Genomic DNA, 72,089 nt, shown 5'->3' on the forward strand with positions numbered 1-72,089 from the left:
ATTGATTTTGTGTTACTTAATCACAACCATAATCTTTTATCACGCATTTATCCTGCATTTAAGCTATTTGAGCTTTCTTTCTATTGAACAGAAGCATCACAACTATACTGTAGTATCTGAGAATGATGACATGTAAGAATTTTAAACCATATCAATTCCACACAGTTTAAGTTCTCTATTTACACTGATGAGTACAATGGAGGGAGCTTTTCCCAAACAGCTGAGATTTCAACATGCTCGCTAGCTGCAGCGATTCTCTCACGGACGGTGGCGCTATCTAGTGTATTATTTACTAACTATGGTCACGGGAATAAGTCAGACGTACTGCAAGGCGTGCAGTTCATACAGAAACTTATAGGCGACCCTTAGCCACCTATCGGAAAGAAAGCTGTAGTTAAGTGTGCTCTCCTAATGTTTTCTCGTTCACAGATCTAAACAGGGTTGCCAGATCACCAGCAGCTGTATGGGTATCGATCTTTGGCTCGATATAAACACTCAATATGAAGGATGGAATCGCTAATCGCTAAATATTACTGTATACCGGTATCTTTCATTGTGGTGGTTCTGCAGCTCTGCAGATCGTATTATGGAGCCGCGCCTGCCACAGAGGCATTAGAAGTGCAACCACGCAATCTCCTGTAGACACCAAATCTTCCCTCTGAACTGTCTGTCTACAATTTTGTAGTAAACACATAAGACCAGTGCTAATTATTGAAAACACACTGTGGTAAGTATGTGCATCAAAGTAGTGTATGTTTCACTTGTCAATCTTCCTTCTGCTTATGACATGTGCCTAAGTGCATATATGTTTTAAACATGTAAGGAATGAAAGGTTCATGTTACCAGGACCAGTAATTGGACTAGCATCTTCATTCCTGGTATATGTATCTTTCATGGGATGCTGTACGTTACAGACTGACCACCAGTTTTGAATTAATTTTAGGAAATGGATTGTGCCATCAGAAACATCTAAACCTTGAGCTTTAAGCAAATACAAATCAGCAACATTCTTATGGTCAAACACTTAACTACTAATGACACATTCTGTCTCTATTGTTGTTGGATACAGAGCCTTCCCAGATAAATTTGAAGCCATTTTTAGTAACAATTTCTTCTCTGAACGAAACAACTCTTCATGATCTGAAAATTTGGCCTGAGTAGTTATAATTTACAGACTGGCTCTGTACCAACACCAACACTGACCACATCACTAAAAACATCAAATGTCTTATCAACGTTTGGTATAATAAGAGAATGTCACTGCCCATATCATTAGTTTTGGAGAGTATCTTATTTGATTAATTACAGAGAGCTCTAACTGTTCCGGGACAAATTTTATTTTACCAATTCTCTCTGCATTAAACTCACAGGTCTAACTCAAGTGCGTTTTTTCAAAAGGTTCATAGAAAGAATCATCAGAATAACTGGTGAAATGACTTAGCAAAGTGTAAAACTTCGTCCATCTGTCATATTTCCGGTCTTCACAAGCACTAAAATGCTCTGTAGACAAACACACATTTTTGTGAAACATTTGAACTGCAAATGAACTTGAAACTTTAAGTCTGAATGTTGCAACCTTAATACATGACTCATCATTCACCTTCACAAACAATGCATAATCTTCCTTCACTATTCCATTGAATGGTTCAACGAATTTCTTCTGAACTTCACAGATGAAGGAGGTAAAATCTGTAAAATTGTCACATTCACACCACTTAATGAAATAACGTCTAAATACTAAAAACACCGCAACACATAAAAATATCTTCATGACCGATAAAAGGACACTGCAACACTATTTAACACATAAAAATATTCGGTAGAAAACAAACCAAAACCAAACCCCATGGCACTACAGCCATGAAGGGCCTTGGCCTACCAAGCGACCGCTGCTCATCCCGAAGGCCTGCATATTGCGAGGTGTCGTGTGGTCAGCACCAACAATCCTCTCGGCCGTTATTCTTGGCTTTCAAGACCGATTCGGTGGAAAATAAAAATCGCGAATTCCAGTAGCAAGATAACCTCAACCAACCACACACGTGAGTGGTATAAACCGAACTGAACGTAGGCATGGCCTCACACGCCGTCTACACGTGGCCCAATGTGACAGCCATTTTGTCACGTATCTATTTATGCATTCCGGTCTGAAAATATTGTAGTTGGTCTGGGTTCATACGTGAAGAGAAATTGACAATACTTTCCAACATACGATAAGTCAAAGACGCCAAAATTTGGTTGTTTGAGATGATAGACGACTTGAAGAGGTTGGGTGGTGCGCATACAGACGTAGAAGTACCGCACGATTGAATTTACTGAAAAGTGTTTCTTATTTCTACAACAAGGAGCAACATAATAAATATAAGAGATCCGTCCGACTCCTTGGCTGAATGGTCAGCGTTCAGGCCTTCAATTCGTAGGGTCCCGGCTTCCAATACCGGAAGGGTCACGATTGTAACTGCTTCTGGTTCGAGGACTGGGTGTCCCGACACTCTCCTCTTCATATTTATGCAACACTACCAACACGCAATAGTGATTACATCCCATCACGTAGGCTTGGCGTCGGGATGAACATCAGATCGTAAAACAGAGTCAAATCCACATGTGAGACACATCTCGCACCCACTACCCCAATGCTGTGGGAAAAGCGGTAGAATATAACAGATCCATGTCATGGATACAATTGACTTACATTAAATTATCGACAAGAAGCAGAAACTTGTAAAGAGAATACACGATTATGGAACATAAGTCGCGCGCAGTTGGTACGATCTCAAAACTGACCCTCTTCCTGTCTCCTTACCAAGATGACGATGAAGTGTTGTAACTGCACGTACAGTATTTTATAATTATTCAAGTTAGTTCACTTACGTAGATTACTAAGTACTGTTCATTTGCTAGTTAACATTTCATGAAGTTCATATTTTCTCGTTGTCAGAACGTCGAAAATTTTCTTTAGTAAATTGGACTTAGCTATGAAGCATGGTTCATTTACCACGACGCCATCAAGAAACAGTGTTTCTCTTGCATTCCGAGACGGAAGTGCGCTGTGTGTCGTCACACGGCTTCGAGGAAATTCGCTGTGGCGCATCGAATGTTTCGAAACAGTCAGCGGTGACATTTAGCCCATATTTACTGTTAAAACTGTATTTAAATATACAAGAGGCTTATCGCATTCTATGTTGTACATATATAATCACGATAGATAACTAGCAATAATTCTTCTTCTTCTACAATTTCCTCATCGCATGTCCGCTGTCATCACGGCGATCGACTCTTGTTCCCAGCAAGTCGGAAAAGTGTGGTGGAACGAAGCCCACAACATTCTCGTAGATTATGTACGCAAGATTTTCTCCTTTTTGCCCCACTCCTCTTTCCTTAAATGTCATCTATAAGATAAACTGCAGGAGGTCACTTATTCATTTGAGCCAGTCCCATAATACAGTAAAAATTACAAGAAAGATGATACATATTAGAGTGGTGCTGCCTAGTACCAGATACTAGCACTAGTATCAGAGGGATGTTTTTCTTTACGTTGTCCTTGGACCACCCAATTCACTTTAAAGACTTCCATGTCGTCCAGGACTCTTCCTAGTAACAGAGAAGCTTCTGTTTAAGTTTCTCAAGTTCCAAGCGATCTGGGAATGTGCGGTTCCTGGTTCAAACATTGTTTCATTTGGATCTGCAAGTAGACAAGTTGATGTCTATGGAGAGGGCGAACTGTACGTCTCCACATTCGCGGCTACTTCACGTCGAGTGTCAGGTGGAGCTATTAGTTTTAGTTGGTTGGTTTTAGATACCCTGCGATCATTCAATAAGCTTCTACGAGTGCAACGTAGAACTTCTTCGCATGTACAGATTTATACCATAGGGCTGTGGCACTCTTTCTGGATGAGCGGCCCAATCTGATCATGTCAAAGTATTGTGAGAGGACTTTTGCCTCGGTGTTGGAGCAGTGATAAGTGCAAAGCTTGACCTCAGATACTTAGGCGTATCACTGTGTTCCAGTACATTTCCCAATCACTTCACCTGCAGCTTTCAGTATTCCCCACGTGAAAAGCATATGTCTGGTTCTTTGATGGATTTGGTTTGAAATTATTATTCCCCAAACGTATAAACCACCACATTACCCCACAATTTCCAATGACATGACCAAAGTACTCTACTTTCTGATATTGTACGTGACCTCCAGCTCGGAGTACTGTAGCCCCACATCTCGAAGGATGGTGTGCAGGCGTCAGCAACATAAAGTAAACCGGGTGAGTTAGTAATGCGGTTATGGGCGCGCGCTGTGAGCTTGCATCCGGGAGGTAGTGGGTTCGAACTCCACTATCGGCAGCCCTGAATATGGTTTTCTGTAGATTCCCATTGTTACATGGGGCAAATGCTGGGGCTGTACCTTACGAAGGCCACTGCCGATTCCTTCCCACACACAGGCCTTCCCTATCCCATCGTCGCCATAACACCTATCTGTGTCGGTGCGACGTAAAGCAAATAGCAAGACCACCATAAAATAAGACAGGACATACACAACACGGGATTTAAATCATTATCTTGAATGCAGTCCTTGGGAACTAGTTTCAACAGGACTGCTCATGCTGTGATCAAGTACGCTGGTGAGAGACCTAAAGCACTGCACATGCTCCAGTGATGTGTCAGGTACTGTCAACTTTATGGGTTAAATGGCATGTTTTCTTACGGTCACTAAGTTAGTATTTTTCGTGTTTAAACCCAGAATTTTTTTTGACCAATCAATTTGCCAATATCTGTGGATTTTCATCACTTACTGCAAACAGAAAAGTATCATATGCATATTGCGGATTATTTATTTATTTATATATTTATTTATTTATTTATTTATTTATTTATTTATTTATTTATTTATTTATTACGATTTATTACGATTCAATGGGATGGGTTTAAAGCAATTGTTGAGGAATGTGAAAATAGGTTTCTACCTTTAAAGGTGGTAAGGAATGGTAAAGATCCCATATATTATAACAGGGAAGTAAAGAGACTAAGGAGGAGGTGCAGGTTGGAAAGAAATAGAGTAAGTAATGGCTGTGGAAGTGAGGAGAAATTGAAGGAACTTACTAGGAAATTGAATCCAGCAAAGAAGTCAGCTAAGGATAACATGATGGCAAGCATAATTGGAGGCCATACTAATTTTAGTGAAAAATGGAAGAATATGTATAGGTACTTTAAGGCAGAAACCGATTCCAAGAAAAATATTCCAGGAATCATTAATGAACAAGGGGAGTGTGTATGCGAGGATCTTCAAAAGGCAGAAGTATTCAGTCAACAGTATGTAAGGATTATTGGTTACAAGGATAATGTCCAGATAGAGGAGGTGACAAATACTAAAGAAGTATTAAAATTACCTATGACAGCAGTGACATTTACAGTAAGATACAAAAGTTGAAAACTAGAAAAGCAGCTGGAATTGATAAGGTTTCGGGGGATATACTAAAGACAATGGGTTGGGATATAGTACCATATCTGAAGTACTTACATGATATTGTTTGCATGAAGGAACTTTACTAAATGAATGGAGAGTTGCTGTATTAACCCCTGTATATAATGGAAAGGGTGATAGACATAAAGCAGAAAATTACAGGTCAGTCAGTTTTACATGCATTGTATGTAAGCTTTGGGAAAGCATTTTTTCTAATTATATTAGACATGTTTGCAAAATTAATAACTGGTTTGATTGAATTTTGGCATTTAATAGGGTAGATCATGGGAGACTATTGGCAAAAATGAGTGCAATTGGACTTGATAAAAGAGTGACTGAATGGGTGGATCCGTTTCTAGAAAATAGAACTCAGAGAATTAGAGTAGGTGAAATTGTATCTGTCCCTGTAAAAATTAAGAGGGGAATTCCTCAAGGCAGTATTATTGGACTTTTATGTTTTCTTGTATATATCAATGATATGTGTGAAGAAGTTGAATCAGAGATAAGGCTTTTCGAAGATGACGTTATTCTGTACAGAGTAATAAATAAGTTACAAGACTGTGAGTAACTGCAAAATGACCTCGATAATGTTGTGAGGTGGACAGTAGGGAGTGTATGATGATAGACGGGGATAAAAGTCAGGTTGTGAGTTTCACAAATAGGAAAAGTCCTCTCAGTTTTAATTACTGCGTTGATGGGGTGAAAGTTCCCTTTGGGGATTATTGTAAATACCGAGGTATTAATATAAGGAAAGATCTTCATTTGGGTAATCACATAAATGGAGTTGTAAATAAAGGGTACAGGTCTCTGCACATGGTTATGAGAGTATTTAGGGGCTGTAGTAAGGATGTAGAGGAGAGAGCATATTTGTCTCTGGTGAGACCCCAACTAGAGTAGATTACTTGATTCAGGAACTGGGAAAAATCCAAAGAAAAGCACCTCGATTTGATCTGGGCGATTTCCGACAAAAGAGTAGCGTTACAAAAATGTTGCAAAGTTTGGGCTGGGAAGACTTGGGAGAAAGGAGACGAGCTGCTCGTCTAAGTGGTATGTTCCGAACTGTCAGTGGAGAGATGGCGTGGGACGACGTCAGTGGACGAATAATTTTGGATGGTGTCTTTAAAGGTAGGAAAGATCACAATATTGTAACAGTAAATGTGGTACTTCGGTAGACATGAGACGCAGGGCGTGTACCATTCGTTGAAGTGCGTACAGAGGGAGAGGGTTTGTTTAGAAATAAATCTTAAAACTTTTCCTCTGAGTTTATTAACAAATTCAAAGTCATGTCACCTCTGTACAGCAGATACAGTAGAAAATGTTCCTCGTCCTAGGGCTGGCGATGTCCTTGGATTCCGGCAGCTCCTCCTTTTCCCATACCAGTGAATCACCATTCCTCCCCCGACGGAAGTTCTAGAAGATCCATCCGACGTCTTGAATATCCATACGGTGCTGATGAAGCGCGTTGAGGTAGTCCTCGTAGACGATGAATGTGAATGAATTTCGTTAAGCCTTCGGGCGAGTTAATGCAAAGACTGCTTCTGCACAGATGAGAGGAAAGTTTATCAATGGTTTTAACAAGGTTCAAACACGAAAAAAAGGTATCTTTGAGAGTTTATCACACGGTGAAATGTCACTAAATTTTGTGCCGTGTTAAATGAAAATACGGCCACTAGACTCGAATGAGCATGTAAGTTTAATACTCATAAAAATAAAAGTCCACTCGAAACTTATCGTCGAATTTTAACAGAGTCACTTGAAGTTTGTGGCACTTGGCATAATGTAAAGTAATGTCGCACGACTTAGTTCTTAGTTTGAAACATTGTTCAAATTAATTTAATTGGATTAGAAAATAAAGATGTTTCACTCGTGAATTCGAACTCATTCACGTATTGATAATAACATGAAATTAAAAGACGAAATTAATCATGTATTGACAGTCCTCGGTTCGACTGTTCGTAAAATCGAAACGCACAACTGAATGTTCGTAGAATTGAAACGTGCTGTTCAGTATAATTGAAATGCACAGTTCACATATGCACAGTTTACAGTTCATGACCTAAAGTTCATGAAATGGTAAATTAGTGACGTAGTCATGCTTGCAATCGAGTAAATCTGGATTGAAACACAGTCTCATAAACTTGAAGTATTTAGTACTCTGTAAGGAGCAAACTGTTCTAAGTCCTGTCCAGAACATTATACTTCAAATTACGAGCACTCGAAAACATTCGCAAGTCTTAGACACTCGTGTAGAATAAACAGTCACTTGATAATGTTCAGACGAAGCACAATTTATATCACGTCCCGTCGGAGTAAAAGTTTATCACTCACAGTATAAAGAAATCCGTACAAGTCCATATTCGACGCGATTGGGTCAAAGTCTACGGACTCGAAGATTGATAGCCGCTTCACGCTAGATCACGGTCCTCGCGAACCGACTGTATGAACTCCACTGCCTAGCGTGCACATACACACTGTGGCCACACATTGCTCTGCTGAGCGAAGCAGTACTGTATTTATATTTGATCCGGGCCTCCACATCTCGTTCCATAACTTCATCGCCTCATGTCAGATTTACGTGAAACTCTGCAGAAACGTAGATAAGGGATCGGGCTACACGATGATATTGTTAAATTTGTTTAATTATTATTATGGGGAAAGTTATTACCCGTAGAAACTCGAAGAACATTCCACATCAGTCTAGGCTCTGTGTTGTGGTGAGGCATGCTGTGACGTCACCCGCTCTCTACGTCACACGCACACAGCTGTTGCTCGCCATCCAGTCAGTCTTTCGTAGCCGGCCCGGAGCGTAACGCGTAAGTTTTTAAAATTTATATTGCGGGGACTTAGTTTGGTACCGCCGTTACCGGTACATCTCCCCCTCCTCCCGGGGAAAAGAAAATTCGATAGGATTTTCTTTTAATGATCTCTCCTGAAATATTTCTTTAGGTTGGCTGCATTGTAAATGCCCTCGATGCTTCCATCCAGCTTATTAATTTTGTATGCCCCGGTTTCGAGAACCTCTGCAATTCTATATGGTCTTACATAAAGTGGGCAAAACTTTGCATAAATGCGAAGTTCGGGGTGCGAAACAGCTGGTTTTCTTATCAATGGCCAGGGAGTTTAGATACGGAGTGACACATTTAGAAATGATACCATTATTCCCCATCTCTTTGATCACCGTCCTGGCTTCCTCTCGGTACTTCTCAGGAACTGGATAGGGCCGTTTTTTATAAGGAGAGGTGTCCTTAACATTGAATTGGTACTCAAAATCTCTAATAACGCCGGGTTTGTCATCAAAAACCTCAGGAAAGTTCTCAAATATTTGTCGAGTTGCCTCTGTCATGCGGGAATCGAACTCTGGGCTTTCAGCCGCACTGGTGAGAAATATGAAGTGATCACGACCTTCGTCGAACACATCCTCAATAATGGGCACTTCCTGGCCCTCGACGGGTACCTCTTGACCGGGTCTACCCTCTTCGCAATCTATTTCATCGGCAGGCAGAGCATCGCTCATGTTGCCTCCGGTTTCTATGAATGGGGTACCCAGACCTTGGCACTTCAAATTATTACAGTCTACCAGCTGCAACTCTACAGGGTCGATGTTAAAAAATCGTATGACGTTGGCAGGATAATCAATGATTCCCCCACACTTGGCTAGGAAATCTAACCCTAGGATGACGTTGAATTTCATCGGCGAAATGACTAGGAATATATGCTCGAACTGGACACCTTCAATGTCAAATGTAACGAAAGCTTGAAATTTACATTTGATATGCCTGTCCGGTACTATCCCTTTAATTTTGATCTGTGCGACTGGTATCAATAACATGTCTCCTCCCCCCTCCAACATTTCAATTAACCTCTCAAAAATTAATGAGGCCTGAGCTCCAGAATCGATTAAGGCGGTTACGTAAAGGGTATCCAAAGTAATATTAATAACTGGAAGTCTTCGTTGGACCTTTGGTGTTGTACGAGTGGGATCTTCATACAAGAGATCTGAGTCATCCAAGTACCAGTAATTAATATTAGTGACAGAAATTATTTCTCCTCTACTCCGGTTTTCAGGCAATCTTATTGTTGTGTTGTCGAAGTTTTTTTAAATTGCGCCTGTCGATTCGGGATTTGTCGCAGACGTCGTGTTCTGTCTTTTGGCGTGCTCTTGGTATTCTAAAGAGGTAGCGCCAGGTAATCCTTCATCCCGGTTTCGATTCTGGATATATTCGCGAGTTTCTCCCCATCTTCTTTCGATCTCGGCTCTCGGCGAATCTCCATCTCGAGTAAGCGACTCAATAGGTTTCTTCCACGTTTGATTACGTCTGTAAGGCGTACTTTGCCCGTATGGACGTCTCCTAAATCGCCGGAAATGAGATAACGAATCTCTACGTGGTTCCACTTCCTCACGGGGTTCGGGATTCGATCTCGGCGGGTTGTTAACTTCGGCATGGTTGGTTGCAACCTCTTTCGTCTTAGCAACCCTGGGCGGATTTTGTGTATGGGCAGTGTCAAGTTACCTTAATAAATTATCAAGTTGTTCTAGGTCTTGAACATTGGCTGCCACAATAATTTCTTGTACATGCGCCGGAAATTGTAAAGTTACTACCTGTATTATCTCCTGTTATGGCAAAGGAGGATCAAAGAATTGCATCTTCTTTAATTGAGAAATGAGAAAGTCAGAATATCGTGAAGAATTAATCGCTGTGTTGTATCTCCTGGAGTACAACTGTAGCTTAATCAAATGTTGAATTTCTGAATTCCAAAATCTCTTCAACAAGGCCTCCTTGAACCCATCATAGGTTTTAATGTTAAATTTAAATGCTGTGTACCAATTTCATGCTTTCCCTTCCAATAATCTAGAAGCTATCCTCAATTGATGATCGGATCGTACTTTATTCTCTTGAAAGTACTCTTCAATGTTGAGGAGGAATTCTTTCGCTGTGTACTCTTCCTTTCCGGAAAATTTTGCAGGTTTATCGTCTGATAATTTTAAAACTGTGGAAATGCTAGAAGTATCTCCGCTAGACCCTTGACATTGGTGTGTAGACACCTCCTTCTCCACCTGAGATATCCTATTATCAATGGTCTCTATTTTTCCTTGCAATTCGACGTTGATAGTCTTAACTTGTATACGGATGGAGTTTTCCACGCTCTGGACTTCCTTTTCGAGGTCCTGCTTCACTTCATTTACGCCGCGGCCTATGCGAATGATTTGAGTATGTGCGCTATCTAATTGGGTTTTTACATGCTTATCTGTTTCCTCTTGCTTTGTTTTAAGTAAATTAACCTCATTACTTATTTTCTGGAAGTTAGTCTTAAAAGATTCATGGATATTATCCTGAATAGAGGCTATTTTTGCTTGTGCCTGTGATAACTGACCATGAGATTCTTTAAATTATGCCTTTAAGCTTTCAACTTCCTTAATCAATTGATGTGAGGTGGGAAACGAAGCTTTTAAGTCTTCAACTATTTGTAGTTTAAGGTCTTGTTTTACTGTTTCTAAGTCACGGATGAGGCGTTCGTTTATTTCCGTAAACTTAGAATTAATCTTCGCATTAGTTTCTGAGAATCGTTTTTCAATTTCAGAACCAGCTTTAGTAAGCCTATTTTCCAAATTAGCATTAACTTCGGTAAACTTGGTATTAATTATTTTAGTTACTTGTGTGATACGACTTTCTAAGTTGGCTGCAGTTGCGGCATTGGCCTCATTAATACGAGTGTTAATCTCATTAATACGAGATTCTAAAGTAGTACCTAATTGAGCAGTTGCAGCATTGGCCTCGTTAATACGAGCTTGTAAATCAGCACCTACTTGAGCATGCGATTCGGCAATACGTTCATTCATGCTAATCTTAAGAGCTTCAATAGCAGCTAAAATATTTTCCATCTTGATGGTAATGTATTTAAACCAAGCAACAAGAAAATCATAAATCACTTGAGAAGAATTCAGATATCACCATTATTGTCCAATGGTTAAAAGTTCATGTTCTAAGTCATTCAAACATTCCCAAAAAGAAAATTCTCCAAGACATTTAAGACACAAAAAAATTATCCCATATCATTGAAAACACTTCTTATAAAAGAAAAGTTGAATCTTGTTAGAAAGTTCTTTGGAATGTTAATGGCTATTCCACACAATGCACTGGAAATGTATCGGGATTAAGTTGCTAAGTCACACGATTTTAGTGCGATTTTGTCTACAGTATCACTGCACTTCTTAATTTATTACTAGTACTTCAAAATTGAGCATAGAATGGTCAAGTGTCAATTTAATTTCTACTGCACTCATAATTAAGTTCTTATATTGCTGAAACGCTAATTTCTAGTTCTACTGCACTCCAAATCGGCCCCAACACGACTGGGGCGCCAATTTCTCCCCCTCTCATCTGTAACAGTAAATGTGGTACTTCGGTAGACATGAGACGCAGGGCGTGTACCATTCGTTGAAGTGCGTACAGAGGGAGAGGGTTTGTTTAGAAATAAATCTTAAAATTTTTCCTCTGAGTTCATTAATAAATTCAAAGTCATGTCACCTCTGTACAGCAGATACAGTAGAAAATGTACCTCGTCCTAGGGCTGGCGATGTTCTTGGATTCCGGCAGCTCCTCCTTTTCCCATACCAGTGAACCACCATTCCTCCCCCGATGGAAGTTCTAGAAGATCCATCCGACGTCTTGAACATCCATACGGTGCTGATGAAAGGCGTTGAGGTAGTCCTCGTAGACGATGAACGTGAATGAATATCGTTAAGCCTTCGGGCGACTTAATGCAAAGACTGCTTCTGCACAGATGAGAGGAGAGTTTATCAATGGTTTTAACAAGGTTCAAACACGAAAAAAAGGTATCTTTGAGAGTTTATCACACGGTGAAATGTCACTAAATTTTGTGCCGTGTTAAATGAAAATAAGGCCACTAGACTCGAATGAGCATGTAGGTTTAATACTCATAAAAATAAAAGTCCACTCGAAACTTATCGTCGAATTTTAACGGAGTCACTTGAAGTTTGTGGCACTTGGCATAATGTAAAGTAATGCCGCACGACTTAGTTCTTAGTTTGAAACACTGTTCAACAAAATTTTATTGGATACGAAAATAAAGATGTTTCACTCGTGAATTCGAACTCATTCACGTATTGATAATAACATGAAATTAAAAGACGAAATTAATCATGTATTGACAGTCCTCGGTTCGACTTTCGTAAAATCGAAACGCACAACTGAATGTTCGTAGAATTGAAATGTGCTGTTTAATAGAATTGAAATGCACAGTTCACATATGCACAGTTTACAGTTCATGACCTGAAGTTCATGAAATGGTAAATTAGTGACGTAGTCATGCTTGCAATCGAGTAAATCTGGATTGAAACACAGTCTCATAAACTTGAAGTATTTAGTACTCTGTAAGGAGCAAACTGTCCTAAGTCCTGTCCATAACATTAAACTTCAAATTACGAGCACTCGAAAACATTCGCAAGTCTTAGACACTCGTGTAGAATAAACAGTCACTTGATAATGTTCAGACGAAGCACAATTTATATCACGTCCTGTCGGAGTAAAAGTTTATCACTCACAGTATAAAGAAATCCGTACAAGTCCATATTCGACGCGATTGGGTTAAAGTCCACGGACTCGAAGATTGATAGCCGCTTCACGCTAAATCACGGTCCTCGCGAACCGACTGTATGAACTCCACTGCCTAGCGTGCACATACACACTCTGGCCACATACTCAGGCCACACACTGTTCTGCTGAGCGAAACAGTACTGTATTTATATCTGATCCGGGCCTTCACATCTCGTTCCATAACTTCATAGCCTCATGCCAGATGTACGTGAAACTCTGCAGGAATGTAGACAAGGGACCGGGTTACACGATGATATTGTTAAATTTGTTTAATTATTATTCTGGGGAAAGTTATAACCCATAGAAACTCGAAGAACATTCCACATCAGTCTAGGCTCTGTGTTGTGGTGAGGCATGCTGTGACGTCACCCGCTCTCTACGTCACACGCACACAGCTGTTGCTCGCCATCCAGTCAGTCTTTCGTAGCCGGCCCGGAGCGTAACGCGTAAGTTTTTTTAAAGATTTCTATTACGGGGACTTAGTCTTGTACCGCCGTTACCGGTACAATATAAAGAGATAGAAGATTTAATACAATATGTAAAGGTGACGAGAATCAAATTGTGATGGGAGACTGGAATATAGTGGTATGCAAAGGAGGATAAAGTAATATAGTAGGAGAATTCGGATTGGGTCAATGGAACGAAAGAGGAAGTCGGCTGGGTGAATTCTGCACTGATCTTAATTTAGTCCTTGCTAATACTTGGTTCAAACACCACAAACGACGGCTGTATACGTGGACGAGACCTGGAGACACTGGAAGGTATCAAATAGACTTCATTATGATTAGGCAGTGATTCAGAAACCCGGTGTTGGGTTGGAACACTTTCCTAGGAGCAGAAGTGGACTCCGACCACAACTTGTTGGTCATTAAATGCCATCTGAAGTTGAAGAAATTGAAGAAAGGAAGGAATGCAAGGGGATGGGATCTAGACATGTTGAAAGAAAAGAATGTGAGAGATTGTTTCAAGGAACATTTTGCAAAAGGATTAAATGAAAAGGTTGAAGGAAACACAATAGAGGAAGAGTGGATATTCATGAAAAAAGAAGTCAGTAGGGCTGCTGAAGAAATGTTTGGAAGGAAGAAAAGATCATGTAAGAATCAATGGATAACTCAGGAGATCCTAGACCTGATTGATGAACGACGAAAATACGAAAATGCTAGAAATGAAGAAGGCAGAAGAGAATACAAGCGATTAAAGAATGAAGTGGATAGAAAGTGCAAGGTAGCTAAGGAAGAATGGCTCAAGGAGAAGTGCAAGGATGTCGAAGGTTGTATGGTCCTAGGGAAGGTAGGTGCTGCATACAGGAAAATTAAGGAAACCTTTATAGAAAGGAAATCTAGGTGTATGAATATTAAGAGCTCAAATGGAAAGCCACTTCTAAGAAAAGAAGACAAAGCAGAAAGATGGCAAGAACATATCCAAAAGTTGTATCAAGGTAAAGATGTAGATGATTTGGTTCGGGAACAGGAAGAGGCTGTTGATGCTGATGAAAAGGGAGACCCAATTTTGAGGTCAGAGTTTGACAGAGCTGTGAGTAATAAATAGGAACAAGGCTCCTGGAATTGATGACATTCCCTCTGAATTACTGACTACCTTAGGAGAAACCAGCATGGCAAGGTTATTCCATTTAGTGTGTAAGATGTATGAGACAGGAGAGTATAATTAATTTATCTCCCATTTAAAAAAAATAAGAGCGGAAATGAACAATCAAATCAAAATCACTTCAAATGCAATGGAGGTGTCTACCTTGGTGGCAAATGGCACACAAAAATACCTTACTATCAAGCATTAAATTGTCAATGAACAGACAAGAAGACAATTTCCTAAAATACAGTATTATACAATTTACACTAACTTTTTCTTTTAAACACACAGCTCATCATTAATAAATTTACAATATTTACAAAATTTAACTAATGATGATGATGATGCTTGTTGTTTAATGGGGCCTAACATCGAGGTCATCGGCCCCTAATGGTACGAAATGGTATGACAAATTAAAAGTCCAAAATTCTCCACTGACCAGAATTCAATACGTGAGGACGAAGAATGAATGAATGGACATGGATTTAAAACAATCAGTGCATGCGACCCGCAATGCCTTACATTCACAGAAACTGGCGTAAAACAATAGGATTACTGACCAAGGGACTGTTGCTATAGCGTAACACTGAATGGATGATGCTTGCAGTCTAAAGGGGGTCGAAAATCCAAGTTATCGGCCCCGCATAACGCTACTTGCCTCTAGGAAGGTAGAACATGGTATATGTCATGTTGCGGTACTAATCAAAAGTAGCAGAGACTTGCGGTATTCCACACATTATGGTACTACACACAGGTCATGAAATTCAACATGCAATATAGACCTATGGGTTTTCTCACCTTGCGGCGCCATTTACAGGCAACGCAAACCTATGGTGTTCATCACAGAAGAGTACTAGCCACAGGGACCTGCACTATTCTGCGGTGTTCCTCAAAGAGTGGGTACTAATCACAGACAAGGCAGGACCATGGTAGCTATCATCTCATGGTCCCGCTCGTATGGTGGTACTAATCACAGGTACTGCAGAAGCCGATCGCACGGTGCTCCTATGATACTAATCACAAACGTATTTGGTACCTAATATAGTGGTACAACGCGCAAGTAAAAGCGAACCATGATGTTCTCCGCATGGTGGTACTAATCACAAGTAGTTTCGTGGTTCCTTGGTCGCCCCTTACGACAGGCAGGGAATAACGTGGGTGTATTCTTGGTCTGCGTCCCCCAACCCACAGGGGGGTTGTGTGTTTGGTCCGCGAGAGGTATTTTATTTCCCTCAAGTCCGCCAGCAAGCCGCTTAGGACCCCCTATCCGCCACCTGGGACGCCAGCGTAGTAGGTTCGTGGAAATTTTACTCATAATATCCTCTGTATTTAAAAACATTATCAACTCATATACAACATGTGGTGTTATTTCAAACAATAATATACAACTGCTATTAGATTAAAATTTACGTTGCATTTATATATTTTATTTTCTTATACTTTTTGGAACCTAACTTGCATAGCGACCTGCTGCGTCTTAACCCAAGTCCTTTCGCCACTGCTTTTTAGACAACTGATAAGAGATAGGAATGTGAAAAGGGACACACTGTAGGATAGCAGTAGACAACTTAGCGTAGAAAAAGCGGAATATTTGTAAATATGTAAATTTAAAATTGCCTATATATTTGTGAATATTCAGCAGAGAATATGCACACATACATATGGGGATGGAGGCACTTCCGTGTATTTGTACATGTACAATTTTAGGAAAATAAATAAATAATAGTATTAATAATAAATACTATCTGCAAAATATTACCCAATACTATTCCTTGCTTCCTTTTTCCTTTCTGCTGATCCCTATTTCAACAATGACTAGCTATTTTATTTATCCTCTTATTACCGGAGTAATAATATATATCCTCTCTGTGAATACTTCAGTGCTGGCGGCATGGCCATTGAAATTCGTGTCTTTAATGTGGTTTGCCGCTGCGTTATTCATCAAGTGATTCATGGTCACAGATACTATGGTTTTCAATATTTATAAACATTAACTTCCATCGGCTTTAAAGTTATTAATGAGCCCATCTGTGGTGTATGGCCAGACAGTGTCTTTTCCAGTATTCTTCTGCATTCTAGTGTCGTCGGTATGAACCATCTCGCCACTCTCCCCCTCCACCGAGCGAGTATGCGCACGTAAACATTGGGACTGTGGTCTGACTTCTGGCTTCTGGGTTATCGCCAATAAGGTTCTGTGATGGAAGGACGGCGTGCTTCTCCGCTTGGCAGGGTGGATAGACCCAGGGTGAAGTTGGTTTGATAGGGCTTACGCCCTCGTCAACTTTGCAATTTAATTTCAAATTTTGTTATCATTTAATGCACCTCGCCTGGAATTTTTGAGTGCACTCTAAGGGTTACCTTTACCATACGTAAGTAAGGATATTATGCTGAAGCGTACTGACGACTACGGCAAGATACTACACTGTAAGTGTTTTTCTTCAACTCATCTTTAACTTGTTCCAACTGGTGAACTGAATATTTCTAAATGCCTTGTTCCGCCATTGTGAGGGAATCCTGAAACGTGAAATTTCTGAAGCTATTTCGAAGAATATAAAGATTACGGAATTTCATGAGCTTGTACTATCAAAATTTATTCCTTCTTTAGCACTGCAAAATTTGTTTCCTCAATATTATTTTAGGACTCAACTATATCTTAGACTCGAGGTTTTATTGCATGGTATTTCGAATTTCGGTGCCAGAAGAAGAAATGGTAGCACATATTCTAAAAGGTTTTCCTCTCTACAACCGATCCTACCTCTTCCTCAGGAAGAGTCCGACTAACTTTTTGGAATTAATGGCTGCTTGTACCTTTGCTGAATATGTGAAGCACGGGGACGCGGCCAGACCCATCAGCCACCCTCCTCCTTTTAACCCGGCCTCGCCTCAATCTAGGGATAGTGGAAATCTTAAAAATGGTATAATTGTGGATTACGTGACCACCTTCGGAATGCTCGCCCGTCAATAAAGCGTAGTACTGGTCCTTGTTCTTATTTGTGTGGGTCGAGGCAGCATATTCAGAATAATTGCCCAACCTCTTTCAAAAAACGCAAAAAAAGACTAAAGGTTAATAGTAATACTTGTGAATCTTGCCCCTGAATTTTCTGTGGATTCAGAGAGAGTTATTTGTCGGCAGGAATGTAATAAAATCTCCGATTTGGTTGAGTCTAAAAGTACCTTCGCGAAGGCAGAGCTGAATAATGAACCGATTGCTGCTTTAAATGACTCGGGTAACGTTGTCACTTTAATACATGATGATGCTTGTTGTTTTTTCTATTTGCTTAACGTCGCACCGACAGAGATATGTCTTATGGCGACAATGGGATAGGAAATATCTAGGAAGTGGAAGTGGCCTTAATTATGGTACAGCTCCAGCATTTGCCTGGTGTGAAAATGGGAAACCACGGAAAACCATCTTCAGGCCTGGCGACAGTGGGGCCCGAACCCACTATCTCCCGATTAATGGATACTAGCCGCACTTAAGCGACTGAAGCTATCGAGCTCGGTGCTTACCGTCTTTCACCTCCTCACATCGAAGGTCAACAGTCCACTTTAATTGATGCCAGTTGGTATGATGAAATAAGGTGCTCTTGTAAACTGCCTCAGTTGCAGAAAGTCAAAATTGCATGTGTCACGGCTAATAAGGATAATATGGAAGTTTTTGGATCTGTTGACGTGATATTGCGTATTGTTAATTTTACTTGGAAGGTTCATTGCTTGGTATCTCCGAAGCTAGCTTGTAGTATTATTTTAGGCACTGACTTCTTGTCAAGGACCGGATTCGTTTTAGACCTCGAGGCTAGACAATTCTACTTTAAATTTTCCTCAAATTGTAACGTCGATATTATTGATGCTCCTTTGGGTACCTTCAGAATTTCTTGTGTAGGTTGGCCGCTACCAGGGAAGAACAATGAAATCGATCAGTTGGATCTTGATCATTTGGATTATCAACAAGCTATTAAAGTCCGTAACTTTCGCCATCAATTTCCTGAGGTATTTACCAACAAGTTAGGACTGACGGATGTATTGGAGTACGATACTGAACTGTCTGAAAACCAGCTTGTTAGAACCCCTCCTTACCTCTTTCACCTCCTCGCATGCTGGAACTCAAAAGGATTATCGACCAAATGCTTGCCGATGGTGTCATCAGACCGTCCATTTCTCCTTATGCCTCTCTGGATTATCTGGTACCTATACCCTCTGGAGGATACCGTGCCGTTATCGATTACAGATCCCTTAATCGCACAATCATCCTGCAATCTATTCCTTTGCCAGATTTACATGTTTTGGGTGGTTCTCCGCCCAAGTTCTTTACCGTGTTAGATCTAAATCAATCCTATTATCAGATTCCGCTCTCTAAAACTTATATTTCCCTGAACCGCTTTCATCACGGACTGGAATATTTATGAGTACCTCAGGTTGACATTCGGACTATCTTGCGGAGCAGCTGTTTTAACTAGATTTCTGAATTCTATTCAAGGGGATATCTAGTTTAAGTTTGTTTTCAATTCCTTGATGTCTTGTCATCTTCTCGAATACCTTTGAAGAACACGTGGATCATGTCACGGAAGTCGTTGAGCGTTTGAAATAGGCTGGTCTTACCGTGAAACTATCCAAGATAACCTTCGCCAAGCTATATATATCCTTTCTTGGCCATGTTGTGTCGCCCGACGGAGTCTCCGTTGATCAATCTAGGACCCAGGCTATCAGGGAATTCCAACCACCTAAGGACGTAAAAGGTCTTGCAAGCTTTGTGGGTACGGTAAATTGCTTCCGCAAGTTTATCCCGAATTTTGCTGTGGTACCTCACCCCTTAACTATCAGAGGCGTGTGACGTTATGATTAGTATGGGTGTGTGGGTCGTATTTTGGATAAAGATGTGTACACTCAGAATAATCTCGCAATAGACCAGAGTGGAAATGGTAAGTCAAAATACCAACAAAACAAACACGATCGTAGAAGAATATAACTAAGTCATGAACTTGGACACTAATCTGACTAACGCAGTAACATAAACACCAATCTATGCAAGTGATGGCATGCCACGAAAAGATTTACAACTCTCCAGAAAAGTCCATACATACACAAGTACTTAGATTCCAATTTTCAAAGTGAAGGGTTTCAGCAGAGCGCATAGGGAAGCATTTTACTGTGTCCATTTATTCAGAGGAACCCGAGGTAAGTACAGGTATTTAGAGGACATGGAAATGCGTGTGATAAAAATCAGGCAAAAAGAAGGAACAGTTTTTCATAATAATAATAATATATTACCAAAGCACCAAGAAGGAATATTACAAGCCAAAGAAGGTGAAACCAATAATTAAAGAAACCAACAATAATTTAAAGATTAGATACTTCTGACTTCCAAAAAAACATATGGGACGACCATTTAACAACACTAATTTGAATTTAAAGAGAACAGCTAGACTCGAAACAAGATGAATTTTACAACAATTTACATTGGGAGTATCCTACAAAACGGTAAACAGAAATTACCCATTAATACGAAAATTTTAAAATTTGAAAGACATATAGGCCACTTGTACAATAGCAAAAATAGAAGAAAAAAACCGGGATAGGAACGTGGGGAAAAGGGAGGGACGTGAAAGAGAACAGTGTCTAAGGTTGACAACAGGGATTTGGAAAAATAGAACCTACCGGCATTGATGAAATTCAAAATTACAAACAGAAGCTAGGTGTTAATTACAATTAGTCCTATTCTTGCGTTCGATCACCAAGTCTATTGGAATGCAGTGGTTCATATCACAGTAATCACTTGACGTAATTGAAAGTCCAATTTTGAAAAGAGATCGTAATGCAGTTGCAAGAAAAACACCACCGTCAACAGCTCAGACTAGCAATATTATTAGCGTGAACAGTCATTAGTAGCCAGTACGGCATGATGAAATCAGGAAGTGCAGCATTAAAAGAAAGTGAAGTATGGCAAGGGAATATAAATTTAAAGTTCGCTCACCCGTCCAGCAGTCGTTGAGCTTCACTCATGAACATTAAACACTATTTAAAAAGAAACATAGCACACGGACCAGCCGCTAGCGTAAGTAAAATAAAGTCCTCCCTCCACACAAGTCGTCGTCTTCATCGAACTCCCCGATCAAGCCCAGAGCAGGCCTTATTTATATTCCGATGGAAACGTCCAGAAAAGACGAGAGCAGACGGTACACATTGCACAGCGTGGCGGTAGGGGAAGGAAGGAGGGAGGGTAAGCAGCACGAGCAGTACAAACTGGACGGGCGAAGAGAGCACACGCAGGCAGGTTAGTAGCAGGATGTCAAGCGTAGCAGACGTAGAATCACGTAGAATGGTTGAAAGATTTGGAGCACGTTATATACTCCCAGCAGCTGGAGAAATCCGAAGGATTGGGTGTAGAAACGACGAAAGTCCATTGATGCTCCAGAGGGGCGCAGAACTCCGGAACAAGAAGAGAGTCGTCGTCGAGAAGGCGAAAACAAAAAGCAAGAACAGGCATGAGTTACAAGTAAGAGGGAAAAAAAAAGAAGACAGAGGAGGGGGGGGGATAAAAAGAAAGAACGATCCGGATCGAAAAGGGGTATAAGAGAATGAAAAACGGGAGGGGGGTGATACCAAAAGTTTACAATAGAAATTACAATATATATATAAAATATAAGTGGCCGTGCAAAAGATTACACAAAACTAGGAAATTTAAATAAATAAATGAAGTTACAATGAGAAAAGATCTAATCGTAAACATGGTGTCCCATAAAGAAAAACAAACCCATCAGGGGAAAATGATCGATGGGGGAGCCAGACGAAGTGACGAAGTGTGTGGAGGGAGCATGACTGGGTGAGCGAAAAAAAGGGAAAGATATGAACCGCAGAAAGAAAAAATGGGGGGGGACATGCGTGAACAAACGCAAGTAAAGAAAAAAGAATAGTACACTAAGAAAGAAAAAGAGGAAATGAATTTATGTGTTTTCCATCCCTGCGACAAGCCAAAGGGTTAAGCGGAGAACTTTTTCAACAGAGAAAAATGAGCCTTACGAATATCATTAGGATTGTCCAAGGATTGCAGCAAAGCTGTAACAGGGGAGGGAAAGGAAAGAATGCGAAAGGGCCCAAGCCAACGGGGAGAAAGCTTAGCAGATAAGTGTTGAGAGGAGGAACTAATGGGGTGGTTTTTGAAGAGAACTAAATCCAAAGTTTTGAAGGTGGGAGAGCGAACCCGAGAATTGTAAGTTTTTTTATGGAGGTCTCTGGCTTGAAACAACTTTTTGAGAGCATCTTGCAAGTGATCAGCGGTGAGAAGATGAGGTGGCGTGTTCAACAAAGAAGACAAATCCCATGTCAAAGAGAGAGGGGTGTGTAATTCACGGCCTAAAAATAGTTTAGCCGGAGTGCAAGAGGTTGAATTATTAATAGTAGCGTTTGATGCCAAGGCAAAATAAGGCAATTCAGCATCCCAAGTCCGGTGATCATGCGAGTGAAAAAAATCAGGCAAAAAGAAGGAACAGTTTTTCATAATAATAATAATAATAATAATATATTACCAAAGCACCAAGAAGGAATATTACAAGCCAAAGAAGGTGAAAGCAATAATTAAAGAAACCAACAATAATTTAAAGATTAGATACTTCTGACTTCCAAAAAACATATGGGACGACCATTTAACAACACTAATTTGAATTTAAAGAGAACAGCTAGACTCGAAACAAGATGAATTTTACAACAATTTACATTGGGAGTATCCTACAAAACGGTAAACAGAAATTACCCATTAATACGAAAATTTTAAAATTTGAAAGACATATAGGCCACTTGTACAATAGCAAAAATAGAAGAAAAAAACCGGGATAGGAACGTGGGGAAAAGGGAGGGACGTGAAAGAGAACAGTGTCTAAGGTTGACAACAGGGATTTGGAAAAATAGAACCTACCGGCATTGATGAAATTCAAAATTACAAACAGAAGCTAGGTGTTAATTACAATTAGTCCTATTCTTGCGTTCGATCACCAAGTCTATTGGAATGCAGTGGTTCATATCACAGTAATCACTTGACGTAATTGAAAGTCCAATTTTGAAAAGAGATCGTAATGCAGTTGCAAGAAAAACACCACCGTCAACAGCTCAGACTAGCAATATTATTAGCGTGAACAGTCATTAGTAGCCAGTACGGCATGATGAAATCAGGAAGTGCAGCATTAAAAGAAAGTGAAGTATGGCAAGGGAATATAAATTTAAAGTTCGCTCACCCGTCCAGCAGTCGTTGAGCTTCACTCATGAATATTAAACACTATTTAAAAAGAAACATAGCACACGGACCAGCCGCTAGCGTAAGTAAAATAAAGTCCTCCCTCCACACAAGTCGTCGTCTTCATCGAACTCCCCGATCAAGCCCAGAGCAGGCCTTATTTATATTCCGTTGGAAACGTCCAGAAAAGACGAGAGCAGACGGTACACATTGCACAGCGTGGCGGTAGGGGAAGGAAGGAGGGAGGGTAAGCAGCACGAGCAGTACAAACTGGACGGGCGAAGAGAGCACACACAGGCAGGTTAGTAGCAGGATGTCAAGCGTAGCAGACGTAGAATCACGTAGAATGGTTGAAAGATTTGGAGCACGTTATAGGCGTAAGGATTTCAAGTTCACCTGGGTCCCTCCCAGCAAGAAGCCTTTGAAACTCTGAAACTTGCCTTATCGAATGCTCCTTGTTGGCTATACCCGACTTTAGTAAACGTTTCATTGCACAAACTGATGCCTCTGGAGAAGCTGTTGCTGGTGCACTCTTTCAGGACCATGAGGACGGTCGTAGACTCGTTGCCTATGTGTTTAGGACACACAATAACCTGGAGAGTAAGTACTCAATCTATGAGTTGGAATGTTTGGACGTGCTGTTTGCACTTGAGAAATTCAGACCCTTTATTGAACATGTAAATTTCGAGCTTGAACCGACCCAAAAGAACGGGCAGAATCACTAGATGGGCACTTAGGATACCCGCTTTTAGTTTTCAGGTTAAGCGTGTCAGAGGTTCGGAGAATGTCACCGCTATCAGCTTAAGTAGAATGTTTGACGGGATCTTTGGCCTTGATGTAAAATCTGAAGTTGAAGAAATTGATGAAACTAATATTGTTAGTGTGGGCGCCATTCTTCCATGAGTTATACCATGAGCTTCGCGATCAAAAAGCTGATCCTGAGTTGAATGAAATCACCGACAAGGTCAGTGACGGAATGGTAGTAAAACCTTATTCTCTGGTGAAGGGTGTTCTATGTTGAAAAGGTCGAATTGATGCTAATTTCATTATTGTTCTTCCCAAGGTCCTAGTGCCAAACATCTTCAAATATTATCACTGTTGACGCATTGGTGGTCACTTAGGCAAATTTAAAACTAGGCAGAAAATTAGAAAATTCTTCATTTGGAAAATGGTTAAGTCCTGTAAAACTTGTGTTATCAGTAAACCCAACCTGAAGAACCGTGTTGGTTTATTTTCATCTTCAGAAGCCTCTCGGCAGATGGAAAGGTCATTCATCGACTTTGTAGGTCCGCTCCCTCGCTCTACCTTGGGAAACATTCATATCTTTGTGTGTATTGATGCGTACTCGGTTTTCCGGGATTATTCCCACTAGATTTATGACCTCTCGTACGTCAATTAAGTTGCCTTTATTCTATCTTCGCATCCTTTGGTCCTCCCAAGTTTCTGGTTTATGACAATGCCAGTGCATTCACTAGCCACTTGTTTAAGAAGTACCTATTCGAGTTGAGCATTTCCCATGTTACTACAACTCCAAACTATCCAAACCCATCTTAAGCCGAGAGAATGAACAGGAACCTGAAATCTTCCCTGATTGCATATCATCACAATAACCAATCCAAGTGGGATTCTTGCCAACACTGGTTAGCCCATGCCTTCAATTCTGCCACACACAAATCTCATAGTAAAACTCCCATGTTCCTTATGTTCTGTTACACCCCGTATTCTCCTATGTCCAACGAACTTGGTATTGATAATATTCCCGACCTGTCTAAACCCAACTATGTTCAGAAGAAGAAATTGTCGGTTTCCTATCAGACAGGCAGAGATAAGTACAACGAATGTAGAAATTCAACTAGGTTGAAAGTTGCGGATCAAGTTTTTGTCAGGTCTTATACCATTGGTACAGAGATTAACAAATTTTATGCTAAGCTTGCTCCTAGGTATCAAAGTCCCTGTACTATTTTACATTTTTTGTCTCCAGTATCGGTACTGGGGAGTGACCCCACCAAGAGGATTAGGCGAGTTCAATTTTTCCAGTTAAAATCAGGTTATGTGTGATCCCTCTTCTCTCTTAAGGGCTTCTTGATAATACGTATGATATGTAGTTCGGACCTGCGGATGAGGGCTACATTTCAGTGAGAAAATTTGTTTAATTATCTTTAGATTATTTTGTAACTATTCTGGTTGCGTGTGAATTTTATTTAGTAACTTTTCCATGTATAGTATTTTTGTTTTGAGTATTGCTTCCTGACCGTATGACCTTTTTATCTCCAAAAATTGTTGTTTAGTAGTGTGCGAATTAATTACAACGTGTTATGATTTTCTGCACCAAATCTTCTGCATTCATGTCTCATGTGAATCTTAATACACTGACTGACAGAGCAAATGCAACACCAAGAAGGAGTGGTTCGAAAGGGATGAAAGTTGGGGAAAAAACAGAGACGGCACGGACGAATAATTGATGTTTATTTCAAACCGATATGCAGGTTACACAATGCGCACAGCATTGACTCAGTAGGATGTAGGACCACCGCGAGCGGCGATGCACGCAGAAACACGTCGAGGTACAGAGTCAATAAGAGTGCGGATGGTGTCCTGAGGGATGGTTCTCCATTCTTTGTCAACCGTTTGCCACAGTTGGTCGTCCGTACGAGGCTGGGGCAGAGTTTGCAAACGGCGTCCAATGAGATCCCACACGTGTTCGATTGGTGAGAGATCCGGAGAGTACGCTGGCCACGGAAGCATCTGTACACCTCGTAGAGCCTGTTGGGAGATGCGAGCAGTGTGTGGGCGGGCAGTATCCTGCTGAAACAGAGCATTGGGCAGCCCCTGAAGGTACGGGTGTGCCACCGGCCGCAGCACATGCTGCACGTAGCGGTGGGCATTTAACGTGCCTTGAATACGCACTAGAGGTGACGTGGAATCATACGCAATAGCGCCCCAAACCATGATGCCGCGTTGTCTAGCGGTAGGGCGCTCCACAGTTACTGCCGGATTTGACCTTTCTCCACGCCGACGCCACACTCATCTGCGGTGACTATCACTGACAGAACAGAAGCGTGACTCATCGGAGAACACGACATTCCGCCATTCCCTCATCCAAGTCGCTCTAGTCCGGCACCATGCCAGGCGTGCACGTCTATGCTGTGGAGTCAATGGTAGTCTTCTGAGCGGACGCCGGGAGTGCAGGCCTCCTTCAACCAATCGACGGGAAATTGTTCTGGTCGATATTGGAACAGCCAGGGTGTCTTGCACATGCTGAAGAATGGCGGTTGACGTGGCGTGCGGGGCTGCCACCGCTTGGCGGCGAATGCGCCGATCCTCGCGTGCTGACGTCACTCGGGCTGCGCCTGGACCCCTCGCACGTGCCACATGTCCCTGCGCCAACCATCTTCGCCACAGGCGCTGCACCGTGGACACATCCCTATGGGTATCGGCTGCGATTTGACGAAGCGACCAACCTGCCCTTCTCAGCCCGATCACCATACCCCTCGTAAAGTCGTCTGTCTGCTGGAAATGCCTCCGTTGACGGCGGCCTGGCATTCTTAGCTATACACGTGTCCTGTGGCACACGACAACACGTTCTACAATGACTGTCGGCTGAGAAATCACGGTACGAAGTGGGCCATTCGCCAACGCCGTGTCCCATTTATCGTTCGCTACGTGCGCAGCACAGCGGCGCATTTCACATTATGAGCATACCTCAGTGACGTCAGTCTACCCTGCAATTAGCATAAAGTTCTGACCACTCCTTCTTGGTGTTGCATTTGCTCTGTCAGTCAGTGTATCACTGTGTAGTAGCTTACTACCGTGTACTTGTTACCATTGTATTTTAAAATGTGATTGTGGTTCGTGGCGTGTGGATCCTTTCACTTGCGCTATTGGCACCTATTTATTTAATCGTTAACATCTCATTGCTCCTTTGGTTTGGGTGCATGCCTGCTCTGTCCATCATAAATTGATTCTATCCTGATCATTGAAGATTACTAAATTTTCACCATCAATTTAATTATGTATTATGTAGTAGCCTTTGTCTTGTAGCAAATTTTGGAAAATTGCATATAATATTAGGTCTGTGCATCGTTGTTCACTGGTATGAAAACTGTTAAGGTGTCCTAACCTGTATTTATCTTTAACTGTTCTAGTATTCTATTGCCTATGTCTTGTTATCCGACTTTAATTTGGTGATATAACTGTCTATTCCGGTTGTGGTATTGTTAGGTGTGCATTAAACGAACCGAGTAATCTGTTAGGTTAGTTTCCTTATTTGGGGGGTTGACTGGGAACTGGATAGTACCCGGTGTTAGATCCAATTTTTTGAGTTTTGGATTTGCCTGTGGATATTGGTTATTGCGGAACTCTGTCGATCGGACTTGGTGGTGTATGGCTGTTTGCCTTTACGGCATGGACTTAACTGTCTTCACTGCTTTCGGTCTCCAACTTCTGGTGGTACGATTTCCTAATTTCCGATTGGTCTCATGCCCAACTTTTAATCATTTCTGTAATCAGTTGTGAATTACCCGTTAACTGAGTGATCTCTTTCTAGTCATTCATGTCCTTTTGATTTTCTGGTGAGTAAAATTTTAACCTATCTACCTTCACAAAATTAGGCATCTGGGTTTTCCTTTCTGGTAATGGTGGTTAACTACGTTGTTACTTGTTGTATTTTTGGGGCGCATGTGGTATTAATTCTGCACTCTTCTACAGACCTTACTTGCCTGGTTTCTGTCTCCAAATTGGTGTATTATTCATGAAGTGTGTTAATCTATTGAGTTGTAACGTCCATGTCGTCCTACCTCGTCTACTTGTTATGGTGGTGTTATTTTTCACAAATTGCACCAATGGATCCTCTCCTTTCGAACCTAGTAGGTAATGGTTTTGGTCCTGAGTTAGTTATCTTGTAACGGTACGTGATTTTGTTTTAAGCTTGCATTGTGAGGTGGCATGATGGCTTCACGGCATGTCGTTGAGGATAGTTAGTGCTCCCTTCCCCCTTTTTTGCTAACGCATGTCCGTTGAGATTCATTAAGGTTGTATTGTTATTGTGTTGTATAATTAAATTGTTATAACACTTCGGTATGGTCGGTATTGCATTTAATTAACCCCTGTGTGCCCGTAGATTGGGAAATAAATCCCGGCATGGGTTTACCACTCTTCTTAGAAAAACCTGGTCTGCTTGCATGTAATTTGTGACTCTTGTATGACCTGGTCTATTCTTGTTTTGTTTTAATTCTCTGCATACCCAGGTAATCTGACGTCATCATGTATTTATCCTGTACTATAAAGTTCATTTTGGATTAACCTGCCAGTCTATTGGCCCTTTTCTCTCCAGAGTGTGAGTATCCGTTGCTATTAATTTTTGGTCATCTTGCCGTTCTGCGGGGCGCCAGTTTAGTATGGGATTAACTAGTACTTCATAGGTGGTATTGAAGCCTCCCACTATTCGATGATCGGGTCTTTTCGTGGTGTTTTCTCTTCCTTCACCGTTCTATTGAGCGTTTTCTGTCGTCCTAGTTTATGATCTACCATTTAAATTTTATTTACCTTGTTTCATATATATTTCGCACGGTACCTGTGGCTGTGTGGCTACAGTGTGAGTCTACGGATGTCACTTGTTACTATTCCGGATTTGTCCGAGATCCCTTGTGAATAACCGGTAGGGAATCGTGTCAAGTCTCTGCTCTCATTTCCAAATTGGCCACTTAATTGAGGGGTATTTCTAAACCATTTATTTAAATGAGTATTGCATTGTTGATGTATATGTTTGAAAATTCGGTGAAGTTGTGAGGAACATAATTTAAGATTGGGTGACTCTTCTGAATTTCTTTCTGCCATTTTCTGACCTGCTCCACCATGGTGTTATTATGAGTTCCTATATCCTAATACTATTCTTGACTTGGTGTTGCTGATACGCGTAACCACCATCTGAAAGATCTTGTAGTCTCGAACTGCAGCTAACTATATTCATCTTGCCTTCAGTAATTATTTACCGTAACCCATGGATATTGATCTTTTTCTCATATCCAGTTTCTCAGTGTTTCTCTTATTTGTGAGTATAACTATATCTGATCTTATCTCTTCTTTAGACCGGTTATGCATGCAGTGTATACGTAGCATTACTATTGATTAATTGCAAAATATAATTTCTAGATTTTGGTCGTGTATTTAACCCTCAAGCACACGCGCGAGATCTTAGGACGCAGACACACGCGTGGGGGTGCTTTCCACCCCATATATCATTGTATTATAAAATATGAATTACTGTATTAATTTGATATTTTAAGATAGATTATGTAAGAATGACTCTCTCTGCGGGGATCCAGCCAGAAAGGTACAAGAGCGGGGTGAGCACAGGAAGGTTATTTGTACATTTCACTAGGAAATAAAATGACCTGGGGTGGATTCCACCCCATACGCGTGTGTTTGAGGGTTAATGGGTTTAAAAATTTATTTATTGGCTCACTGATTAGTGATTCTACTCCACAGATTTAAAAAATTAATTGTAATTTTTAATTAACATGGATTACTGTGTAATGTGTTATTGCTTCACAACATGTTCTCCCTTGGTCAACGTCTGGTTATTTTGAAATTATGTGTGGATTGCTGTTCTCTTAGTATTTCAATTCTGGAAATGATTTGACATCTCTGGGTGGGTCATCTATATGAAGAGTACTGTCGGTGTGGCTGTGTTCGATCATTTGATGTGTTTCTTGCTGTGTTGTTATCATGCATTGCTGGATCACCTGTTATGATCTGTAGCGTGTTCTTACTTGATTGATGCCTGGACTTATTGAATTTACCATGTTTGTGGTTTGTTGTAATCTGTCAGTATCTTCTTTCCTAAGCTTAACTTATTTCCGTGTATTGTGTATGTTTGAAGTTGTATGTCTATGCAACGGTAGCTTCTCGTTTTCATTGTTGCTGCTGGTGTCTTTATTATGTGGCATTCCGATAGGGTTGCTGACGTGCACAGAAAACTAATTTGAGGAGATGACTATCTTTAATTTTCAAGCTAATTCTTTTCCTTATATATTGTGCATCAAATTTCTGCCGATATATTTAATTTTAGCATGATATATTTATGGTTATATATTTCCTAGTACCTGGTCAAGGACCGTTAGGTAATTATTGTATTCTATTGTAATCCTGTTCTCCTTTTGCTTTTACTAGTAGTTGTATCCAATGCCATACTGTAGTCTTAAGGCAAGTTTATCCAGTTTAAGATTATGTAAAGGATTTACCTGTTGGATCTTGTGATCTTATTACATGCTCACCAATTTTGTTTTCCTATATTTGTTCATTCCTTTTCCTTGCCCTTCAGGGCGTTTTTAATTTGTTAAATTGGTTTATGCCAACCTGGCAATAATAATAAAATGGAAACCAAATGAAGGCGTTTCTTAACTTGCGCAAGTCCGATAAACAATACTAAAATGAATGTCTAACATGTGATAATCTCAATTTGGGTTTATAATCGCGTGCATTTAAATCTAAGAAGGTTTATTATTCTACCAGTGAACATTTAAGAAGTTGTTCAGTTGTGTGTGTGTACCACAAAGTAACGAAATCTTTGAACAGTTGATACATATGAACTTGCGAGACTTGTTTATTGGAATTAAAACTTAGCAAATGATCTGGAGCATGAGTGTCACCATTTATCTAGAACATTAACAGATTTACCTGCGACTTGCGTGTAGCACCACTTTAATGCATGTGACTTCTTAATGATTGAAAGTAACTGGACAGCTAGTGTCATTGAAATGCACTCAATTGTTTTTTACTCAATTCATATATGTTTTGGTTCTTAATTGACTATTGGATTCATCTTGCTGGTGGTGCATAAACTGGGACATGTGATCGGTGGTCATTTTCTTATTCGGACAATTCCATTAAAAACTCAGCTTGTATCCAGACCACCACCTTATGAAAGTCATTATATGTTGTATATGTGGAGCTTCGGGGAGGGAGACTATTACCGGATTAAGAATTTATACCTCTCTGTGAATACATTAGTGCTGGCTGCATGGCCATTGAAATTCGTGTCTTTAATGTGGTTTGCCGCTGCGTTATTCATCAAGTGATACATGGTCACAGATACCATGGTTTTCAATATTTATAAACATTAACTTCCGCCGGCATTAAAGTTATTAATGTGCCCATCTGTGGTGTATGGCCAGGCATTTCCTTTTCCAGTATTCTCATGCATTCTAGTGTCGTCGGTATGAACCATCTCGCCACTCTCCCCCTCCACCGAGCGAGTATGCTCACGTAAACATTGCGAATGTGGTCTGACATGTAGGCTTCTGGCCAGTTGCCATTAAGGTTTTGCTAGTGAGCTGTGATGGAAGGACGGCGTGCTTCTCCACTTGCCGGGATGGATAGAGCGATTATCATGGACCCAGGGTGACGTTCGCTTGATACGGCTTATGCACTCTTGAACTGTGAAAGTTAATTTTAAGTTTTACTACCATTTAATGTACCTCGCCTGGAATTTTGGAGTGCACTCTAAGGATTACCTTTATCATACTGTACCATTACGTTACATTTGAGGCAGTAACTATTATGGAAATACAGTGGACAAATATGGCGCGGAGCAGCTTCAGGCGGCGTAAATGCGAACGGAATATAATCTTACTACAAATCGATCTTGATCAGTAGGCGGAGGTCGATATTGACCAGCAAAAGAGTAAAGAGTTTCCAAGATTGAAAACTATGGACCATGAAATAATTGAATTGACTCGATTCTTGGATACCTTGAGAAGAAAAACTGCGTGAAGGAAGAACTGTACGTTTTACTACGAGATAGGGAAAGAAAATCAACGAATTATAAATACTAAAGTAATTTATATATAATAAATCGAAGGAATAAACCTCCAATATCTGCAGGATACTTAAGGAATCGAAGAAAAACGCCAAGATATTGAAGTAAAGTGTGACTGCAGCCAAGTCAGATATCGACGTAAAGAAAAAGGCCGGAATAGCATAATAAGTGGCCAATCTACACTAAAAAACGCAGAAAAAACTATTTCAAGTTATAAGCAGTACCTGTTTAGGCGACATAATTGACGAAAAGCAGACCAAAATTGAGGAAATATATAATTTAAGAGAAATATTTCTATCAGTTATAAAATATATAAACTCAAGTACACGTATTGGAAAACCTGCAATTCACCAGAGAAATATGTATTCTACAAAATATTTGCTGTCTTTTCGTTGCATGATCCCTGGTGACGTAATGAATCTCGCCTAAACGGATGGAGGAAGATTGCGCAAGATGAACTCAGCTCAAGCCAAGATGCCCAGCCGAATCCAGCCGTGACGTGATCCTGGGACATGATTGACTACTCCGAGATGTCCTAGTCGATGAAGGAGCCAGCAACGGGAAAGTCGACACGAGATAAGTAATATGGTTTCGAAGTTTGCATTATAAAATTTTAATTATTCGCTAGGATATATTTATTTGAGTGCAGAAGTGCCTACAGATATATATAAAGTGCCAATAAGTGAATACTATGGTCTGGATTTAAATAATTAACCGCTGACATGTGCTATTTTAAGTAATACAAACCCTGTGCTCGTGAGATATTTGTAGGTTGTTATAAAAAAGATCAATATGAGCATATCCATGTTTTATATGCTAATCTACTTGAGAAGACCAATTAATATCGAACTATTTGTGGTTAAGAGGAATGTATGCGATGTACGTAACGTAACCTAGTTTTTATGAGCACTTGATCGGCAGACATGGCCAGTATGATTATTGTATTGAAAGGAAATGATGAAATATTAGGGAGTTGCAGTTTATGAATGGAAACACAGGCTATTGGACTGTTTTCACCCTAACACGGAGGTTATTGAAATGAAGTTGAATTTGTATTGTTTTTATATGAAGGTATCGGGAAGAATTGAAATATGAGAATTGCATAATGTTGTTAGCCTGAGGAAATGTGAATTGTTCTCGGCGTAAGCAAAGCCTAGATGAGGTTATTGCGAGTTTCTGTGTCGGTTACGGTTTTTAATATAGAGGTTAACAATGCAAGAGATGGAATTAGGTCATGTTTATGTGAATGTATGTTGCAGTCCAAGTGTTATATGATCGATAAATAGCACTGATGCCAGACATATCGCTAGGTTATTTGTGTATTATACGCAATATAATCTGAATATACGTACAGATGAAGGAACATCGCATAACTAAAAATATGTCTTATTATGTGAATGTATATCGGTAGAGTAGGTTTTTAACCTAATTTTGGCACAGCGGTGAATAACTTGAGAGTTGGTTTTATATGCAATGGCACGTATTTATGAAAACATTTGGCACAACTTACGCGTTTACAACTGATTGATCATCGTAATGGTGGCACTCTATAGTAAGAATACTTGAATTAATCTTGCACATATGAATGTATATAATTATAATAAGCTTGATATCGGTATCGATAGGTACATTTATAGTTGCATTGATATATTTTTTAAACCGTAATTAAGAAACATATTACTTATCTCATGTCGTGGAGAAGTTATAATGAAAATCCAAAAGAAAAATTTCAAATGAGAATCCAGTGGATGTCCCAAAGCTAGCCCAAATAATACTAACAGGAATATATACCACTCCCTCCATGATAAATAAAGAATTATCCCTCTCTTACCCAATGAAACATATTAAAATAATGAAAATAGTTATATGACCGGATGATATTCAGTTTAATAAATATAATATGATGAATTCAATTATGTTTAACATGAAGATTACGAGCTCAAGAATGATATTATAATATGAATCCAATTTCTTTTCACTATTGCTAATAATTTAATTCCTATTTTAATTATAAAACATTAGCATGCTAATAAATTAGATCTAGGCTTATTTATCTGTTTCTTTTCCCAAAATAACTTATAATACGTAGAAATAGGATAGTATTAGAGCTATTTAAAGTTAGATATGCTGAGTAATGAACATCATATCAGGTTTTCACCTACTTGCGGGGGAATTGAATGATTGATTAGAATCATGACTACTCTTCAACGGAACCTACGACTGTTTTGTATAATTTGAGAGTTTAATGAGACATTTTACCCTGAGAACCAAATGTATACCTCCGACCATCGTACTTATACATGCGAGAGACCCCCGCGTACATGATGGTTATCTTAGTTTTGGGTCATTTGCAGCCGAGGCATATTATGATCGCCCAATGAGAGTTATATGAGTAGATAGGTGCCGATGACAGGAGAGAAGATGGTAGGAAAGGTGTAATACGTAAGTAAGGATATGACGCTGAAGCGAACTCACGACTATGACAAGATACTACACTGTAAGTGTTTTTCCAACTCATCCTTAACTTGTTCCAACTAGTGAACTGAATATTTCAAAATGTGAAGTGCGTACCGCAACAGGATGTAACTTTGCATCAACTAAACTCTACATTTTAGCCCTGCGGTGTTTGAACACTTTTCGAGTCAAAAAACTTATATATAAACTACTTTTGTTTACCAGGGACTTGCACCTGCTGTGAATTAGTATTAATTCTTATTCTTGGAAATTGTAAATTTAATACTCAATGATTGGTAGCGGCTTTCTAGCCCTAATAAGTAGGGGTTAATGCAATGTTTTGGCAGGGTTATTAACCAAGTGGGTTGCTGCAAGGATGTGGAACAAACGTTCGTTTTCCATCTTAATTTTCCTACTTCTGGGTTATATTATTAAATTAATTTGTTTGGTATTTTCGTGATTTTTCGACGTCCTGTTTTTCTTTTGTCTCTTAATATGTACATGCCTATTGTTGTTTGATGGCCTATGATTGGCCATTTTCCTTAACTGCCTAGCGTATTTTCGTTGCCATGAAAATATTATGTTGATTGATGGTGATGTTGATTGTTGATGGATGTTGGTGGAAATGAATTGATTCCCTGTTTTGAATTTAGTATTGTGGGTTGTTTAACCTGTTTTTCTTTTAATTAATTTTGGCATTTTTCTCTCCCTGCTGGCATATATTCCTACCATGTGTCGCGGACCTTATTATTATTATTATTATTATTATTATTATTATTTTGGGGTAAAGTAATTCTTGGAAAATTGATCGTAATATTCCACCCTTCCTTGTGGGAGCTCCTTGGAATATACCCCAAATAACGTTTCAGTATCAAGAAAATCACTATTTAAGTACAACTATATAACCATTCTCTAAAAGAGGGAGTGTTTCACTGACATGGACATGACACATATGAAAAAGATTTCGAAGTCTTTTAAGACTTCCTGGAATCAAAACTGATAACCTCCCTAAAACCAGTAGCTAATTATAATGAAACTGAAGCAAATATTTATTTAAATCAGGAGAATTGGTCAAACAGACAAAGGTAAGCCTTCCAAGTTTCGACAGAGACATAATGTTGTGACTATACTTCAAGGGCAATTTTTAAAATAAGATCACTAGAAATTAAGGCCTAACTGGAATCAAAAGTTTCAAAATATCACCTTGTCCCTGAAAGTTTAGACAAAGAAAACCCTAGTAAAACATTGCCATGAATGAACCAAATATAACCATACTGTAGAACTTATTCCATAACCACTACCACTGCACTAAGCGGATTGCATTGGAGTACGCGAAGCACATCCTTGAATGTACAAATAAGCTCTGCCCCACTTGTAGCATTATAATGACGTTAGACATTATTATCAGCATCTCGACATCTTCATTAAGGCTCGTCTCTACCCCATTTAATCCTTCTGATCTGAATGGATTGCATCGACCCAGATTTAATATTCAATTGCTTGTAACTGACAAAATATGAACTGTATATGCCAAAAACTTGTGTATTTGTTCATCTCCTTTAGTAGGTATTGACATGATTTAAAAATATTTTTCAGTTGTTGACTACTCTACCAGTTCAAAAAATTACATATATGATGAATGGATCAAATGGACATATCCATTAATATCAATGCTGCCCTACCTGCTGGTCACTACACAAACAATGTTCGACTACCTCCACGACTAGGGAGTGCTGCATTGTTTCTGTGATCAAATATGGATGGTCATCAGCGGTTAATGAGAAATCTATATGAAATATATTATATGAAATTAGTGAGAGTAAACATGAAGAGGAAGCTGATGATGCATTGGCTGATCCTGAATTTGTTTTTTCCAAAAAACTGATGACGATCACGTTTCTCTGGAGGGAGAAGAAAATGACGAGCTCCAAGTATCTGGTTATAAACTACAAGATGAGACTGACTCTGTACAAAAAGAAGTGTACATATCTCGAAATGGGACGGAATGGAGAAAACAACCATATTGACAATCAGGTGTAAGGTACGTTCCACATTCAGCAGAACCCCTATTTAACGTTTTTACAGGGACCTGAATTTTTATTGTTAAATGGGGGTTAACATATATTGTGCCATCATACGTTATTTACACAATGACAGCAATAAAAGAAGGAGATATCTACATTATACACTGTACTGTAGTTACAGTTTGTGCTTCATTTTGGCAATTTTTTGTTGATGAATGCAAATTTCTTCCGTTTAAGGTTTTTCTTATAAGGTTATGCATGATTTTTCATAAAAGGCAGGAAAGATACCGAACTCACACAAACCCATTAAAATTACTACAGAACAGCAATCAGTTTGTTTAATCATTATTGCGGATGTTTTCCAAGCAGCAGCTGACTCATTAGCATGTATTTTCTAATTCCAATTGACTGAACACCCATATTACATTTCCTTCTTACGAACTGCAATAGCATCAGTCCAGAGGATTGTTGCAAACATTGCCAGTTTCCTATTTCAAGCGGCATCACCTAACCTAGGTTTCAATTGCAAGAAATCAGCTTCATTTCCCGTATCAAATCCTATTTACAAAGAAACAGTAACAGTAAAAAGGTCCACCTATTTGATACTTATATTTGCATTAAGCAAATCAATTAATCACACACAGTACATGTATCATTCCATTTTGGAACATCTTCAGCTCTATTACATTGCTTAGGTGAACTCATTAAGTATTTATCTTTTTAAGAACATCTCAAACAGGTACCTTGTTTTTCTTAAAATCTACATAAATTTAAAAATTGAAATAAATTAAAATCAATGTGGATGGTTGAATGGGGTGGTGAAATGAGAGGGAAATGGATCTGTTTATGTTTAGCCTATTTAAAAAAAATCTATTCACTTGAACAGATGTGGTAAAAAATGTTTCCAGCACTTTTATCACCAAAATATTCTGCTTGTCTCCTAATAAAAAGTTTTTTGAAAATATAACTTTCCTTTGTCACTGTTCTGAATATTACAAGGTGTTCTCTTCGTTTGCTCCTTCAAAGGTGATTGCTATTTGTTTTAAATTTACAAAAGTATCTCTTGAATTTGGTTCGTTCAGGATCCCTGAAGCTGATTGCTGTTTTACTTACCCATAATCTTGTTGCTAAAACCTACTATGACCTTGGATGAGCACAGCTAATGCAGCCTTCGACCCCATTCAACCATCCACATTCATTTTAATTTAATGCAAATTTTAAATTTACGTAGATTTTAAGAAAAACAAAGTACCTATTTGAGATATTCTTAAAATGATAAATACTTAGTGTTTTCACCTAAGCAATGGAATACAGCTGAATATATTCCAAAATGGAATAAAACATGTACTGTGTATGATTATTTGATTTGCTTAACGCAAATATAAGTATGAAATAGGTGGAAATTTTTACTGTTATTGTTTCTTTGTAACATAGGTTTACCGCGCACATTTTATAAAAATAAATTTCAAGCTCCCTGTAGAATAATAACAATTTTACTATAAATATACATGGGAACAGCCATTCTGAAATTTAACAAGATGCGCAAGTACATAACCTAACCTCTGAAATTAGTTATGCACACCACTGTATCTTGAGAAGTATCACATTCTTATTTAATTTCAGAACATAGTAAATTAAGGAATCTTGTACTTCAGCTTTTATTTCTAAGAGTTAACAAGTGCTGTCATTGCACTTATTGCAAAAATATGTTATCCCTGTGTTTAATACACCAGTCTGTGTTGTGAGAAGACCTCAGACTCACTCAAGATCAATTCACTCATGCGTAGCAATGAATCAACACAGAAGACGATTGATCACATTCAATATAAACCCTGGAGTAGAGTGTATGAATACTGGTAATGGATGAAAACTAACATGCCTGAATTTGCCTGTGATAATGGATGAAACGGTAAAACGATTCTCATTGTATTGTAATTAAAGGATATTGCACAGATTAATACAGGAATTTTCATAGAATATAATAACATTGTCATTAAAACGGGGGTTCTGTTCTACTACATCGGCCGCGAACAGATGTCAATCAGAGTCAGACATCTCACTTTAGCTCTAAGTGCCCATGCTCCAAATTCCTCTTCTGCCTTGAATCAAACTTAGCAAGCTTATGATGTCTTTTGCAGTGGTTCTTAATGTCCCATAACCAAAATGAATAGAAATATAGGAAAATTTATCATTTCCGTAATGCTAAATGTGAGTTTTGCCCTACAGTATTTTGAATTATGTAAAATTGAATATAAAATTGCATTGCTCTTATGGAATAATTTTCAGGACCTGAAATTTCTTCCATTAAATGCGGGTTTATTCTAAACCGGGGTCACACAAAACTGGGGTTGCACTGTAATATGAACAATGCTATTGCTTTATTTACATCATGGACCTATATCTATAGGCCTATATGCTCTTCAATATTTTAGTTGTTTATATTAATAATACTTCAGAGAAACGTAAATTTCAATTATGCGTATTCCAGATTGAGTAACATAATGAGAATTGCACCTGGACCCACGAGATATGCTCTTTAGAGGACAGGTGATCCCAGATGTTGGCAATGAAGTTATTCATCATTGATAAAATGCTGGAAACCACTTTATGGGAAACAAATTTTGAAATGAAGATGGTTTTTGCAGATAAAGGGTAAGCTACAAGCCCATTTCTTTGATAGAGTTTGAAGCATTTCTAGATATGTATGATTTACACAATTTAGAAACAATAGCAGTTTCTGTTTTTTGTTAGCTGCTAATAATCACAATCAACAATAACATGCAGTTATCTATATTTGCAGGCTTGATTTTGCTGGAGTCTACAAATCAGTGGGCAAATCACTTCGAGAAGTATGGAATGAAGCAGACGGTCACCCTATCCTTCGAGCTACAATATCTCTTCAACTGTCCTAAATGATAACCCAGTTTTGAGTTTCGATAATAAGGAAGAGAGACCAGCCCATAGATGTAATGGCAAGTTAACAGCAAAAAGAGAAGTTCATGACATGTTCGTTTCACAAATACCTAAAGTGTTTGTTCCATATGAAAATAATACTGTGGATAAACAGCTGGCTTCCTTTAGGGAAAATGCCTCTTTAAGCAGTATTTATCTACCGAACCAAGAGGAAAATATGGAACAAAATTATGGCTCCTCTCGGATTTGGGCACGGTTTATGTGTGCGCCTCTACAGTTGACAACCCTACACCAGTAAACAGAGAGAAAGAAGTGAACAATGGAAGGAATGTGGTATTGAGACTTGTCAAAGATATTGAGGGAACAGGGAGAAACGTCACTACAGACAATTTCATCACTGACTTTACCCTGGCTAGTGAGCTTGTGAAAGAGAACCACAATTTCAACAATGATAATTTCCTACCGGAACATTCCTAGAGACTTAACACTTGCTGATCCCATTTTGCATACTCCTCAAATGGACCTATTCCCAAGAACTCAAATTTTCATACATCATTTAATAATGTATCAGCAAACTCATAAAAACTAACCAGTTCTCCAAAACACAAAATTGAGATGAATCTCTGATGGACAGGTTATTACAATTACTTACGAAAGATAAAAGGTGAACATCAAGGAGACATATGCACGTGCTGGCCAAGAAAGGTTATACTATGGATTGTACAACAGGGGTAAGATATAAATAATGCACAAGCAGTCAGGAAAATACAAGGACACTAGTGCATGAAGAAGAACTGGCTACTTCAGATGTATTGAAAGACAAGGCACAACAACTTACAAACAGTACAACACAAAAAAATCAAAAGGTAATTCACAACCAAACACAAAGGAAATATTACAATGATCAGTGAGAGTGTCACTAACATTTACAATTAGTTTCATTAAACAGAACAGACATTTCCTAACCAACAGCCTTTCTCTTGACAAGACTGTTCAAAGAAAACATTAAAGGCTCCCAGTTTGAAGTTGCTAAAGATACAAATGAGTGGCACCATGTGCCGTCCAAAGAGAAACCCGCTGACTTAGTGTCCAGACGACCACAAATGAACACAAATGTCAACAATACAGTTTGTTGGCATAGTTCTGGATGGTTGAATCAAGATCCTTTGAGTAGGAATAAATGAAAACGTGATGTTTGAGTTAATCTCCCAGTTCAAAAAATGCCACAAATGCTTTTAGAGACTTGATGATGACTTATAACAAAAGTTTCAAGATTAAAAAAGGTACAGAGAGTAGCTGCATATTGTTTTTGATTTATCTCAGATTGTTATAAACAAGAGTGAAATTCAAGTCCACTGTTCATATCGGAGTTGAACCCTCCACTCAAATGTTGCATAAATGTTCTGTAGAAAATATTAAATCATATTGATTATAACAATAATCATAGATCAAGAAGCCATCTCCTTGTTGAAAGAAGACTGCACAATATCTTAATTATAGTGGGGAGAAAATATTAGATCATTCTGTATATATATCATCATCCCACTAATCTAATTATCATTGCGGAACAACTTCGACTACTTCATCATGGCACTCAACCCTTAATCACATTTCTGAGAGGCAAGTATCAGATCCCATCAGCAAGGGGGGGGCGGTAAAGAAGCAACATTTATGCACGTCTCAAGGGTCGTAAGTTGAATGCAGATACTTCTGAATAATTAACGCGAAATACACAAAGTGTGCGTGTACCCATTTCTTAACACTATAATAGACTATGCTGGCTCAATTCTCATAAACATTGGCGTGAGATGGAACAAGACCAGACTGCCTAGCTACCAAGTCTCTCTACATAGACATGATACCTGATCTCACAACAACTACATTGCTCGCCTCTCTTTGTTCACTTATTTTTACAGAGGTCACCCCCTGAACATTTACAGTGATAATGGCACAAACTTCTTCAGAGCAGCTAAGGAAATCAAGGCCTTTCTGAAAAACAATCCTGAGAAAAACCAGCTCTTCCCTGCAACTGCAGGCATGGGACTGATACAGCATTCCATCCCTCCTGCAGCATTACACTTTGATAGAAAACGAGAAGCAGCTGTCAACAGTCTGATATATCACCTTAGAAGAGTGATGAATTCTTATTTCTTGACCAACAAAGAATGGACCACTCTTACAACACATACTCACATCTCCTCACTAAAGTTAAATGACGACCCTTTTGACACTTCTTACCTAACTACATCCAATTTCCTTGTAGGAGAGAAAAATACTGCACTCCCTGATCATGATTATACTTCCTCTCTCATTATCCAGATGGCTGTATATTGAGCAGCCAACCCAGAATTCCTGAAAGAGATTGTCTATTAAATATCCTAATAAATACCCCATAACAACACAGTCACATGCTATGCAGTGGACGATGGCAGTGATCAAATGTGTATCCTAATTCATGTAACAAATGTTCAGGTGAGTAATGTGGAACATACAAAGCCTATTCACAAACACTGTCCTTTACCACATATGAAACAGAAAGGCAAGATCACTCTTGAAGGGCTCATTTATTCATTGAAAGTTTAAGTCATCAAAGACTAGTATCATCACAGACCACATTAGGAAGGATAAGAATGTTTTCTACTTGCCACAAGATGGCTACAATGTGTGTAGTACGTAAGTGAATTCTGACAGTAAGCAAGCAATAACCTGCAACTTGTATCTACAAATAATTGTATTATCTAGAAGTCAATAATTAATATAATCAACAAGATTACAATGGTGTTTCATTTGGAATAACTAGTAAAATACCCAGGAACAGTAACAAAAATGTGCTCCTTATAGCAACTCCGTGTTTGAAAATATTCACTAAGTCAAAAATATTAGTAGCATTGAACCTCCCAAATGATATACAGTAGAGGTCTTTGGATCTATCCCAACTGCTGCGTGATACATAATGCAAGATCTTAAAGAACATGAAGGAAACGTGAAAATTAGGTTAGTAAACAGTCAATCTCATAAAAAAGTGTATCAATCATATGTATTGAAATGAAGGGTCAACCACTGATATCTGTTCAGCAATTTTCTATTTTCAGTACCTAACAATGGCTTATCAAATTATGTACATTACATCAAGTGAGTTTTCCTGCATTGGCCCTGGCTCTGTTAACTCTGATTTGGCTTCTTTTTTCAGTGGTGTCATTTCTGATACATTTTCAATATTTTCCTGTGGAAAATAAGATACATAAGTTATGCACGTAACACACATTTACAAATACTGTCACCAACAAATGAGCATGATAATTTACTACTTCCAAGTATTACAGTTACTTTCAAAATTTTACTACTGTTTAAGAGAGATTTCTACCAGCAGAGGATTTCAAAACCAAAGGCTGCACTGAGAATGGTGTTATCATCCTTGTTCAAACCTAATGTCAGAGAAAGCATGAGACTGAGAACCAAATATAAAGTGAGAAGCATTTTCTAGCCATATCAGAAGATATCCTACCAGAGATGGAATTGGGACCATCTTGCACAAAATTTTTGAAGGAATCTGCCACAGACATAAACACTAAATTATATTAATTGATTTTATGTATCCAATTACGTCTATCAAATCATTGAGGTTGTTTGAATCACATCCAAGTATTAAAACTGTCCTAAATCTTTTGCCATACAGTGAGAAATATTAATACTATGCTCTTAACATACATTTTGTTTAGACAGACAGATCAAAATCCCTTGAAACATGTTAATCACTTTCTATAATCTGGTTTTTGCCAAGCTTACAGGGGATAAACACTGCATTGAGACAGTTCTGTTCATCCAAGTGTAAAAATAAAAAACGTACATGAAAGAAGCAGGCTTATCACAGTCATAGACCAGGGAAAGATGTGTTGCAGGTCAAACATAAAGCAACTACAAATGAAATGTTTTACTACTACAAGGATGTTATGCAGTGTTCTGTGAAGAACTGTGGGGATGAGAACACCATCAGTGTTGGAGTGTACATCTGCCGTTACAGAAGCTCTTTCATGATCTACGAAGGTCATCCAATAAATAAGTTTCCTTATTTTTTCTCTGCATACCACATGTTTTAGAAAAAAGTTGGTACTGTAGGAACTTCCACTGGCGTATGGCTGGGGTAAGGTGATCTTCAACCGCACGTGCTTGCTCTGTGTTCACCAGTACGGCGCTACCTGCCATGGAGCTACCACTTGAAAGCGTTTCCACTTGTGAACTCTGTCCTGTTATTCGCTTTTCCACGGCAAAAAATGAAATGGCTACCAATATTCATTGCCATTTGGTGTGAGTTTATAGTGAAAGATGCATGCTGGCATTCAAGGTTCCTGGAATGGCAGCAAGATGTACATGATGACAGCGCAGCGCCAGGCCCATTACAGCCACTGTTGGTCAGAATGTGGTGGACAAAGATTAATGCGTCAGCACTGATGAGATAATGAATCTACTGCCTCCCGGCACGGAACCTGGGCAGTCCTTTATTGCAATGATATTGTTGAATGTCTTGCAGTATTGAAAAGTCTGTGCAAGATGGGTCCCAAGTTTTCTTACTGATGCTCACAAGCAATAACAGAACGAGGTAGCCTGAGCTTTCCTGCAAATGCTTCAAAGGGAGATCAAATGTTTTCCCGCATTGTTACTGGAGATGAAAGCAGGGTGCATTATTCAACTCTAAAAACAAAACCACAAAGCATGCTATGGAAAAAACTTGGCGAACATGCTCATAAAAAAGAGCCAAGACCTCAGACTCTTTTTTTCAATTTTCTTTACATCGCACCGACACAAATAGGTCTTATGTTGACAATTGGAGAGGAAGAGCCTAGGAGTGGGAAGGAAGCAGCTGTGGCGTTAATTAAGGTACATCCCCAATACTTACCTGGTATGAAAATGGGAAACCACGGAAAACCATCTTCAGGGCTGCCGACAGTGGGGTTCGAACGCACTATCTCCCATATGCAAGCTCACAGCTGCGCGGCCTTAATTGCATGGCCAACTTGCCCGGTTAGACCTCAGCCTCTGTAGGCATAGTTTTGGCTACTGCCTTTTGGGACTGTAATGATGTTGTATTGGTTGACTGACTGCCCCAATGCACTGTGTTTACACATGAGAGGTCCTGCACGGTCCTCACGAAGCTCAGAGATGAAATCCAACGAAAACGTTCTTGTCTTGTCTCAGAAAATATTGCCCATTCAGCTCAAAGGACGCAGGATTTGCTGCTGAACTTCAAAAGGGACCCTTTTCCCCATCCACCTTATTCTGCGGAACTTGCCCCGAGTGATTTCCATCTCTATCCACAACTCAAGTTGCACCTTGGAGGTAAGCGGTTTGCAACTGATGAAGAGGTGGAAGAGGAAGTGCACCGCTGTCTACAGAGATGGGACCCGACCCGGTATGATGAAGGTATCAAGAAACTGCTGCCAAGATAACAAAATGTTTGGACTGAAATAGTGACTATGTGGAAAAGTAGTGTACGAGTTGTAGAATGAAAATTAAATATTTCTCAAAGGTAAATAAAACCAAGCACCATGGGGCAACAACCCCTGTAGGGCCATGGCTTACCAAGTGACCACTGCTCAGCCCAAAGGCCTACAGATTACGAGGTGTCATGTGGTGAGAACGAACAATCCTCTCCGTCGTTATTCTAGACTTCCTAGACCAGGGCCACCATCTCACTGTCAGATAGCTCCTCAATTTTAATCACATAGGCTGAGTAGACCTCCAACCAGCCCTCAGATGCAGGTAAAAATCCCTGACCTGGCCAGGAATTGAACCCGGGGCCTCTGGGTAAGAGGCAGGCATGCTACCCCCACACTGCAGGGCCAGCACAAGTGTAAATAGCCTGCTTGTATTTTTTGTAACATAGGGAAACCTATTTATCGAATGGCCCTCGTACTACGAGACCTTTAAATTTTTCACTTGGATTCATGAAACATTTTGACACTACAGGGGTGCAGGAGGGACTGTGATCTAAAGCTTACATTCTATTACAAGTTAGTTTACTAGTAAAAGCGAATTAAAGTATAAAATTCCAGAATATACTCACTTATCCCATTTAATACAGAAGAAATCGAACAGTAGCTGAACTAAGGAAAGGAAGATAAAATGACGCACAAAATGGAGAGTTTGTTAAAGATGAAGCCATACTTTCCATTGTAGACTTAGTTAAATGTAACAAAAAACTTTCTAGTTTGTCAAACATACAATTTTAACATAAATTATTACACTATAAATATACCCGTAAAAAATAAACACTCTATTATACAAAGAATGACATGTTTCATTCTACAAGAACATCCTCAGACTCTATGAAATCACACAAAATATGCATATATGTACAGCATTGTTTACGTTGTATAAACTTGTCAATGATAGAGAGTTCAGTGATAATACGAGCCAGTACTGAAAAATAAGAAATTTACAAGTATTAATATATCGAGAAAACTCCTGAACTTATCTAGACTGCCAATGCCAACTTTGTTGTCACCAAATACTATTTCAGGACTGTGGTCATGGAGAGGTAAATGGAAAGTTTTGAGTATAGCACAAACCTTACGGAGAGGGGAAGGGAAGCATGAGAGGGGAGTGCCGAACATTGTGGATCCCTCCTACTGGATGTTAAAATCTAGTACACTGTACCATGGAGAGGAGAGGGGGAAGTAGTATGGAACGAGTGGAGCACTGTGGAATACTCTTTCCACACTGGAGAGGGGAGAGAAGGTTATTAACCTACTTCATGTTATAATGTACTTTTATGTAAGATGGATGAATGCAACTGAATGATTTTAGATGAATAATGTATGGAACTGAAATAGAGAATATCTATAGGATATTATTGTGATAAATGCCAATTTAATGAGTAAGTATGGTCCAGATATTATGTGAGTAGAGCGATGTGCGGGGAATTTTTTAAGTGTGTATGGTCATTTAAGTTGGTTACGTTAGCACTTTCTGCGATGTAGATCTCGATTGCTTCCCTCATATTCGAAGATTTTATTTTATTTTCAATGTGTAAACTTTTTAGATCTGTGTTGATGTCTGTGAAATAGTGTGAACTGTCGTACATGTGCTCCCCAAAGGCTGAATGCTGATTATATCTGATCGTTTATTGTGTTCTTTGAATCTTGTGTGGAAATTTTGTTTTGTCTGACCTATATAGGTGGCATAGCAGTTAAGTTCTTGGCACTTGAGTTCATAGACTCGTGACTTTGAGAAAGGGTCTTTTTTGTTTAGGTGCACTTGTTGATGTGTCTCTGCAGTGTGTTGTTCATCCTAAAGGTTAATTAAAACCCTGTTTCCTAAAGATATAACCTACTTTTTATGTGTTATTATTAATGTAGTTGAGAACCAAGTGTGGTGGTTTTCCAGGGACTTTTCTTTTGTTTGATTAATATTTTATCTACTGTGCCTGGAGGGTGGTTGTCTTCTTTCATGATTTGTTTAACAATTTGTGCCTCTTCATTGAACTCCATTGTGCTCATTGGTATGGAAACAGCTCTGTGTATCATTGTATTCAATCCTGCTATTTTTAGTGTGTATGCATGGTTAGACTCGTCAATAGCATGCAACACCTGAGTGGGCTTTCTGTACACTTTGTAAGACAGGTTTCCATTATTCCTGCTGATTGTGGTGTTATTTTCTTATTAGATTCTTGCCCCATTGTGAAGCTGGTGGAATTTTGTAAATAATTTAGTGTGTTTAATAACTGGTGTGCATTAGTGAAGTCATTATCATATGCACATGATGTCGCCTACATACCTGCTCCAGTATAATATTCCTTTTGAATCCTGATACATTCAGAAGATGTTTTCAAAGTTATTCAAAAAATGTTTGCTATTATACCTTATAATGGTGAGCCCATGGTTAACCCTTCTTTGTGGCAATAAATCTTGTCAGTGAATGCAAAGCAATTTTGGTGTAGCATTGTTCTAATGAGGCTAATTATTTCTTTGGTTTCCTGCAGTGAAGTATTTTCTTTATGAAGATTTTCGATAATTTTAATGGATTCATCTATTGTTACGTTGGTGTACATGTTAGTGATGTCAAAGGGTATCTTTAACCATTTACCACCCACATTTTTGCTCCGCTTATCCCCAGGTTTCAACCTATTAATTAGGAAACATTCAAGCAGAGCACACCATTTCATTTTCAATAATATTAGAAAACATGCCATCATTTACAACATTTAATATACCATCATGTCCTTTTCTCTATTCGTTGAGTCATAAGTTTGTCAGTTCAAACCCCCACCCGTGCTGGAGATACTCAACACTGAGGTAGGCTGTATTTGTCATATTCTCATGTTGTCTAAATCCCCCTAAGCCAATAAAGATGAGATTCTGGAAGTGTAATGGTGACCTTGTATATCAACTTTCATTTCCTCTAGCAAGTGTCTTCCCGTTCTGTTTCTATTTTACTGAAATCCGCCTGTTTGATTGCTGCATTGATATATACGCAATCGGTAATGTCACTGAATAGATTGTCTCCGCCTAACATATGTAAAAATATAACCTATTTCTCATAATACTCTTTTGAAATTATTGATAGGTTCAACATAATCCATATAATCATTGAGTAATGAAGCAAAATGTTTGTGTTACCTGAATTACAGCCGCATCATCATCAGGTCCGATATCTAGATATCCGTTTTCACTTATATCACAGTTATCAGTAAAATTATCTTTGTTGATATGTTATTTACTCACTAAAAATTTACCTCCACCCCTGCTCAACAATTTTGTGTCATTTCTTATGCCGTTATTCAGCTCAGTCTCAATATCCGCAGTATTCAATCCCGTCATGTTTACGAACTAAACAGCTGACCAGCACTCGCGGAATTTCAAGTCGGTTGCCTAGACAACTTCAAGACAAATTCTCACTCTTCGTTTATTTCCTAAGCCTTGTATATTGTACTGCATGTTCATCAAAGCCTAATAAACAATTCATTACCAAAAAATACAAAACTATTGCATAGATTGCACACGTATGCAGATAATGCAGCTGGGTGTTTGCGGGCAATATGGACCGTAAGGCAAAGTGAACAGTCGGGTGCTTTCGGGCGGGAAGGGGTTGATTAGTTCTAGGCTGGTTTTAATTTATCTGTCTTCTTTAAGTGAGATTTTCTCTTTTATGATTTTTTTCAGTTGTTAGCTTAAATTGTAAATTGGCATATCATAATTTACTATTGGTATAATGGGACATGAGCTTTTGTGTATTTTGGGGATGGCTCTTACTGTGGGGAGTTGAGGATTTTTTGATAGTGAGGCTTTCCTTTTCTTGTTCTGTGAGAATAAAGTCTGTTTGCTGGATAGCTTGTTTTATTTTGTTTTGAAATATATTTGTAGGGTCACATTGTAGTTCTTGAATTCCGTTGTTGTTGATGACAGCTATTGTTTTTTTTTCTATATACCCAAGAATAGAACATAACAAGAAGTGTCAAGAGTATAGATCTTGAATAGCAGTGCACTCGCATCTCAGATATGTTCAGACACCGTTCTCTTCTGTAGTGTCTATAATTTAGAACTCAACCAGCAAACATTTATTCAGAGAACAGTGTGCATAAGCAGCAGAATTTTACCTTTAAGCAACTCCTGGACAATATCACATCTATAAATTAGCAGTTCACAGTGTTGGGAGTAGATTTTTGCTGCCGAGTCACAATTATTCATTGAAGATCCCTCTTCCAAATCTCAAGGTTTTCAAAGACTCTGAGGTGCAAGAATGATGTGCAGGAATTCACTTTTATGCCAGTATAACTACAGACGTGTGCTGGGATATTCAGCTTCATCAAATACCTCTAGAATGGACCCAAATTACACTCCCCAACATGAAAGTAGAATGTTATCACATCACTATGTAAGCTATCAGATGAAGAGAGACTGAACTGTAAGCCACACATTCAGAAGATTACAATGGACTGTGTTTACAGTAGCAACAGACAGAGCAAGGAAAGATGATGACAATAAGTCGCTTCTTCTCCAAAATTATTTCACAGCTTCTCCGCCAAGGCAGAGTTTTACTATGAGATCACCCAACATTAGTAACATTGTAAAGAAGTTTAAATGATGAAAATCTTATCTGGAATTTCTTTTGGAGGAAAAATATGTTCACTATGAGATGCAAAGTCCTACTGGCCATAACCGAATTAAATCCAGCACCCACAATTGTCCTTCAGTTCAGCAGCTACTAGCACTAAAATTGGATAATGTATGATAGGAGATGATGTCAATCCCACAACGATACCATTATCAAACCATGGAGAATAAAAACATAACCATACAACCTACAGAAATCCATTACAATAAACGCCAGAGGTAAGCAATAAACAATAAACAGTCATTTGATGGGTACTTAGGTCATGAATTGTCCTGATGCCTCGATCTTGAAAGGCTGCCTGTCACAACTTCATTGGTTGCTGGACCTAACCAAGGTTCCTTCACTATCAAGTCCACAACTTTAATTCAGCTTTTTGTCACTATCAAACATAACATGCACTGCCATCTCCCTAGTAAATGCTAGAGGCCAATTGTCCACTTGGCGACCATAATCTGGGGGCATGTGCCACCAGAAGCCCTTTCCTTGCCCCATGAACAAAGTTTCTGTCACTAGTTGGACCTATAGATGTATATAAATACTGTTGTTTGTACTTCCTAAGAGTTGGCTGCCTTGCGTAGCACATTATCACATACTCCCAGACAAAGAAACAAAAGAGAGACATACTTTTCCTAGATGCCCATGTAGCAAATGGCGACTGCTGGGGTTAATATTGGGGAAGCACATAGTAAATTATGCCCCTGCCAAACTTATTCAGCTACTAAGGGTTAAATTCTGACCTCTATAAAGTTATTTGCCATGAGACTCACAAGTGATGCATTTGTTGTTCTTTCAAGCCAGGCTGGTTCCTCTTTGATTTTTACTTGCAGGTCCATTTCACACTGCAACTGAAGTAGTTAGAAGGTACTGGGGTTCTTGATTACTTCCAATGATTTTACACTAAAACATAGGCCAGAGAAATATATTACCTTATTGCTGTCATTGCTACTTAGGTTATCTGTCAACAGACTAAGCATTATGCTTGAAATTTTACACGCCGTCAATATTATGAACATACCAAAAAGACTCAAAGTTTTACATGACTGTTAATATTGTGATCATACCTATTGGACCTCAAGTTTTCTATGACTGATACTATGCAGAAGAATCTCCATAACAACACTGATAACCATAACAAGAATTCTACATATGATATCCTAAACGGAAACTTCTCAAAATTTCGAACCCTACTACCATATGTCGCAGCCTACAATGTAAAGAACAACTCAACATTCACAGCGTCACTATTAAATTGCAAACATAGGTAAATAACACAGCAAAACAATAATTAAAATTATGCACTACATATTGTAATTTCTTTCTGAAACTAATATCCGCGATTCTTTACCTGCGTAGCCCTTCAGAAATATTCTTCACTCCAAAAAATTTTGATAGGTAAGGTAAGTTACGTTATATTGCTACAACACACGAGGAACAGATTTGCTGGCACTTGTGACACAAAGGCCAGGAGTTTTCAAAAAGAATGCCAGTTCAATGCGTATACAGTTTTAATGCTTAAGTAGAAATAAAATTTAAGAAAATTAAAAATATTAAATGTTAAAAATATGTAGAATGCTGAAACTGAGAAAGATTAGTATTAACTTCTTACTGTTCCCAATTGAGATGTATAATTTTCGCAAAAGTACATTATAGAACTTGAACCTTACCGACAACAGAGATTGTGGACACAGTGTAAATGATAGAAATCACAATTTCTCAATCAAGAAAATCTGTAGCACAATAAATTAACGGAATAGGCTGTACAAATGGCTAATACGCGTCTTATGTAACACATACCTCACACCTAGAGACAAAACCTGATATTTTAATTCAGTGTAATCACTTAAAACAAACACTTAAAGAACGGATTTGATTTGTATCAGTCAGTAGAACGGGCTGAATTTAGGAAAGGATGAATTACCAGTGAGAACTCCAGAGTACACGACACTTCTTGAAAACAGCACTGGGTGCAATGTCCCGTATTATTTGTAACTATCAACTATCAATACAGTCCTGTTCTAGTGGGCTTTACACGTGGTCAAAGAGAATGAGTAAGAGATGACACTCAACGTTATTTTTCACTTCTGTACGCAACGGCTGCGCAAAGATCGCCAGGAATTGCACACTAGCGCATCTAGTGTAAACAGGGCTGAACTAAAATTACCGGACGGGTGATTTAAATCGTTTAGCGCGCGGAGGGTCCCCAGGTTCTCGTCCCCCCTCCACTCTTAAATATTATATTAAATATATTTTTTCTTTTTTATTTCTCTTATATTTTTCTTTCATTTCCTTTTCTTTCCTTCTTTCTGTTACCTTTTTCTGAAATACTGCATTCTGAACAACAATACACCTGGAGGTTGGCCTGTGCTTTATTATTATTATTAATAATTTTTTTGCTGGAGAAAAGAAGCTTACCACTTGTGCTGCTTATTATAATTATTTCAATTATGGAGCTATATTTTATTTTTTACTAATTCACAAAGCCTTCAAGGATCGGAGTGACTGGCCTTGCCTGTGCTGCTTTTGTTTGTTTCTGCTGAGGAAAAAGGAAGCTCACTCACAAAGGGAAGAAGGAAGTGACCTGAAGGTGAGTGGGATTGGCAATACTTATCTCAGATTAAGACTTATGACAGAAATAGACACTAACATCCCCTCGTACATCAGTCCTCTTTAACACTACTTAAGCCAACTGTAACAGTCAATAGTATCAAGATATGCCACTTATGCAGGAAATAAAATATAAATACAATGCAAGAAAGAAAACCATGCACAGGAACCAAAATGGTGAAAGGAAACTCATATGCTAAGGAGGGAGTTTGTAGTATTGAAAGGTAAATTGAAATGAAACATGATCTTTTGATTTATGGAGCTATATTCTACCTACTATCCACAGTGTTACAGGTATAAAATTGTGTATAAATTTGAACAAAAGTTTTAGTGATCATAGTATATCATAATCTCATGACATTATATTCAGCAGTGTTAATCATCAATTAATATTCATCAGCCAGAAAACTATTCAATAGAACACAAATACAAGATCATTCATTTATGAAAGAAAGACTGGAACTGACAAGGTACAACATAATACCTTTCTCTCTTATTGCAGTTTAACGTTGCACTGACATTGCAAAAGTTTTCAGCAACACCATTAGTATTTTCCTAAGGAACTTACTATATGATACATCTTTCAGTCTGTCAAAAGAGGCACCTAGGGCCACACACTGAAAAATATTGAGATTTGTACTTCTTTTGCATCTACTAGAGGACGACAAATCTCTGGCAGAGTAGTGTTTGAAGAAACCAAGACATGATAGCACATACTCTGTTCCTACATACTGCACCAAAACACAACATATCATTCAATCAGTCATCTGCATTTAGATGATAAACAACGTCAAGCAACAAAATTGTATGCATCCCTTGTATTCATTAACCTACACTATTTACAATAAAAAATGTTCTATTTTATGTGACAGTAGGATATATCAAAATTTTTCTGCTAGATGGAAAAGGATGGAATCATGAATATATTTGAGGGTTTAAAAGACAAGAGAGAGCTTACAGATTCTGTGATTGCTCCCTCTTACAACATACAGGAGGTACAAATAATGCTTCCGTTCGGTCCATCCGCAGGAGAGGATTTCTAATAAATTTAGAGAAATATGTAGCGTCAGGATCTACATACAATAATATGGCAGCTGATCTAGCACAAAACATTCCCATGCCAAGTCACAACATAGCTCCACCTATTAAGAGCTATGTCCGAGGAATTGCTTGCTAATTTAGTACAGTATTATGAACAATATGCTGCTACTTCCACAACATTATGGTGTGCAAGGGACTTTGCTGTGACCTAGACGAAATGCCAGTTGAAGACAGTGGAAACTCACTTCAGACAATGCCATTTGTACCTACTGTATATCGAAGGCAGAAATCTATGTTGGTGGTTGCAGAGTAGGCTGATCTGTGGTCTGACAGCATGCACTCCAACCGGCCAACCAAGCAGAGGAGGGGTGGCTATGGTTCCACCGTGTTTCTACACCTCTGCATTTCGGACACACAAACGGGCTGTTCCCCTACCACCGGCTGTCCTGAGAATGGTTTTTTCTTTCGCCTGCAGTAAGGCGATTGATGGGACAGTTCCTAGTATATGTCATGGCCACCAAACATCTTGCCCTCACCACCAATCTCCTTGCTTAAGATGATGATGCTTGTTGATTAAAAGGGCCTAAAATCTAGTTCATTGTTTTAAGAGAAAGTACAACTAGGCAACCATCCCCTATATATATTAGTAATCGGAGAGAAGAAATGGAAGGAGGCTGACACTAGGAAAAATGATGGTATCAGCTAAGGAGGACCAGGGCCATGGAGGAAAAATAAGACTCCCTAGACCTCCATACATAATACAATCGGGGGCAGAAAAGAACAGGTCGTGATCGAGGTAGATCAGATAGGATAGATGAAAGTGGGGAGCCTGGCACAAGTAAGTGGAAGCAGTGCCAAAATTCAATTAAGGGCTCCGTGGTCGCTTACTCAAGCTCCCAAGTGCAGAGCCCACATGGGACCCGTCATAGTCGTCTCTTACAGCAGGCAGAGGATGCTGTGGCTGTTATTTTACTGGCCCTACCCACAGGGGGACAACTATGATAAGCCTAGTTGCTTTACGTTGCACCGACACAGATAGGTCTAATGGCGATGATGGAACAGGAAAGGCCTAGGAATGGGAAGGAAGCAGCATGGCCTTATTTAAGGTACAGCCCCAGCATTTGCCTGGTGTGAAAATGGGAAACCACAGAAAACCATTTTCAGGGCTGCCGATAGTGGGGTTCGACCTACTATCTCCCGAATACTGGATACTGGCCGCACTTATGTTTCAAATTATCCGAAATTCATATGCCTTGGTGTGGTATGTTTTTATGTTCTGGCATCAGGAGATTAGTAAAACAAGAACAGTAAGGATGCTTACCTCAAATATCTTGTACATTTCCTTCAAACATGCAAACGAAGATAACAGATATGCGCATACAAATCAAAGTAAAGCAAAATGTCACAAACGTCAAAAAAGTGGTCGTCCCACGTGGTCCAAGTAGTCAAACTCAAATCGACCAATAGCAGTCGGGAGATGTTTCTACCAATAAGAGTTGCCGTATTCGTCACGTGGGCTTAGGGTGAGTGACGTGATGTACAACAGCGCGCCCACGCGGGTGGAGGGCAGGAGTATTCAGTCTGAGCCGGCCCCCCGGAAGGGTAGGACCTATGCCGCTGTCAAACCCTTGCACGTGGTAGTGGTGGGGGTACGGTTCGGCAGTTCGGTTCACTGCCGTCTCAATCCTACATATATAGATTGAGACGGCGGTGGTTCGGTTATTGATGTTGGGGAGGAAGGGGCGTTAGCGTTGAAGGAGGGATTGGATATGGGTGGGGTATAGTAGCCATTACTGAATTAAAACAGCTCATTTGCGAGCTTTAATCTGAAAATGCAACCACCCGACAACATTATCGAGATCATTTTGCAGTTGCTCACAATCTTGTAACTTATTTATTACTCTGTACAGAATAACATCATCTGCGAAAAGCCTTATCTCTGATTCCACTTCTTTACACATATCATTGATATATATAAGAAAACATAAAGGTCCAATAACACTGCCTTGAGGAATTCCCCTCTTAATTTTTACAGGGCAGGATAAAGCTTCACCTACTCTAATTTTCTGAGTTATATTTTCTAAAAACAGAGCCACCCATTCAGACACTCTTTTATCTAGTCCAATTGCACTCATTTTTGCCAGTAGTCTCCCATGATCTACCCTATCAAATGCCTTTGACAGGTTAGTCGCGATACAGACCAATTGACCTCCTGAATCCAGGATATCTGTTATATCTTCCTGGAATCCTACAAGTTGTGCTTCAGTGGAATAAACTTTGCAACAGAATGGCTTCTCTTCTGTTTGTGTCCGCATATGAACAGTTAGATCAGACTGCCTTTCTTTGTGAATGATTTGCCACAGACACAGCAGCTATTTGGCTTCTCGCATGTATGGGTCCGCATATGTTCGGTTAGTTTGCCTCTTTATTTATGACTCGCCTGTATGTATCCGCATATGTTCGGTAAGTTTGCCTCTCTTTATGAATGATTTGCCACAGAAATTGCAACTGCATGGCATCTCGCCTGTATGGATCCGCATATGATCGGTCAGACTGCCTTTCCTTGAGAATGATTTGCCACAGATATTGCACCTCTAAGGCTTCTTGCCTGTATGGGTCCGCATATGACCGGTTAGAAAGCCTTTCCTTGTGAATGATTTCCCACAGACATTGCAGCTGAAAGACTCCTCGCCTGTACGGGTCGGCATATATTCGGTTAGTTTACCACTCTTTAAGAATGATTTGCCAAAGACATTGCACTGTATGGCTTCTCGCCTGTATGGGTCCGCATATGAACGGTCAGACTACCTTTCGTTGTGAATGATTTGCCTTTGCCACAGACGTTGCACCTGTAAGGCTTCTCGCCTGTATGGTTCCGCATATGATCGATCAGACCGCCTTTGGTTGTGAATGATAAGCCACAGACATTGCAGCTGTACGGCTTCTCGCCTGTATGGGTCCGCATATGAACGGTCAGACTTCCTTTCGTTGTGAATGATTTGCCTTTGCCACAGACGTTGCACCTGTAAGGCTTCTCGCCTGTATGGGTCCGCATATGATCGATCAGACTGCCTTTCGTTGTGAATGATTTGCCACAGATATTGCAGCTGTATGGCTTCTCGCCTGTATGGATACGCATATGTTCGGTTAGTTTACATCTCTGTATGAATGATTTGCCACAGACATTGCAGCTGTTTGGCTTCTCGCCTGTATGGGTCCGCATATGAACGGTCATATTGTCTTTCCTTGCGAATGATTTGTCACAGACATTGCACCTGTTTGGCTTCTCGCCTGTATGGGTCCACATATGAACGGTCAGACCGCCTTTGGTTGTGAATGATATGCCACAGACATTGCAATTGTACGGCTTCGCCCTTGTATGGGTCCGCATATGATCGATTAGAATGCCTTTCTGTATGAATGATTTGCCACAGACACTGCACCTGTATGGCTTCTCTCCTGTATGGGTCAGCATATGACCGGTCAGATTACCTTTCCATGTAAATGATTTGCCACAGACAAAGCAACTGTATGGCTTCTCGCCTGTATGGTTCCGCATATGTTCGGTTGCTTTACCTCTCTGTATGAATGATTTGCCACAGACATTACAGCTGTATGGCTTCTCGCCTGTATGGGTCCGCGTATGTTCGGTTAGTTTACTTCTCTTTATGAATGATTTGCCACAGACATTGCAGCTGTATGGCTTCTCGCCTGTATGGGTACGGATCTGAACGGTCAGAGTGCCTTTGCTTGTGAATGATTTGCATTCGAAGGGGCGATCTTCCTTGTGTCTCTTCACATGTCGCAATAGGTCCAACTTCCTAGCCAGGACTTCACTGCACACACTACACCTAAAACTAGATGATCCGCCGTCCGGAGGTTGATGATCTCTATAGCTCACCTCGGGTCTCGATCTACAGTGACAAATTAAAACCATGTGACCAATAGTTCAACAGCCAAATCCACTACAACTCTCACACAGGGGATTTGCTACTGGACATTCCAATCACTGATATCCAGTGCAGACAGCTCGTTACTCATAAACATTACATTCCGGAGAGAAAACATCATCTGAGGTTAAATTTCAAAAGCTCTCACTTGTTACGAGAATATGTTGCGTCCTTTCTTAATCACGATATCACGCGCAAGAAACTTGTCACGGTTTAGAAATGTACGAGTTAATTTTGAAGAAAGCATGAGAAGTGGTCAAGCCTAAAAGGGTAAATACTCGTACAAGCTCTTTAATCCAGCACATATAATTCTATCGAAATCCGTAGTCTGTTCTCCTACATAAAGAACGGCATATGCTTTGGAGTGTTGATCTTGTTGAAGCACTCTGCGCTTTGTCGCAGGCAAGTAATAATTTTTTGTAAAGGATCTTGTTAAAAAAATCGATATTAAAAAAGTTGAGAACGTTTGTCGACATTCAGCAAGATCTGTTGAAACATGACTAATCTTTTATGAATGTAATTTTGTCACACCAATATACATATTGTATTTGTGCATTGTTATCATATCACTATACCATTTTATTATGTCACTGTGTCGCTTTTCCTAAATATGTATCTTTGATGTGCAATCAAACATAGCCAACCTATATATAGGACGGTGGGTTTATACAAGGACGTTCATACTTACTACCATGTACTACATCAGTCTACGTCTTAATTCCTGTATTTAACACGGAAGCCACTAATCCTGACGAAATCCTGGAAAAGCTGAAATATAACAAGTATACAACGGCTCTCTCGCTAGCATTGATACTGTCTTTTGTCCTCAAGACACTGCTGTTAAAGACATTATGAAGGGAACACAGAATATGGCATTGGTGGTAGCGTTTTTTTTACAATGTTCTAATATTCTGATTTTGAAACCTAACGCAACCTATCATGCCCTTGATTATTCTTACACGTTTTACTTTAACAATACGGATAGAAGGAGCATGAAAATCAAGGTTTGAGCCAAAATTCGAGATGACAAGACGTTGAATTGCACCGTAGTGGATATTGCTGCTATGCAAAAGAAGGAATTCTATTTATTTCAAAAGATCATGGGCAACGTGATTATTTTCAGTGGATTCATAACATAGTTGGATAGCATCCAATTCTGAGCCTGTCTCCCCACGACAGAGTAGTTCTACATATTCTACCGAAGAAGGGCGGGAAATGCAAATTTCTTGGTTAAAGGTGAGATCCGCTTACAACTGTCACATGGGAAAATCGATCACGCAGGCTAAAAAATATCGTAACATGAACTGGTACTTTCCAATTCATGCTGTATGAACTGAATTCACATGGCCCAGTCGAATGCATGACTGGCTCACAAGCAAAGTAATGGGAGGCTCGACCATGCATTGTTACTGCACTCTTTGGAGAAAATAAGTAGACAAATGAAAGGGGGCCATTGATTCCAGATATGACAGACTAAATCACTTGATCATCAAACAAGATATTGATGTTGACACCACTAGACAACAGGGGGCAGAAAATACGACACTGGATAGTATGTCATGCGTTCTGTGGCATATCACACCAAGCAAAGGTGCGAAAGCCTGTAACCCTTCTTCTTTACGCGAATACGTGATTCCTGTGACAAGTAATTTATCAGGTTCACAATTAGTTTTCAGTAAAATAATGTTTCATTTTGCATTGATAAATATTCTACACGAACCAGCTATATTGCTGTAACACGTGGCGCTTCCCAGGTGACGGATACGGGTTCCCCGCTGGCCTGCCGATGACCAAGAGGGCGGAAGAGGTACACTAAATTTCTGGAAGATAATGCAGAAAAGAGGGTAGCGTTTCTTCTCCAGAGGAGTGGCTGCAAAAGGCATCTGTTCTCCATGTCCGCAGCTGCGTTACTACCTTCCGTCATGAGCCCTTAAATGCTTCAAGACAAGCCGGCCGTAAAATAATACCGTTACATCATTACAGAAATATGTCTCATGGTATCGGAGCCAAGGGTAGTGCAGCCCCTGGAAGGGACCCGCATTGCCAGTGCCCAGTCAGCATGAAAAGTATGCTAGGGTTACCGTCGCACGGGCTGTGACGGCTGACCATGCTAGTACCCCCATTTTGTATCCCATCATTGAATTATGCCTGGGTGAAGCAGCGAATAAGCCACTGCGCTTGAGAGAAGGCTTGTTGGCATCTGAGAGGTGCGGAAAATAAGATGGAATAGAGAAAAGTCATGTGAAAAGAGGTGTGGTTACTAACAAACAGTCCAGGTCGTTCATGGACATGGAGAAAAGAACGACGATGCCCAACAAATTCGCGATTATGCAGAAACTGATCATCGCAAACACACGGTTCAAAAAGAGTGATATTCATCTACTCTGTACTACAGTGGCTCCCATCCAATTCGCGTTGACTACATCCTTGTGAGGGGGTGAAATCTCGAAGATGTTCTAGAGATAACAGTTGCCCCTTATTAAATCCTTGCGATGCAACAACGACCAGTCATCTAAGCTGTGGATAAAGTCACCAGGAGCCCAATACTTCACAGGAAATACACAAATTGGGATCAAATGGTTGCCCCTGAAGAAGGAGACTAACGTCGTTGCAAAAGTTTCAGAGTCACAAATCACCATAGTTGAAGTGAGCCGGACTAAACTGAAAGACGCCTTTCGCTCTATTCCTGGAACAATTAAGTCAGGGCGACGACAACGAAGGATTAAACATGACATATGGCCAAGGAATGAAGATGTTTAATATGCAGTACGGTTGAAGAAGCAGCTGTACCACGAGTTTCTTGCTCGTTGGAATGCCTACAAGGCAGCCACTCGTAAAATGAAGGAGGTATTTGCCGCAACAAAATCAAACCGGTAGGCAGGTCTATATGTGAAACATGACATGCGCGAATTCGAGCGGAATTTTTAACGGCTAGTCAATCGAGCCATCGCAAAACGTCAGAAGTCCAACGTTTTTACGGCATCAATGAGGAAACAGACGATTTGCTACTGGACAGGCGGGAAGCGCGAGTACACTGGTGAAACTATTTTGACAACATCTCAATCATGGAATTTCCGTATCTACCAATCCTAATCACCTCCTCTGTTGAAGGTCCTACGTAGGAAAATGACGTCACTAAAGTCCAGACTATGCTGAAGGAAATGAAACCAGGGGAAGCCAACTGTCCCGATTATCTTCCAGCAGAGTTTTGTTTCTCTCAATGGGGGGATGCAGCAGTGTGGCTAAAGCAAGCTTTTCAACCATATCATCAAAGAAGGTCAAAAACAAACAGACTAGCGACGGAGTATCAATTCAGAAATAAGGGAAGGAAGCCCTGCCGATTTTTCTAATCACGGCCCGAACATACTTCCGAGCCTCGCAATGAGAGACTTAGAACAAATCTTCGACAAAAGGATTAGCGATTTAGACAAACATACAACAAGCCAAGCTGGCTTTGTGTATAATTGTGGCGCACTAAGAGAAACCCATGCTGCCGGACTATTACTTGAGAAACACTGTGAAAAGAATAAGAGGCTTCATCACAAATTTCTGGACCCTTAGAAGCCCTTCCATCGGGTACTTCATGACCTAATCAGTCAGCCCTACAAGTACATGGCATTCCAGAGCACCTTGCTGAGAGGGTATAATTGCTCTACAAAGAACAAATGAGTTGTGTTCAAGCTGCCGCAGGAGCGTCTGATGACTTCCGCATAACTGTAGGAGTCCATCAAGGCCCCGGCTTATCACCACTGCAGCTCATTCTTGTGATGGACATAATTACCACAAACCTGCGCAGTCCAATACCATGGACACTTCTCTAAGCAAATGATATCATTTGGCTGAAGAGAATAAGCTAGACCTGCAGCATCAAACAGAAAACCGGAACAATCGACTAGCGCAATAAGCCCCGCGCCTCAACACGAACAAGACAGAATACATTGCATTACATCGTCGAGAAGTTGGAACCATGCATGGTGACGTTGAAGATATAGCACGAGTAGAGGTATTTAAGTATATTGGCTCCACAATCTATGATTATGGCCGACTTCCTGATGAAGTCAACTTAAGGATATACAAAGCCTGACTGAAGTGGAGAATGACAACAGGCGCCCTTCCGAACTTTGGACGAAGGGTCATCTCTAAACTAAGTTCTACCGAACTGATATCTGTCCTATCGATATCCATCCTGTCGTTTTCTACGGCAACGAATACTGCCCAGCTCTAGAGGTAGAACGCCAACTAAGCATCATGGATACGAAGTTGCTTAGATGGAAGGCTGGCATAACTAGACGAGATCACATTTCAAATGACGTTATTAGAAAACGTTCTGGCATTGCACAGATCCAGAAGAAAATTGGGGAAAGGCGTGTGCACTAGTTTGGGCATGTGTTGCGTGTAGAGGACGATACATTGGGAAACTCAGACTATTACACAGAAAGTCGATGAAATGCAATGGATATTTTACACATCCTAACATTCAAATTAGTTTATTGTATGTTCAATTTTTCTACCCTAATGCCTATGTCCAATATATATAAAAACTTATTTTCACAAAATAGTGTTTGAATGGCTAAACGCTTCTGGATTTCGTGTTTATGTGACTCCTATAAACGCATTATAAAGAAAAATATATAACTCAACAAAATAAAAATTTCAGGATTAGCTGTATTAATTAGGAAAGACAGTTCATATTTCCGGTGAAATTCTATGAGTACCACCAAGAGGGGAGTCCGTCAGTTCATTCCAGCATGAATGGAATTTTGCAATTCATATTTCTGCACACATCCATCATAGATAGCAGACGATCAGAATAATCAATTTGTTATTTTCACCCCAATCAAGTCTATAAATATAAAGACCCTGGAGGAGTGGCACAAAGTGGTCAGCTCAGGGCCATGTGACACTCAACGCCCTAAGCCCGGAAGGAAGCCACATAACTAAGTGGTTAGTTCAGGACCATGTGTCTCTACACAAACGGAAGTAAGCCTCATCACTATTTAGCTCAGGGCGATGTGTCTCTCCACAAATGGAAGGTAATCTCATCACTAATTGGTAACCTCAGAAATACGTGTATTTCCACAAGTCAGCAATTAGGAAATTTTATGAATCTTAAAATCTTTTCTTATGTAATTCAATACCCAACTGGCATGGCAAATAGTTTAGACATTTTAAAGGAAGTCATTTAAGTTGCAGCATGATGTTTGTAGACTGCTGAAATGAGAGTGAGGAAACAATAGCGCCTGAGGTGAGATATATAACAAAGTGGGAAGTAGCAGATCAGGTCCGGTCGACTGAATCCTTCAGAAGCATCTAAAATCTATGATGTAAAATGGACTAAGCTACGTAGACAATGGACTGTCCTCTGACATATATGCCAAGAAAAAAGAAGATACATAAAATGCATGTCGCTTTGCTAGTCTCTGCACAAAATATGTTTAGAAAGTAGAAAGCTAATTTAGACTCCATCAAAAATAGAAATATGATTTTGTGTGTGAAAAGGATTTATAAGCAACATTTTTACTGGTGGTCATAATTCAAGATTGTTCTCTAACGTAGCCTACTGTGCCCGTTACACATGAATGACAAAGAAACAGAGAGTGTGAGCTGGTACTTGGTAGTTCTGAGGACCCACATGAATATTTCTTGCCACTAGTTGTGAAAGTACAGTAGGAACATGTCAGTGCATCACATAAGAGCCGAGAAGACTCTAACCACTCACAAAATCAAATAAACCATTCAGAATTCATAGTTTCCATCACAAATCTGGTTTGAAGTCAAACCTTAGGCTATGACTAGCCATCGCATGACCTGCTGATACAAGGGCTTGGTTAAGAGCACCAATCCGAGACTATACAATCATTTCCCACGGATTATCAAAGATCACTTCACACAGTAACCAACAAAGGTGTGACAGCAAAAAATTAATTAGCAATGTCACAACTATAGTTCAAAAACACTACTGTTAAATGTTTTAAAACAGGACATACACTTGTGGTACTTTGTAAGGTCAGTGACAATAATTACAATTTTGAAAGAATATTATATCACTACGTTATTTACCTATTATTATTATTATTATTATTATTATTATTATTATTATTATTAGCATAGGGCAACAAGTTAGATACATATATACTACTATATAGTATTTACAAATATACACAGACAAGAAACATGTTTTATAGCAGAATGTCCAGTTGAGTGATCGACTGTATAGCTTCCTCTGTTGGTTCCAAAAAGTCACTCGGGCTACCTGTGTAGGAACGTCGTGTACATTCACTTACAATATGGAGATCATCTGCCGAGATGCACCAAAGTCGCACTCTGGTGATGAGATATATTTCCACTTATAAAGGGCATCCCTGCATCGTCCATGATTTGTTCTCACCCAATTCAGCGGTCCAAATCTTACGCAGAAGGTGACGTTCACCAGAAAAGATGTTGTGTAAGGAACTGTCTGTGGCAACTTTCCAGCGACTTCTCCATTCTTCTAAAGCGTGAAAATTCCCATCAGTCAATGCGATAGCATCATGCAAAGTTGGATGTGGTGACTCCAACCTCGTTACCTTGAGAACAGGAATATCATCCAAAACAGGCAGTTGAGGCTTCATTTCTATCTTCTTGAACTCTCGGATGGGAGCATTTTATCTTTTAAAAACAGGTGGCATTATACCTGACAGAATTGGGAGCCAATAAAGGGATGTGGACTGGATAGTACCAGATATTAACCGCAAGCTAACATTCAGTTGAGTATCAATTAGTCTTGAATATGGGCTATACAGCCAAACTAGTGCACAGTACTCACCACACGAGAATACCAGTCCCAAAGCAGATCATAAAGTATTTGCTGATGGACCCCAACAGCCATACAATTTCTGAAGGATAATATTACGTGTTTTGAGCATTTTTGACAGATTCATAAGATGTTGTTTGTAAGATAGTGTGCGATCAAGTGTAATCCACAAATATTTGGGATAGCTGCTATGCCGAAGTTCTTGGTGACAAAAACGTATGTGAAGTTTAATGCCAGCTTGGCGGTTATTCAGGCGAAAACATGACAATTCTGTTTTCTTAGAGTTAGGACACAGTTGCCATTTCTTGAAGTACGTTTCAAGTGAAATCAGGTCTCTTTGTAGCACTTCTCCTGTCACACTAAGGTATCGATTTTGAGTGGCTAGTGTTATGATATCAGCATAACAAAATGTTTGAGATGATCATTCTGGGAGATCGGAGATATAAAAATTGAACAGTAGTGGCAACAGTACCGATCCTTGAGGTAAACCATTTTTGAGCTTCCTTTCTCTACTCATACTATTTCCCATACACACTCGAAATTTTCTGTCATTGAACATATTGCTTATAACCTGCACGATGGTCCTACAGGGTGCAATTCGGAGAAGCTTGTAAATTAATCCTTCCCTCCAGACTGCGTCAAATGCTGCTGTAAGATCAATGAATACAGCTGAGGTCTTGAGTTGTTTCTGGAAACCTGCTTCCATGTGGAATGTCAGTGAAAGCACTTGATTGCAGCAGCTACGATTTGGCCTGAATCCAGCTTGATCAACTGTAATATGCTGAAAAATAGTTGCGCTGATTCTGTTGTGGAATAGCCTCTCAAAAAGAAGGGCAACTGGTCTATAATTGCTTGGGTCATTGGCAGGCTTACCTGGTTTCAAGATGGAAATCACTTTTGTTCGTTTGAATTCTGCTGGGAGTTGTCTGTTCTGTAGAAGGTCGGTAAAAAACCTTAACAGCCAACTTCTTGCATTCTTCCCTAAATGAATGCGAAATTCTGGATGAATGTCATCAAAATTGGAGCTGTACTTGGTTTAACGTCTTTGAGAGCAGCAGTGATGTCTTGCACTGTAAGCGGTTGTGAATACCTTGATGTGCGTGGTGTTCTTGATTCCAGAGTTTGGAGCTGGCGCCGTATGTATTTGGTATGTCTCTTATCTGATGGAGTTTGGGAAGTTGTGACGATGTGAGATGCTATTTCATCCGGAGTAACTCCAGGCTGTTGCTTCACCAAAGGTGTCCTTCCTCCAAGTTTTCTGCGGTGCCCCGAAGATCTTCTACTGGAATGAGTTAGGTCGATATTCTCCAGTGTCTCAATCCACCGTTCTCTCCGGGTAGTATCCATGCTGGAAAGAAGTTCATCAGGTATGTCTTCATCACCAGTATGCAGATATTCGTTATAGAGTGCATCAGTCTCTACATTCCAACCAGGGATGTATTCTTTTCTATGGCATACTCTTCTTAGCCGCCATCATAACTGCATCTACGAAACGCTTGTAATTGTGCTTGGGAGCAATCCACCGAACACATTTATCCAGTTCAGTGGTGAATGTTGACCAATTTGCTTTTCTGAAGTTCCTCCGAGCATGTGGTATTGACCGTACAACAGGAATTTTGATGCCAATGTCCACTACAATGGGGCCATGTTGACTGTGGGGAAAATGTTTTAACACTTTACGACTGGTATGTAAGGGCTGTCCTGCATCATTGCAGCTAACAAATCACAAGTCAGGATTGAAATCCCTATTTCATGCAGCTGACTGGAAGGTACCAAGATCTTTTGGGTCAAAAATCAGATGGAGATTGTTCATTTCTGTCCATTCTACGAGTTTCTTTCCACATTCATTGTTATTCGAGTACATCCATAGTTCGTGATGGCTGTTGAAGTCGCCTATATAAACTGCAGGGTGTTGAGCAGTCGGGAGTACGGTACCTGACCACTGTGCGTTTCGGGGTTTATAAATGTTAAAAATAGTAACATGTGCCACAGGCACAGCAACACAATGGATGTCTTCATCTTCGTTTTGAAAGAGCATTGAGGCATCTTGGATATTATTACGAACATAAGTAGCTATACCATGTGCACTGAGATATGTTGCACCAAGAGCTGTGAAACCATCAATGAGGCCCCTTTTCCGAAACTCTTCTTCATTGGCTGTATGGGTTTCCTGTATAGCCACAAAATCTATCTTATTATCCAGGATAACTTTGGATAGGTAGTCACATTTTGCTCTGCTGATGCTTTCTACGTTAAGCTCGAAAACATGGATGAAAGGTCCGATGTTTCTTGTCTGGTAGCTCTGAGAAGAGCCATTTCCATGAAATACTTCTGCCATTGCTGGAGGATCTTTAAAAAGATAGGTCCAGCAGCCACAGTTATTGCTTTCTTAGCACCACCCGGGGGTCACGTGTAGGGCACTTTGAGGGTAAACCTACAGACGTGAAGCAATAATGTACCGCCTATTTATCTACTTTTATGAGATAATAAATTCACTTACTTGAAGAATTCTGAATTTTTTTAGGCAACCTGCACAAATTTAAAACTCCACTTTACCTGTCCATTTTATTAGTTAATACTAATTGTGTAAGTATGTTTGCAATCAACACACTAGAAGCACCTGATTGACAATGAACACTAAAATGAATCAGAAAGTGTGACCACATCACTGGAATGAACATAAATTCAATAGCACAATTTTTTTACGCTTACAACAATGCACAAGATTTATTTGAAAACTATGATACCGAAGATGTAGCATAACTGACCTCAAAGTTTCATTTCTACAACACATTATCTGCTTTGGCGTCCACAAATGGAGGAATCTAACTTAACACACAAGAGAACAGAAATGTTCAGAAAAAAGGAATCTAACCAAATAATTTCAAAATGACATTCTTTGAGTCATCACACTATTGAACTCAGCCATCATTATATTGATTAATGAAACTGATTGTGTTAGTTTTAAATATTTATTGTTTACAATGAACATAAAACTTAACAATTTCGAATTTGTAGATTTAATTTTTAATCTATAAATATCGCTTTTTCTGTGTGTCACTGTTGGCATAAACGTATAAAAATATTACTCAGAATATCTGGAAGCAATAGCTTCAGATAGCATTTCAGATTATACGAATGTGATGAACAAATGATGCAGAGAAAGTGAAAGAAAGAACACTTTTTCATGTTTGCTTAAAGGTATTGTAAACAAATACACTTCAAAAATATCTAGCTTTACCAGAGATTCTTTTTGTAGATATATAGTGAATAAAACTACGAGTACATGATGAAACATTAAAAATGATCTTAAAGTTCCTGAATATTTTAGATAATTTTAACCAATAGAATCTTCACATATTAGTGTTTAAATGTAACCTTGTAGAGACAGGATTGAACTGATGAAAATGGCCACTTTTGGAGATAAACCAACCACTACTGAACACAACTGTGAATAGGTACAACATATTCCATATCGTATAGGACTTGTAGTATACGTACATTGTTTCTTCTTTGATGTATGGCAACAGCTGATCATCAGTTTGTTCCTCTATCAATATTTCCTCCTTAGTATCTTCGGAAGGCTGTCAGTAAGAAATAAGAAAAGTAGAAAAAAGAAGTAAGGAAATAAAAATATATAGGCCTAAAATAGAAACAGATGAGAAAATAAATTACATAGTGGCACAAGAAGACTATAATTAATTTATCTCCCATTTAAAAAATATATTATGGAAAGGAACAATCAAATGAAAATCCCATTAAATGCAAGAGAGGTGTCTACCTTGGTGGCAAATGGTACACAAAAACACATTATCATCAAGCACTAAATTTTAAAACAATAGAGAAGAAGACAATTTCCTAAAAACAGTATTATACAATTTTTGCTATTTTTTTTCTATTAAGCACACAGCTCATCTTTAATAAATGTAAAGAATTTACAAACTCTTACTCATAATATTTTCTGTTTTACAAACATAATCAACACACATACCACTTGTGCAACTACTTCAAATAATACTGTACAAATTCTATTAGGTTAAAATTTACATTGCATTTACTTATTTATTTTATTTTTTACCCTTTTTGGAACCTAACTTGCACAATGACCTGCTGTGTTTTTTAACCTGAGCCCCTTTTGCCACTGCTTTTCAAACAATTGATGAGATATAAGAACATGAAAAGGAACACACTGTTGGACAGCAGTAGACACAGTAGCATAGAAAGGGGGCAACTTTGCAAATTTGTAAATTTAAAATCACCTACATATTTGTGAATATTCAGCAGAGCATATGTACACATACGTGTATGGGAACATATACAATTTTAGGAAAATAAATAATAGTAAGCAGTATCTCCAAATCATTGCCCAATACCATTCCTTGCTTCTGTTTCTCTTTCTGTTGAACCCTAATTCCACAATGACTAGCCATTTTCTTCATCCTCTTATATTCATATTCCCCTGTTCCCAACTTCCTACATATGACTTGACTTGTCAACTCTTTGTTCATTTCCATGTTTCTATATACTTTCTTTCCAAAAACACTTCACTGTAATATCAAATAATCCCACAGTACTCCCACCACTTTCCCAACAAGTGGACAATACTTATATCATAAGCATAGAAATATCCATCATCCCCCTCTGTACATCACATTAAGACCAAAAGCATAAATCAGTTAATGTCCCAATCAATGAATGAATCAATCAATGAATCAATCAAACCACAGCAATTAGAGCTGTTGGTTGTTTAAATAGAAAAAAGATTGTGGAAATATATGAAACAAATTATTTCAATCACTAAATCATCTTCCTATAAGTGAACATTTGCCAAAATTTGTCCCCTTGAATTCAAACTTATCTTCATGTTGCGACCTTTCCTAGACTTAAAGAACATGATTTAAATGTATTCATCAACTAATGTCATTCCAAGCCATCTCTCCAATGACATCTCAGAATATACTGCTTAATCAAAAACTTGTCTCCTTTCTCCAAGTCTCCCCAGCTGAAATTTTGCAACATCTCTGTAACACAACTCTTTTGTTAGAAATCACCCGCAAGAAATGGAGCTATTTCTGTGGATCATTTCCTGTTCTCTACTCAAGTAATACTGGTGATGGTCTCACACTCTCATTGTGGCTTTGCTGGAGATTTGTATGCCCTCTCCTTTACAACCCCTAAAAAACCTCATAATCATATTAAGAGATCTGTAAAATTTATTTTCAATATGTTTAAATGATTACCATAATGAAGCTATATCCTTATTATGAATAGCTAGGTACTTACAGAGATCCCCATGAAGAAATTTCACCCATCAATACAATAATAAAACCGGAGAGGACTCTTTCTATTTGTGAAACAAAGAAACTGACTTTTCACCACGTTTACAAGTACAGCATTGCCCGATGTCCATCTTACAATATTGTCAAGGTCTTTTTCAGTTACTCATAAACCTGAAACTTATTTATTACAAAGAGCCTCATCACTTATTTCAGTTCATTATTCATATTGTTTATATATATCAGAGAATAAAGATCTCATAATACTACCCTGTGAGACCCAATCCCATAATTGTTACAGGATCAAATAAAGCTTCACCTACTCTTATGCTCTGAGTTCTATTTTGTAGAAATACACCAGACGTGGCCAAATGTTAATGGTAAAAGGTATATTTCTACCTTTATATAAACTATCGACCTTTATAGCCTAATCCTTGAACTTGTTTGGAGGCAAAGTTTCCACTTGGGATATCCTGGTCCACACTATTGTATTTTTTCATACAGTGGCTACAGTGAGAACCACAATGTAATTTCATTATTCACATGGTTTTGTGTCATTTTTGTTAGTGAGCATATTCTGTTGTTTATTTTTATTATCTACATATTGTTGCTGTTTGGAAGTAAATAATGTGACCTATTGTTAAGACTGTGCATTCTGCAAATTACATGTATTATTGATACTATTCAGGAGTTCAGTTGTATTTCTTAAGAGTGGTTCTAGAGAACTGTCAAATTTTGAGGTTATGGGAAGACGAAGAGACCTTTCGCCAAGAAAGGCACTGTCAGAGAGCTACTTCTAGAGAAGCGTCATTCACAACAAGAAATAGATTCTAGATTGCAAATACCACAGCACTCTGCAAGTAGAATTTTAAAATGTGAAGATAACGGGAAGACAAAATGTGGTGATGATGATGATGATTGTTGTTTTAACGGGCCTAACAACGAAGGTCATCGGCCCAAGACAAAATGTCAACAACGTGTTGGAAACTGTGGGTAAAAGAAGAAACCAACCCCAAGGAGGAAGCAAAACTGATTAATTTGTCAGTAAACAACCACAAGGTTACTAGTTTGGATTTACGTGAGAAATTAGAAGAGTATGGGTCATTTGTATTAGCCAGGACTCTGAGGCAAGAGCTGTTTAATGCTGGAATGAAAGCAAGATTACCTCAAGGCAAAGCGAAGTTTACTCCTGCTATGGCTGCAAAGAGTTTCCAGTGTGCCAAGAATCTCCAGAATTGGTCATCTGATGAATGGAAACAGGCAAGTCCATGACAATTACTGTAATTCCTAAATTATCATTCATTATTCCATTATAACCCAACCTAAGTGATGTAACCGTACAGCACACTAAATGTATGAAATTCTTCTTTTAAACCTTACAGCTTATTGCATTTAATGCTAGGCTTATTTGTTTTATTTATTTCAAGTTCGCTTTAGTGACGAATTGGTATTTCCTTTTAAACATAGGAATTTCATTTTGTCCGTATTGAACTGAGAAAGGATGTTAGGAAAAACTTAAACGGTCCACCTTTTCAATACAAAAATGTTATATTTATTTATAACATGTATTTGTACTTGGAACTAGTTTCGACGCTGTGTTTGCGTCATCATCAGCCAAAATGTGGGAAATAGGCAAGATGTAGGCATTTATATTACACAAGGCGTTACATTAAACAATACACATCTTATAAGGAGATAAAAACAGGGACGAATATAGAAACAAATGAATCGTTGAGAAAACAAAAGTTATACATATTAAAAATAACCTTAACCACATATCTTGCAGTGCGAAAGTGTTCTTCTTGAATGATTCCTGAATATAAAAAAAGGAATACACGCGCACACATTTCTGGAGAGCCAGCAGGCAGGACAAAGTAAAGTGAAACATTAAGAGTTCTTCTGAGAAGAGTTCCTCATTTTTTCTATGTTCCGACTAACTAATGAAGTCTCCCTTGAGTTCCTGATAAATGTACATAACAGGAAATTCACCTTCACTCTCAACAATAGCTCTAAAGACCAACGGTAAAATTTTTATTTTAAATATTGTGCAGAGACGTGAAAGCATGATTTTGAACATGATATAACTCCTTCATATAACCCAGTTTTTTAATACAAGGTGTTGCATTAAATAATACACATCTTACGAGGAGATGAAAACAGGGACGAATGTAGAAACACATGCATCGTTGAGAAGGCAAATTATACATATTAAAAATAAGCTTAACCACATAACTTGCAGTGCGAAAATATTTGCCTTGAATGATTCCTGAATACAAAACGCGCGCGCACACACTTCTAAAGAGGGAAAAGTAAGGTGAAACCTTAAGAGTTCTTCTGAGAAGAGATCATGATTCTTTCTATGATCTGACTAACTAATGAAGTCTCCCTTGAGTTCCTGATAAACATACATAACAGGAAATTAAACAATACATATCTTACAAGGAGATGAAAACAGGGAAAGTTATACATATTAAAAATAACCTTAACCACACATCTTGTAGTGCGAAAATATTCGTCTTGAATGATTCATGAATACAAAACACACGCGCATACATTTCTGAAGAGCCAGCAGGCAGGAAAAAGTAATGTGAAACCTTAAGAGTTCTTCTGAGAAGAGTTCATCATTTTTTTATGTTCCGACTAACTAATGAATTCTCCCTTGAGTTCTTGATAAACATGCACAACAGGAAATCCTCCTTCACTTTCAACAATAGCTATAAAGACCACGGTAAATTTCATTTTTAAATATTGTGCAGAGACGTGAAAGCATGATCTTGAATATAATATAACTCCTTCATTTAACCCAATTTTTTACACAAGGTGTTACATGAAACAATACACATCTTACGAGGAGATAAAAGCAGGGACGAATGTAGAACCAAATGCATCGTTGAGAAAGCCAAAATTATACATATTAAAAATAAGTTTAACCACACAACTTGCAGTGCGAAAATATTTGCCTTGCATGATTCCTGAATACAAGACGCACGCGCACATATTTCTAAAGAGCCAGCAGGTAGGAAAAAGTAAGGTGAAAACTTTAAGAGTTATTCTGAGAAGAGTTCATCATTCTTTCTATGTTCCGACTAATTAAAGAAGTCTCCCTTGAGTTCCTGATAAACATACACAACAGGAAATTCTCCTTAACTCTCAACAATAGCTATAAAAGACCAACGGTAAATTGTATTTTAAATACTGTGCAGAGATGTGGAAGCATGATCTTGAAC

The sequence above is a fragment of the Anabrus simplex genome, chromosome X, assembly GCF_040414725.1.
Source record: "Anabrus simplex isolate iqAnaSimp1 chromosome X, ASM4041472v1, whole genome shotgun sequence".
Taxonomy (NCBI): Eukaryota; Metazoa; Arthropoda; class Insecta; order Orthoptera; family Tettigoniidae; genus Anabrus; species Anabrus simplex.